This window comes from Cebus imitator, unplaced genomic scaffold, assembly GCF_001604975.1.
Source record: "Cebus imitator isolate Cc_AM_T3 unplaced genomic scaffold, Cebus_imitator-1.0 Scaffold93, whole genome shotgun sequence".
NCBI classification, from domain to species: domain Eukaryota; kingdom Metazoa; phylum Chordata; class Mammalia; order Primates; family Cebidae; genus Cebus; species Cebus imitator.
Window position 1 is genome coordinate 2192899 of NW_016107408.1, and position 57151 is coordinate 2250049.

At 42.3% G+C, this 57151-nt stretch overlaps 2 long non-coding RNA genes across 4 annotated transcripts; both read right to left on the bottom strand.

Moving 5' to 3' along the window:
• Positions 1 to 8109: 8109 nt before the first annotated feature.
• On the bottom strand, positions 8110 to 17754 carry LOC108309340. Of its 3 annotated transcripts, XR_005201419.1 has the most exons (6): positions 17738 to 17754; positions 16872 to 17477; positions 16285 to 16396; positions 12889 to 12968; positions 8807 to 8981; positions 8126 to 8144 (listed from the first exon to the last, which is right to left on the bottom strand). It is a non-coding gene; the product is annotated as an uncharacterized LOC108309340 (long non-coding RNA). The 3 variants fall into 3 exon arrangements; XR_001827292.2 differs by lacking the exon at positions 17738 to 17754 and having other exon boundaries at positions 8110 to 8144; positions 8847 to 8981; positions 16872 to 17731; XR_001827291.2 differs by lacking the exon at positions 17738 to 17754 and having other exon boundaries at positions 16872 to 17731.
• Positions 17755 to 20804: 3050 nt separating this feature from the next.
• Positions 20805 to 43324, bottom strand: LOC108309341. Its single transcript, XR_001827293.2, has 3 exons — positions 42841 to 43324; positions 26995 to 27154; positions 20805 to 20841 (listed from the first exon to the last, which is right to left on the bottom strand). It is a non-coding gene; the product is annotated as an uncharacterized LOC108309341 (long non-coding RNA).
• Between the last annotated feature and the right edge of the window lie 13827 nt (positions 43325 to 57151).

A 57151-nucleotide genomic window follows, 5' to 3' on the forward strand; every position in this document is an offset into this window, starting at 1 on the left:
TAGGAAGGAGAGAGAAGGGGAGGGAGAGAGAAGGGGAGGGAGAGAGAAGGGGAGGGAGAGAGAAGGGGAGGGAGAGAGAAGGGGAGGGAGAGAGAAGGGAAAGGAGAGAGAAGGGAAGGGAGAGAGAAGGGAAGGGAGAGAGGGGAGGAGAGAGAAGGGAGGAGAGAGAGACAGGAGAGAGAGAGAGAAGAGAGAGAGTGAGGAGAGAGAGAGGAGAGAGAGAGAGAGCTTGTGAACAGGCACACAGCTTCACTGTATGGAGAGGAGCACATTTATAAGCTATAGAGCCTAGTTTCATCACTTCTTGAGGACAGCTATACTCTGGTCTTGTTTTCTGAGAGATGCTACTCAGAACAAAAATTATCTTCTTTTGCTTATATTCATTCTCATTGGCTTCTGGTGAATCCTTTCAAAAGTCCTAGATGTTGCACATAGTGATTCCTGTCAGGTCAGCCTTCCACTGACAGCTTATGTTCTACATACGTGCAAAGAGCTTCTTTTTGCTTACAGTAAAACACAATTAACTCATACAGAAACATATCAGGAATTAAGGAAGACGGAAAACCTGGCCTTGATTCTGATACTTTTTATTTGCCCTGAAAGAAACTGACTTAACTTGCTTGAACCTGAATTTGTTCATCATGAACATGGTGCTCCCACATGTCCCCACTGGTAAATGAAGAAGATGCGCTCCATTCTTGGGAGATGGTAACTCCGTGAATACCAGGCTGTCCTGAAGCAGGGAACCTGGGAAGTATGTGAAGAGAGGCTTGAGACATTCATCTGATTTTTTTTTTTTTAAGGAGTTTAGCTTATTGCCCAGTCTGGAGTGCAGTGGCACGATCTCAGCTCACCACAACCTCCACCTCCTGGGTTCAAGCAATTCTCCTGCCTCAGCCTCCCAAGTAGCTGGGATTACAGGCATGCGCCACCACGCCTGGCTAATTTCGTATTTTAGCAGAGATGGGGTTTCTCGGTATTGGTCAGGCTGGTCTCAACCTCCTGACCTCAGGTGATCCACCTGCCTCAGCCTCTCAAAGTGCTGGGATTACAGGCTTATCTGATTCTAAAAAAAATAAAAAATAAAAAAATAAGGATAGCCTCATTCTCCAATGAGGAAAATAAAGGAAAGAAAGAAAGTGCAGTTGGACAAAGAAATGGAGAAGTATCGGACACCTCTCCGACTTTCCCTTCACCCTCCGGCTCCTCTAACGTCACCCACGTTAGAAAGAGCTGCTAACAAATTAGAAAAGAGGAAATAAAAAAAGGAGGAAGTATCTTGACGTTTATTTAGTCCTTCCTGGCCAGAGGAAGCAACACAAATCTCCTGGGATGTTACTTACTCGCCTCTGGTCCCCTCTACATTATGATTTCATATTCTTGGGAAGCCAATACTAAGAGCAAACCCTCAAGCATGACATTGGCAGTCCTCGACCTCCAGCTGTCACTCCTACCATACACCACACAACAGCGATCTCCAGAGCACTGCCCTGATTCTTTCTGCCTCAAAGACACGCAGTCCTATGAGTTCACAGGACCAGATATAAAAGTGTGGCCTCTCACCCCCACCACCACATTACCTTTTTTCGATGTCACTTTTAAAGCAACATCATTCAATAGTTCTACATGAGTATAGAACGTTGTCAGCTTTGAAAAATACGTATTTCCTCAAACTGGGGAGTCCTTCTCCAAGTCCAGAAGGATTATGGAGCAAGCATGTTCTGTCCTTGGGAACTTAAGCCTCAGAAAACCAAGAAGAGTGAAGGTCAGGGACCTCTCTTATTGCTGTACAAGCCTGTTCCAGGAGGAGAGACCTAGGATGATTAAAATACTGTTTTTGCAGCTGTCACACAAACACTATTTAAAATTCCCGTTCCCTATCCCAGGATTTAATGCAAATTATCCACATGACAGAGGGTCAAGATGACAATTTACATGCAATTAGCCAGATGTGTTAGAATGATATTTCTCTCACCCACCCCCCAAAATTATCTGAATAATTCACACATACATAATCACCTTACTCCAGTGGGAAAATAGCATGCCTTTATTTATTTCCTTCAAGTACCTAGATTTTCCAACAGCGTTAGAACCAGAAAGTGTCATGTCCAGAAAAGCAAATAAGATAACTCTGTGAGACCAGGCTGTCCCTCTTTTAAATGCCGACAGAATTAATTTGTGTTCATTAACTCCTTATCAAGTTACCTGACTTTGATTCCCAGCACGAAATGCATTTAAAAAGGGGTTGGGGCAGTGGTAGATTTTCAGGAAATAGCGAGTTCTTTTTCTACCGAGATAAAAATCATTTGGCAAGCCAGGGTGAAATACTTCCAGTTTTAAGAAAGAGAGAAAAGGAAAGAGAAATTTAGAAGATGATAATGAACCACAAAAGGAAAAGGAGGAAGGATTTTTTAAAATCAGACTTTACTTTTGAAAACAGCTCAGTTTGCAGTGAATTTTTAAAGAAATGTCAAAGTTATTCCTTCGGGAGCTAGGTACGAGCTAAACCAGGCCCTAAGATGACTGCAGTAAAAGAGTGAGAGATTCATGTGACTTTAATTAAAAAGCCCAGAATCATCAGAACTGACCTTTCAGACCCAGCCTTTCATCCCCAAAAACGGATGAAGCTGGTAAAAGCCATGATATGGGGCCAAGGGAGCGGGTCTCAGAGCCTTGGATTCTAGGTTGCCCTGTGAGCTGTGGCTGACTAGACAGCAGACTGCTCCTTGGGAGGGCAGCTGGTTTTTATAATGAGTAAGCTGAAGCAAAGAGGGATGTACTACAAGTTAATGGGAAAAGATGAAACCCTCAGATGACTCCTAAGTTTCACCTGGCCTCTTAATTGGGAGGCTTTAGAACCCCTTGGCCCCAAAGTGGCCACCCTCAGGCTGCTCCCCAGGATTCAGATGCTGCATGGGAAGAAATGGTCAACAAGGCCTGGGGAAGAGGGGACAGGAAGGGAAGCTAACAGCCAGGGTGATCGCCCTGCAGAGGCTCAGCTCTATGCTTGCAGCTGTTTTCATGCCAAGAGCAGCAAGGCTTCACTCTAAACTCACAAAACTCCCGAAGAAAGCAGCCCTCAGTCTATGGGTGGAAAAGGCCATAAACCCGGCTTCTATTGTAGTCAGAAGACAGAGGCTTGTTAATTGGGATCAGGTGGGACATTTGAAGGAGAGGTGTCTGGAGAAGAAACGACTGTGTCTTATTGCTTGCATTTATTCAAATACAAGGGGGAGCTACCGGCCTTCCCTCCTCCCCATCTGGGAAGGATTAACACATTTGAGGGCTCTGAGCACTGAAAAAAATTACTGTCTGCTTCACCTCACTACTTCTCTCTGCAAAATGGTGACTGTGAGGCTGCTCCTCAGTATGCTGGGTTTTCTCCTTCAATGCACATGGGGGGCAATGCCAAACCCCATCTCCTCAAAGTCAGGTATACCATGAGATAGGCTTTGGCCAAGAGAACATGAACAAGAAATGAGACATTTTCAGGCAGAAAACTTTAGGAGTCAATGCAAACCTTCCCATGCTGCCTCCTCTATGCCACTGAGGCCAGGGAGATTCCAGTTGGTGGAAGGTCTTCCATATTGCCTCCTCTGGGGAGGACAAAGTGGCCCAGAGCCACCTCACCTTACTGCATCATCCCATACTCCTGCTGGCTGACCCACAGTGTATTAGTTTTCACAGTGCTATAAAGAACTGCCTGAGACTGGGTAATTTATAAAGGAAAGAGGTTTAATTGACTCACCGTTCAGAATGGCAGGGGAGGCCACAGGAAACTCACAATCATCGTGGAAGGCAAAAAAGCAGCGAGGCACCTTCTTCACAAGGTGGTAGGAAGGAAGACTGCTGAGCAATGAAGGAAGCCCCCTCCCCCTTATAAAACTACCAGATCTCCTGAGAAATCACTATCATGAGAACAGCATGGGGAAAACCACCCCATGATTCAATTACCTCCATCTGGTCTCTCCCTTGACACATGGGAATGGTGGGGATTACAATTCAAGATGAGATTTGGGTGGGGGCACACACAAAGCCTAACCATATCACATGGTAAATGTGTAGTGTAAGTAAACAATACATCTTCATAATTTTCAGCCACTGAGATTTTGACATTGTTTTTTACTGAAGAAACAAAAATATAAAACACCCAACCAAGAAGTCCAAAAGATTTCAGTTTCCTTAATGACGACTTTAATAATTTGGCATTTCTATGAATAACCCGATTCTTTTAAAAACCTCTCTCTCTTTTCAAGCTTCTGGTATGATGCAGACATTAAGTATGCACCTCACCTGGTCTGACTATTGGGAAATCTAAACCTTCTCCCCTTAGAAACTCTGCCTTGTGGCAAATCACAGAAGAATACACTGACTTTTAGAGACTATGTGAGGATCTCCTCTCTCTGCTGTCATTTACCAGCCAGTCATGTGTTTTTAGAAAATTTATTCCAACTCTCTAAATCTCAGCTTTCTTACAAAATTAGCACCATAATTCCTAACTTTCCAAGTTATTGTGCCCTGGGGATAAAAAAAAAAAGTACACCAAGCATAGGTGACTGTCCCAACCCACTCCTGACCACCAGGAGCCACATTACTCAGCCCTCCCAAGGAAGGGTTTCCTTTCCATAAAACGGGATGACAATACCTACCTCCCAACTTGGGGTCAGGATTAAATAAATGAGTCAACATAAAGCTCTCAGCAGGCCTTTGCACCGAGCACAAGCACGCAGCAGGTGATGTAATCATCGTGCTCATCATTAAATTGTTAAATTGCGTAGCACCTAATATACATTCAATAAATCTTAGCTGCTTCCCTTGCCCTTGGAGAATGAGATCTTCATGTTTAGGAATGGAATCATTTGAAATAGCATTATCAACAGTTAATCAGCAGGGTGGCCAACAACCTACTATAAAGAGAAAAAGACTCAGAGTCTCTGCTTTAGACCCGTTTATGGCAAGACATGTCTGGGGCCTTAGGATGCCAGGTTTTTTCCATTCTGCGAACACATGGCTTCCATTAGTTTACTGATACTGACACATCCGAGGCTTCCAAAGTACTCCGGGCCTCTGATGAGTGAAAGGTTTGCATGCCCAACAAGCAAAAGACAGGCTCCACAGGCATAAAACTGCTGCCAGAGGAGGGGCAGAGGAGGTGTTGAGTTTAGGTAGGAGACCAAATCTGGCTCTGTTTTTAATGACCATCCTGTCCACACCTGAAAATAAACTAGCTACACCTGGGGAAATTTCTAATGCTTCTGGAGCTGCAATGCCGATGTCAGTGTGCATATGTAGCCTTCATTAATCAGAGTGGGTGTCATGTGGGTGTGTGCAAACAGGGACTGGAGAATAGCGAATAGTTTGCACAGTGTACAAACACCGTCTCTGCCGAACTTTCTAATCCAAAGCAAACCCAAGCTCGGATGTTCAGCTCCTTTCAACACGTGTTCTAAGGACATCGTTGTTTGGTTGGACTCTTTCAAACAGACCTGAATTCTAATTAGTTTGCAGTGTGAGGCTGCAGAATGGTAACTCAATCCCCGCCTAAACTTTGTCATCTGTTTCCCATCTTCAAAGCGGGATGGTCTACTTTTGTGCTGTGCAAAGGTGATGCCGGGGACTTCATTTGGTGCTCTGCGTCTCATAGCAACAAGGGCTATTTGAAAGAGGGGGAAAGTTGGGGCCATTGCTGACCTAAGTTTGGGACAATTCGTTGTTCTAAGTTTCATCCCCAAGGGGAGGGTTCCAAAGAAATAAGGCTTTGTGTCCCTGATGACAGAAAGGACCTACCTCGTCGGGGCAGTCCTATGAACTCTCAAAATGTTTGCCGTTTCAGACCATACAGCAAGAGTGAGCAAATAAAAGTGTGATGAAAAAATAATGAGGGCATATTTGGCTAATACTTGAAAGCTAACAATGTGTTTTCCCATACACCAAATCATCTGATTCTTTCAACAGCCCTACAAACAGGTACGCAGTTCACATTAGCCCATTTTTACAGGTGAGGAAAGCAAGACTGAAGGATTCCAGCCTACCTTGATTTGCATCTTGTCTCCTGACAGCTAAATTCTTAAACCGTGGGCAAGCTTCTCCATCTTTCTGTGTCTCTGTGTCCTCATCTGCAAAATGCAGAAAACAACATTGCTACTTCATGGGTTGCTAAGTTTAATGAGTTACTATACGTAAAAATAAAAATGTGATTAAAGATCACCTGTGATATAGAAAGGGTTGACTACGTGTTGGCTATTTTGACGATGAGGAAAGGTATTGGGTCGGTACAAAAGTAATTGTGGTTTTCGCCATTACTTTTTTTGTTGTTTTTGATAGTCTCACTCTGTCACCCAGACCAGTGGTGAGATCTCGGATCACTGCAACCTCCACCTCCTGGGTTCAAGCAATTCTCCTGCCTCAGCCTCCCTAGTAGCTGGGACTACAGGTGCGTGCCACCATATCTGGCTAATTTTTTGTATTTTTAGTAGAGATGGGGTTTCACTGTGTTAGCCAAAATGGTCTCTATCTCCTGACCTTGCGGTCTGCCCGCCTCGGCCTCCCAAAGTGCTGGGATTATAGGCGTGAGCCACCATGCCTGGCTGACATTACTTTTAATGGCAAAAACCATGATTACTTTTGTACCAACCTTATAAAGTTGAAAATGTGGGACCCCAGAAGCTCAGGATTGAACATATCCCTGGGAAGAAGAATTGGGCTGAGATGAAATCCGCAGAGAAAATGAGAACAACAGAGCACCCTTGTTCATGTGGCTGTTCAATTCCCATCCTGTCTATACTCCACACTCAACCATGGATGGATGACACACTGCTCCAAATCCCTCAGGGTCATCAGGAAGATTGTGGCCCAATCTGACATCTGGTCATGGAAAGTTGCATTTCCTTCTTATTTTATAAAATGCATATGGAGGTGGAGGGGGGACACCAAGTTTGACCCCTTCCAATCCGTTTAATAATACCTAATAAATTGAGCTTTCCTTATGTGCCAGGCACTGTGTTATATATATTGCACACATTTTCTTATTTGTTTCTCATAGAGGGGGATGAAATGTTTCAGTTTGCTCAGCACTGATGGGCTATCTAGAATTTGGCTGTATTAGTCTGTTCTCATGATGCTAATAAAGAGATACCCGAGACTGGGAAATTTATAAAGAAAAAGAGGTTTAATGAACTCACAGTTCCACGTGGCAGAGGAGGCCTCACAATCATGGCAGAAGGCAGAAGATAGATAAGCAAAGTATTCTCTTGTGTGGTGGCAGGCAAGAGAGACTGTGCAGAGGAACTCCCATTTATAAAACCATCAGCTCTCGTGAGACTTATTCACCACCATAAGAATAGTATGGGGAAAATCACCCCCATAATTCAATCATCTCCTCCTCGCCCCACCGTTGACACGTGGGGGTTAGCACAATTCAAGGTGAGATTTGGGTGGGGACGCAGCCAAACCATCTCATTGGCTATAACTAGCTGTACTGGGCAAGCTGGGACAGCTGATCACCCCCAACAAGGAAGGTGCTCAGTTCCATTTTGTAAATGAAAGACCTGAAGTCAGGGGAGTCTCAAGGCTAGCTAGGCCAGTAGGGATTTTTCAACCTGTGCTTTTAAATCACTATAAAATACCAGCTAGGGAGAGCACCTTCCTATGGGAGAAAGTTGTAGCCCATCAGTGAATGGATGAAATTAGCTGTTGCTTTCTCTTTTTTTGAACTTTTAGGCTCAAAGGTACACATGCAGGTTTGTTAAATAGGTTAATTGTGTCACAGAAGTTTGATGTACAGATCATTTCATCACCCCGGTACTAAACCTAATAGTCAGTAGTTATTTTTCTGCCCCTCTCCCTCCTCCGATCTGCAACCCTCAAGTAGACCCCAGTATCTGTTGTTCCCTTCTTTGTGTTCATGAGTTCTCATTATTTTTCTCTGACTTATGAGAACAAGCAGTATTTGGCTTTCTGTTCCTGTGTTAGTTTTCCAAGGATAATAGCCTCCAGCTCCATCCATGTTCCTGCAAAAGACAAAATATTGTTCTTTTTTATGGTTGTATAGTATTCCATGGTGTATAGGTACCACATTTTCCTTATCCAATATGTCATTGACGGAGATTTATGTTGATTCCATGTCTTTGCTATTGTGAATAGTGCTGCAATGGGCAAAGGAAATGAAACTTTTCAAATGAAATGAACATACATTTTTCTTTTTTTTTTTTTTTTGAGATGGAGTTTTGCTCTTGTTACCCAGGCTGGAGTGCAATTGGGCGATCTCGGCTCACCACAACCTCCACCTCCTGGGTTCAGGCAATTCTCCTGCCTCAGCCTCCTGAGTAGCTGGGATTACAGGCACATGCCACCATGCCCAGCTAATTTTTTGTATTTTTAGTAGAGATGAGGTTTCACCATGTTGACCATGATGGTCTTGATCTCTTGACCTCATGATCTACCCGCCTCGGCCTCCTGAAGTGCTGGGATTACAGGTATGAGCCACTGTGCCCGGCCCATGAACAGACATTTTTCAAAAGAAGATATACATGCAGCCAACAAGCATATGAAAAAATGCATCACTGATCATGAGAGAAATGTAAACCAAAACCATAATAAGATACCATCTCACCCAAGTCAAAATGGCTATGATAAAAATGTTTAAAGAAAAAAAAGATACTGGCAAGGTTGCAGAGAAAAGGGAACACTTATACATTGCTGGCAGGACTGTAAATTAGTTCAACCATTGTGGAAAACAGTGTAATGATTCCTCAAAGAGCTAAAAACAGAACCATTTGACCCAGCAATCCCAATGCTGGGTATATACCCAAAGGAATATAAATCATTCTACCACAAAGACACATTACACAAATGTTCACCGTGTTGCTTTCTTTATTACAAAGGGTTTCATATCTTCCTGAACTGAGATTCTCTGTTGTTGGTGCTGTTGGGTTTTGTCTCTTCTGTGGTTGTTATACTTCCATAGGATTTGGAGGCATAATCTGAAACGTCAAATAACAGACTTTTATTTTTCTAACTAGTGTCATTCTATCTTTGGAAAAAAAAGGAAAAAATCGTGTCATTAGCATCATCAACTCTGAAAGGATCAAGACCTGATCCTCCAAGTTCTATTATTTTCTTTTTCTATTTCCCCCTAAAAAGAGGTCTTACTTATCAGTAACTTCCTATGAATTACAGTTTCAGAAGTGATCAGGGACTCTCAAAGGGCATTCTTTTCGCCTTCACATACCTTCCAAAAGTGTATCAAGACTTCACATCACCTATTATACTGCCTCAGTAAAACAGGCTCACAGAGTGGGATCCATGCCATTGAGTCAACGAAAGAAGTCATCATCTCAAGTTATAAGGAAGTTCAGGAAGAAAGATTTCACGTGGAAAAGGATTTTCTAATCTCTTAAATAATTGTCCATGGATGGACTTACTTAAGCAAGAGCTTAAGTAGACTTCAAAAGAAACTAGTGATTATAGTTGCAAGATGAACATTGCGTCAATATAAGGGCCACTTGGGGACACTGTGAAATCCCAAGGCAAAATTGACTGTCTTGATTTGACAGAGGAATAGGGCCAATTGGGGGTTTAGGCTGATTCTGGTTTTTTTGTGAGTCATTTTGTCTGTGGACATGCTTCACAAATTAAAACAAACCAAAAAAGTCCCTAGGTGTGAGATGATTAAAGTTTCAAATCTGGTCATTTGAAATCACAAAAGCGCTGGATGAAAGCCATGCCGTTTGGAGGCTTTTATTTTTTCTTGTTAAAATCCTAGGGTTTGCTGAGCTTATAAAGACTCCTTGAGTCAAATAAAAAGTGAGCGCTTTGGGAGAGAGTCATTCTCTTCAGTATCAGATGCATTTTAGTCTATAATTTTCCACTCTGGCTTATGTGGCTGTCTAGGCTTCATTCCATCAACTCATTTAATCTCCAATTTCATAAAAAAGCATGCTTTCTGTTTATCTTTGTCCAACTGAGTGCAATCTGTGCCTTCTAGCCCTTCTAACAATCCCAACTTTTTGAATTTTGTATCAGAATGCCTGTGTGGCATGGTAAATCTCGGCTGGCCTTGACAGGTTGGAAACTGCATACTCCTAGTGAGAAAATTAAGTGACGGCTCCCAAAGACACTCACTTAGCAAATTCTAACCTAAAAACAGATCATCATTTTAATTTACTGTGATTAAGTGAAGTGGGGGAGAGACATTAATAGAAATCAATGCATAGCTGTAAGTTTTCAAAAAAATAAATGATGTTTCCCCCCACAAACACTTAATTTTCATATACAGGCTAGTTGGTGAAGTAGGGAGAATTTAGCATTTGACACAAGATCATGTGAAACCAACCAAAAACAGAAACTTGAACTGAATTTGCTTATTGCTATATCCCTCTATTTTGCAAAGCTGAGACGACTGCTTATGCTTCAAGGAGTTTGATAAACAACCATTTGACCAACAGAGGCTTGACATTTTAATATCATGCCATCTGTATGTATGGGTCAGAGCCGGCCTACTGACCCATACATACAGATGAGATGCCTGAGTGAAAAGATTGGTCTTTTATTGCTATTCAAGGTCCTTGTTTTGTGTATTAGGTTGGTGCCAAAGTAATTATGGTTTTAAATATAATTTGCGGATGTATTTATACAGGTATATTCTACATTAATGTATGCATCATTACACCAAACAGATTCCCAACATTCAATCGATCAACCATTCTTACCAACATTTGCTTCTCAAAAACATTGGCTTCTCAAAAATATTTATAAAATTCTGTTTGTTAGCCCCTTCAGATACATTTCCAATCTGTCCTGTCTCAAATTCTTACTACTTAGGAAACCAAGGCCTAAAAGAAGTATTAATTCTCTACTTATACACGCACACATACAGCAATAACGTAAAAACAAGATTATGTTGGGGAAGAAAAGAGAGAAAGGAAGTTCTACCACATGTCATGAAACAGACTTGCTTAATTTCACTCTTTATGGGGAATAAAGTGTTTAACCCAAAAAGCTGAAATGAAAGGCAATACTTTTGATTATTCATCTGTTTTTATTTCCAACTCCTCATCTGTTACACAACTCTGGTCTTTTAAACATGAACCTATTTGTAAATAAGAATAAGGAGCTGGCACCTGGATTCAGGTCTGGCCATTTTACCTGAGTGATGAAAAAATACACGATGTCGTGGTCTGCACAACCATCCGACTCCCCTCTGAAATCCTCGCTTCCTCCTGAGATTGTCTAATTAGAGTAATGCTGAAAGTGTTCTTCACTTGTAGATTAATTAGTTGATGCTTAAGCAGTTCCTTGAACATAAAAGACAACATGCAAGTCTAAGTGTAATCAATCTTCCTCAAACTAATGGTCACTTAATTAGTGCTTTCTGCTGGTTTAACAGTTCATAAACAAGAGGGCAATTTGGGGAAGGGTCTCCCACCATTGCAGAGAGGTAGGATGTGGCTATAACTAGAATGAAAAACGATGTTCAGAATGAAGGTTTTAACGTTGGAAATAAATTAGACATTGACTCTCTCTTCTTCTGGTGACTAACAGCCATGAGAAAACTGAACAGGAAGTTTATCTTTTAGCAGCATTTGCATATTTCCAGAATTAGGAATCACAGTTTAAATTGGGCTTATCTGCTGTTTCGTGGCAAAATCAAGCCCTTGAGGTGAGATGTATAGGGCAGGAAGAAAGTTAACTCTGGAGGGTTTGTAAATTTATGAAGGCTTAACTTTCTGCATTCTTAGTAACATGGCTTCCTAAATAGAAAATCAAGTTGAAAGTCATATGATAAAGCTAGTTGTTTTGTAAACTACTTGTATTAGACCTTCTTACATGATTTTCTAATTATTTCTGTATTACTTCCCCTATTTGATTATATACTCAAAGCCAGGTACCTTGCCTATTTCCAGCCTTATTCAGCTAAGAGTCAGCATTCATTGAGTGAATCAATGAACAAACAATAAATGGAAATATATCTATACAACTAACATGAGCAAATGTGGCTTTGGGTATAAAAATTATTCTTCTGAACTTCAAAAATATTATGTCAAAGAAAATGTAAACAGTTCTGTTTGTCAATTAAGTCCCCATTCTAATGCTGGGCTGTTAACACCAACAACATCACAAAGACACAGTCCAGCCAACAAGTTCAAGTTACCCAGCACTGCAAGGAGACATGCTGGCTTCTCTAATCAATACCTGCATCACATGACTTTTTAAAGCCACAGTTTTCTCAACTATGAATTGGGCAATTGTGACAGTTAAATGGAATAATCACAAAACCAACTAAAATAATTTTTTAATAGGTGTCAGCATGGTTAACATCAGTTGATTTTTCTTTTTCAAAACTTTAACTCAACAGAGAAAAATATTTAAAACCTTGCTAAATATATATGTAGCCCTATCCTCCCTGGACAAGAATTTCCATTGCCAACTGATAATTAAGTAGCACAAAAGCAACATTAGAGATCAGCACTGATACCTCATGACGGCGACAGGCACACACCTCAAACCCGAGCTTTAAGGGATGTTGTAAAATTCATCACTCAGAAAGAGTTTTGAAAAGTCAATAGCAGTTATGAAGATATTTGTCATTTTAGCTTTTTTTTTCAAAAGAAAAAAGTATACAAAGAATTTAACTTTGTTTATTGAAATAAACAATAGTATAATTAGGGTAATATAATAGTAATCCTATTTGAAATTTTACTCCAAAAAAGAAATACTTCAACAATAGTAGTAGATGAGTGTCTCAAAGTACTCAGACACTGACCCTGTTTTTCAGAAGGATGTTTTTCATGTTCCTATCAGAACTCATGGAAGAATTCCCATATGTAATTTCTTCAGAAAATCTCCACATCTAAATCTGACAACACAAAAGTGTTGGGCATTCCTTACCAAATAGGCTGGTCACACAGCAGCACGAATTTGACTGCATTCTGAAACATGTGTCTTAAGAGGCTCTTCTGAAAAGGTCCCTGCAGAAGATGCATGCACAGAATCTGTATTAGACCCACACGTAAAGCATTGGATGCAAAAACACATTCACCCTACAGTCTTTTGACAAAGGTTTTGCGTGACCTAGCCGCTGACTTCTCTTATTTCTTGAGTGGATTTAATACCACCGACTTCTACAGGGTATAAATAACCTTGGTCTATGCACCCAAAGTCATGTAAGACAGTAGAAAAGAACGTAGCTCAATTTCAGTAAAACATCAGTTTTTAAAAAATCACGAATCTATTTAATGCAAGGCAGGAGAAAAGCAGATATTGCTAATACCAATTAATTAAAACTTAGACCAAGAAAAAAAGCTACTACTTTGTAAATATTACGTTGGACAAAACTGAAGGGTTGTCTAACATTTTTCTTTGGTTCCTTTTCTGAATATGGATGCTTTCTGCGTTTGCTTGAAATTATGAGAATTTTTTAAAACTCCAAAAACAGACCAAAACTTTTTATCATTGCTGATTTATTCTCAAGTTTTCCCTCTTTTAAGAAAAGAGGAAAAATAAAAACCATGTAGAGCAAATAAACACACCTAAACAAGAGATCCTGGATTCTGCTACATTTATCATTTTGTAGATGCACGAGTTAAACAAGATAAAACACGTGAGTGCTCATTTACAGAAGTTACAAGCTTTGCATTTATGAAATGCAAAGGAGCTGTATTTTACCATAGAAAGCCAAGTGAAATAGAGTAAAACAGAAGTCGATCATATCCAAATAATTCAAATACAAACATATTTCATGAAGACTCTGATTCTAGACTGCTGCTCTCACTGTCTTCTACTCCCTTTTATTGGAACCTCTGAAACCATTTTGCCTGGGGCAGAAAGTAGATTTTAGTATAGTAGGAAAAATGCCAAACATCCATGGCAACTTAGAATTTTTCCACTTTCTTTACATGTTCAATTGAGACCTTCATAAAATTATAAATGAAAGGATACATTATGAGCACTTTCTTTGATGGGGAAAAATGCGGGTGGGGGGAGGTCTTGCCTGGAAGTAAAATTTTGGAGTCTATATCCTTCTTCTCTGCAGAACACTTGGGAGCTTTCTCTGCCAACAGCAGGACCCCCAGAAAAAAGCTTGCCTTTGCCTTCAGAATTCAAAAAAGTAGAACCACCAGTTGCTCCCCTGACTGTGGGTGAGACGTTGATCGCTAGGTGGGGACTGGAAAGTCCTGGGCTCCACTTTCTTGTCCCTCAAGGACTGAGGTCAGTGTGTCTTGGCGCCTTATATCCACTCTATCCACCTTCCCGCCTTCCCTCCCCCCGACCAGGGATTCACTCCTGTTTACATTGGGGAGACTGCAACTTCTGTTTCTTAACATTTAAAAGAAGTTTAAAAGCTTATAAAAAGGCTCTTAAGATTTCTTGGACACCAATCGCCTCTTACAGAACAATATTTTGATGAGTTAAGTGTAAATGAATCAGAAACGTACGTATTAAATTTCCCTTGACATGAACATCAGCTTAAAATATTAATGGAAAAAATGCCCGGGGCACAAAGTGCTGGGGGTTTTCTCAAACCCAAAATGCTTGAACGTGGAGTGGAAATCCATTCAGATCAACCAGGTTTGCTGATCCTCCCTCTCCACCTCCCCTAGGTCGTAGTTACCGTGGAGGGAGTAATAGTTCTGGTTGTTGACTATCTGGCTGGGGAACAGATCACATTCCTGGTCATTATGCTTGCATCTCAGCAGAAGCCCAAGGCTGGGCTGAGGCTGTTGAGATGTCCAGCCGCTGTTCACTGAAGGCTGACCCTAAAAGCTGTCTTTTTCTCTTTTCCAACACCAAATGAACTAAATAAACAATCACAGAAGATCATAAATCACTGACAAAGATATTTAGATTTGGAACAGCCCTCAAAAACAGAATGTGCCACAATTTATCCCTCAAAGATTAACTCAGCCCTGGGTCCTGTAATTGTGGATCCCATGACTTCTGATGATAAATGACACAAAGGTCAAAACTTGAGAACCAGTAGAGTGTTTTTGTTTTGTTTTAAATATTGATTCTAGGTCCAAGAAAACACCCAGAGGAACAGAAGCAACGCAAAATCCTGAAATGAGACTTATCTCTAAAAATCATCACTATTGATTTTTTAGGTTAGATTTTCATCTCTGTTTTGTTTTGGGAACGGATGACCACACACACTAGGTGAGTGACAAAATAAGGAGATGGCACCGAGTGAAAGAGATTTCAAGCCTCTCCTCTTTGGTCACGTTAGCTAATCTGATCATTTGGGACATGTGTCACAGACACTACAGCTGTGAACAATTGCTAACTTCTTGGTGAAACACACCATGCGTTCAATGCTTTCAAAAGTACTAATGTGAGCGTATCTACGTAATCTTCAACCCAAAGCTCATTCTAGTAACGCACGTGAAAGGGCTCTGTGAACTGTCATAAACTATCTCCACATAAGCTGTTTTCACTATCATTTTCGAACATCATATCCCTCACCCCCTTAAGGAGACCTTACAGTCCTCAGTGCTTTAGAAGATGCCCATAATCACCTCTATCTCAGGAGGGGTGAGACACAAGAGTTCCCTTCCAGTGGGATATTTTCCCTTGCTCATTCTTTCTCAGGTACACATGCTCAAAGGTTTAGCAGGGTCTGGTGGTCAGGGAAGAGTACGTATTTACAGAAAGATACCTTTTAAAAACAGTGTTCAGCCTTCTTCTACTAGAGGCCATGTGCTGGATATATGTTTGTTGAATGGCTGAGTGAATGAATGAAAAAGCATAGCTCTTTTACAATAAATTTGCATAGATGAATGAAAAATTAAAAGTCTATCAGAGACAGGTATAGCACAAATTTCCCCCACCTCAAATATCCAACCCTTCACCTCCAACCCCTCCCACCACAGAAGATGATTAGGGTTTTCAAGGAAAAAAAGAGAAGGTGTACAACCATGAAACACCCCAGAGAGAGCACACTGATTTCTTCGCTTTATATGGTTCATAATGTTTAACCTCTCTGTTAGCCACCAGTTCTTAAAAGCTCCTAAGCATTTTCACAGAAAATACAAGGAAGAGGAAAACCAGCAAGAGTAACAACGTCAATGGAGCTGGCAGACACAGAAAGACTCAGGAAAACTATGGAGGCTCTTCAACATCTGATAACAAGTCTCATTTCCTAATACCAGATCTGGCGACTGGAGAAAGTGTTATCAGCCAAAGCAGGGAATAGGATAGACATCAGAAATGCCCAATTCCAACCCATTTTCTGAGACTCCTTTCCTAGGCAAACCCCAAGGCTGTGCAGACATAAATAGAGAGTCCTACCATAAATGGATCTCTTTTTATCCCAGATATTCAAGGTCCAGTCATCTCCCCCAAGCTGGGCTTCTCTTGCTCTATCTGGAGATTCAGCATAAACACGTCTTCTAAGTTTTGCCTGGGTAGAGGAAGGAGGCAGTAAGCATGCAGCTACTGGGGCTAGCGGCTGTCCCTTGACCACGTGCAAAGATGGAGGTCCATAGTTTATCCCCAAAACTTTTCCATGCTTTCTCCTGGCATTTTCTCTCATGCTTTTACAAGCCTTGTTCAGGGAGTGAAAATTCATTTTAAAGGTAGCTTAGACCCGCCTCTCCCTTAGGGGAAATTTCAGTGCAGAGGAAAAGCAAAAAGGAAAGTGACACTTCAAAGCCTTAGAAGATAACCACGTGGAGAAGGCTGAGTCCTCCCCGGTACTCAGCCCTCCCCTGTACTCATTGCAGGCGATAGAGCCTGACTGTATTATTATTTGCATACTTGCTCAGAAGGGCCGCAGAAGATCTAGAAACTCGGCTGGTGTTTGACTGACATCTTTTCGGACTTGGACCCCCCCCCAGGGACCCCCCCCACCGTCCCCCCCTCCACCAGTCCAGGACCTGATGTAATATGGCCACAGCCTGGCTCCCGTTGCCTTTGATATGGAACCTGTGCCTACAGCCCGCTCTCAGGGCTAAAGGAAACAGCCAGCTCCCGAGGCATCTGCTTTGCCTCCTGCCCTCGCTGCTGTTAATCTGCAACACGCCGCGGCCTCCCGATCGCCGCCGTTCAGAGTCGGATGTCAGGGGTCGACCGGCAGGGGTCCTTTCTTCTTTCTGTTTGATACATCCTTCCTTCCGCTGCTCCTCGCAATCAACCGCTAGGCCGAGGAGGGGAGCAGGCAGGAGGGAGAGCGGCAGACTTCCGGAAACCTTTCCTCCCTTCCCTGCACAGGTTGCCCCATAATGACCCTGGAGACTCCCGCCTGCCCCCAGTGAAGGAATTGGTTACTCGCCCAGCGCCCTCCCGGGCATCGCCCCCTTCCTCACTTCCTCCTCTTCCTGCCCCCAGCCTCTACCCCTCCAGCCTCCTGTGGCTTCACAGCCAAGTGCCCCATCTCAGGAAGAAGGAGTTCGTGATGGCGAGCCTTCAGACTTCCCACTGCAACCCCCGCCTCCCCAAAGGCACAAAGGCAAGCAGTGGCTTCCCTGGTATCACCTGTCAATCTAGGAGCACGAGGGAGCTATCAAAGACGGCATGGAGCATGGGCTTCTTTCTCTTAGTAAAGAATACTATTCAGACGTGCTAGAGGGAAAATACTTTTTAATTATTTATATTTTAAAACTGGGTTAGAATTATTTTGAATGTACAGTGTGTGTTTTCCTGGAGTCCAATTGTAACATTAACCCCAAACCTACCAGTTGTGTTTTTATACATCAGAAAGGGGACCCCACCCACTCACCCATCCACCCATCTTTCGACTCACCCACCTATTCGTGCTTATAACTACACAGTGGTTTATTTTGCCAGCACTAAACTATGCAGACAGAAAGCAAAGGCTGATTATTCTCAATTCTCCATCGACACATATACGCCATGGCTGGGTGACACCTCAGGCAAATGCACTGATGCGCAGAAGTTTGTCTGCATGTTTTCATTTTTGATTCTTTTACTGGGAGAATCTTTATAGCTGGGAGGCAGGTGCACATCCATGGCAGTCAGGGGTCAGATATTAGAGTACTTACAGTGCTTATAATTTTCATAGGATCAGCCTCCTCATTGCCAATTTCACTCTGTTTCAGGGTCACAGATCATACCTCTAATCCTGGCCAGTTGTCTCACCAATGTGTGTCACGAGGGGCGTGGGGCAAGAAGGTATAGATGACCCAGCATAACTGTTGCTGCTATTGCAGAGAAATTCAAAGGACACGTCCTACAAAAAGCAGAACACTATTAGAGGCAGGCATAATTGCAGGCATTAAATTAGCATGGGTCTCTCAGCCGGGGGCTAATCTAAGCCAGACCTCACGTCATGGCAGGCCATGAGTACACTGCAATTACAATTCACAAGAAAAGGGAAAAATCACCCTCGATTCTCAAATGTTTCTTTTTAACACGGCAGATGCTTAGCAATTATATCAGAGGCTGAGGCATCTGGAGTAAGCAAGAAAACTGATTTGGGTTAACAGTCTTAGAAAGGCTAAAGGATTTTCAGTGTATCTACAGGACTGAGCCCTGTGGGTACTCCCCGTCCTCTCCCTGACATCAGCCACATCCACCCCACCTCTGCCATTACAGGTTGGTGCTACCCAAGGTCTCCATGCATGCACTGTCCCCCTGCGTCTCACACTTCATCCGGACCCTCCTGCTGACCTGGCCCTACCTGGCTGACCTACTGCCTCAATTCTCTAAAACAGTACTTGAACCCTACCAGTTCCATCTCTTCTCTTTGTAGGTTCTCCTGATACCCATGGGGCCCCATGTTTTTAGACTATGCCCTAACACAGGGCTTTTAAAGCTTACTTCCACATGAAGGCAGAAATCAATCTTGGGTGGTCAAAACAAATATGCTTTCTCAGTGGTAGGCTTAGGAGTGATTTTTTTCCTCTATAATCAACACCTATTCATTTTACATTCAAAAATTGTGTGTGTGTGTGTGTGTGTGTGTGTGTGTGTGTGTGTGTGTCTGTGTTTAATTCAGTTTAAAAATCCAGTATACAAACACACCAAACTTTGCTTCTTCTGGCTTTTTAAACTCTTTTCACATGCCACAGTCCTGGATTCACCATTGCAGCTAATCTGCCTTTGAATTTGCCAATTGGGATTCTTTTTGGTGGGGAAGCAGGGAGGCTGGAGTGCAGTGGCATGATCATAACTTACTGTGGCCTCAAACTCCCAGGCTCGACCAACCCTCCCACCTCAGCCTTCTGAGTAGGTGAAATTACAGGCATAAGCAACCATGTCTAGCTAAGTTTTTAATTTTTTTTGTATTGACAGTGTCTTGCTATGTTGCCCAGGCTGGTCTCAAACTTGTGGCCTCAAGTGATCCTCCTGCCTCAGCCTACCAAAGCACTGACATTACCCTGGTTTTTTTTTTTTTTTAATTAATTAAAGTAGAAATCACAGACCCATTGTATTTCTACAGGTGAAAACCTTACAATGTTGCCAGGGATTAATTTCTATGAGTGGATGAGAGGTCTCTTTTTCACAGTTTTCTTTTTGTCTGGGGACTGCTGCCCTGATACAACTTAGGCCTTTCCTTGTTAGGACTAGTAACCCTTCCAGCCATATTCTAATGAATTTTGTAAAACCTGGCCAAAAATTGGGCTGTACTGAAATGTTACCTTTTTAAATTTCAGAATAAATAGGCTATCAGCAGGATCACGAACAAGTTTTGATCATACAGAGACAGCCGTTGTAATAGGACTTTTTCTGTGTTAATATAATGTTTTAATAAAGCCATTTGGCACATGAATAAGACTCTCTTAGACCAAGCATTCTTAACAATGAGAGAATTGAGATCAGCCTATAGGGTGTATTAGTAAAAGTGTCTTTTCTAGCTTTACTAAAACTCTTCCATCTGTTTAGCAATAAATTTATTATTATTAAAACCCTTCTGAAATAGATGTGGTAAAAAAAAGTTCTGCCCCTGTTATAATACTTTCCAAACAAGCTTAAAATTGCCCAGAAACAAAAGGCAGGAGAGAAAAGAAAGGGCAGTGTCTCCAGATAATGAAGTTCTGCCTTTGTGTTTTATCTGTGAAACAGCACGGTTGGAAAAGTCTGGATCCCATTTCATCTGAACTCAACATAAATGTAGTGCCTGGAATCCTCCCAAATGAATAAATTCTTTTCCAATAATTTTTAAGTGAGGAAAGATCAACAGGATAGGGGCATGGGGTGGCAGTGGGGGGGATTATAGGCTGCAGTGTGTGTGTGTGTGTGTGTGTGTATGTGTGTGTGTGTGTGTGTGTGTGTGTGTGTGTGTGTGTGTGTAGGGTAGAGGGCAATAAAATACAAATTAAGGAACACAAACCTGCTCATTCTTTTTGGTGAGCCATGCTGAATTTTGTCTCTCTTTCTTGAAAAACCTTAATAGATTTACATATTTGTTGACTAAGTGCTTGTGTTCATTCCTACCCTGCTTCCCTGTCCCATCCCAAGTATATATTCCTCAGATGGCAACATGTCAAAGCTCCTTTCCTTCTCTCAGATGGTATGCAAGCTTCTGATCTGCTTTTTCTTCTCCCTGGATTGCGCATAAAATGATGTCAATTTATGGTGAGGTAAGGGGATACACCATGGACCATTTATCAATTTAATTTTCCTCCATGTTGTGAGGTCTTGCTGAGCGCAGTCTGCAACTTCTGGAGTAATGAAGAGAACAAAAAGCTGTACGCCTGTCACACTCACTCTCAGGATCAAGGTTACCAAAGAGGAACTGTGTAATTTCTTTATTTAAATGGCTTAAGCAGACCTCAAAAAGTTCTGCCACGAACACAGTTCTCTTTCGGGCTTAATGTTCTCACTTTGCTTCTTTGTGTTGCGGGGGAGGAAAAGAGGCCATTGATCCTCCTCCTTCTTTGACCACTGGAAGAGAGGTAGAGAAAAAGAAAAAGAAAATTCACAAAGAAAGGACCCATGTCCCTCCTGCTTCCTCCTCCTCTCCCCATCCACAGGCAAAATCTAATAAAGATGATTAAATTACATGTCTTTTCCTCCCATTGAAATCTACTGCATACTATTCAAATATTAGAACTCAGGAAATAAGGCAGGACAAGGTCCCTCATGAAACCTTAGAAGGCAGCACAGGGGTCTGAGCTGGAGGTCTGCTTGGCTGGGCAGCTCTAATTAAGGAATCACCCTGCTGAGCAGAACTTAATCTAAATAAAATGTAAAAAGGAATCCAGTGAAAACCATTACCTCCACACCCCACATCCTCACACACCTCACATCCATTGCCTCCCTCTCCCTAGTCCTAGGAACCCTACCTCCCATCACCTGGGAGTTCGATGTTGTTCTATGAGCCCCACAGTACAATCAAGTATGAAGTCTCAGCTCTAGAAGAGGAAGCTATGTCTTGTGCTGGCCTCTTGCTGTTTGGCTGACCTTTCACAGGGCCAGAGGCAGATTCAGTCAATGTTGTTTTGGTTTGCAGCGGGATATGAGATGGAGATTTGATCAAGGATTGATTAAAAGAGTTGGTTATCTGCTATAGTTAACAACAAGGTATTGTGTATCTCAAAATACCTAGAAGAGAGGACTTGAGATGTTCCCAACACATAGAAATGATACATACTAACGGTTATGGATATTTCAGATACTCTGATGTGACCATTACAGAGTCTATGCATGTAACAAAAGATCGTATGTACCCCGTGAGTAGGTACAAATATTTGGATCAATTTATAAAAAGCAAACAGAAAAAAAGGAGTTGACTGTCTGGTCAGCCTTTCTCTTCTTAAGACAATGAGCTGCCAACCCTCAGCCTCTCTGCAGGCTAGCTGGGTTCTTCTTGCCTGTCCATCAGCTGCTTTGGAGTAGCCACCTGAGAGCAAAGTCCACATCTGCTTAACTTGATATTGCTCAATATCCTTGTACTAGTTAGTCCTTTATACTGTATTGAATCAGCCTCAGACCTCTGCCCCACCCACGTCCTGGGTTCTCCCTCTGATGTTGGGTAACATTTGTTTAGACTCATTTCCCATTCTCCTCCATAGAGATCTGTTCTGCGTTCTCACTGATCTCAGTGTTGACCCCATGAGTGAGCTGTTCTCTATACTACACTTTTGTGACTTTGCATGGACTGCTATGTCCACCCACGGTAGTGGTTCTTAAACTGTTGAAAACCTGTTGAAAGAAAAAAACTCTATCCCTAAGGTGGGAAAAGCACACATATGTACATAAACACAGGGTTTGCCAGCGATTTCAGGGAGTACCTCACTCTCTAAGGAGTGTGTGATTGCCAACTTGACCCATTTATGCCTGAGATTACAATTTTTGCAATCAGATCTTGGCAATGATCTTGAGCAGTAGAAGAAAAATAACTCCCACATGCTTAGCATTCCAATAATGGAATACTAGACATAAATGGTTAGAACCCTTGAGATCGATTATCCCTTTCTCTCTTTTCTCCCATTTTTGGAAAACTCCTACTTATCCTCAAGGAGACCTCCACAAAGTTTGCAGACTCCTGCCCTGTGCTCCTTGATGTCTTTTGTCTGTAAGGCCAGTATACCACTTACCACAGGACAATAATTTGTTTGCATGTCCATCTTCCTCTAGACCAAAGCGGGGCAAATGTTCTCTGAAAAGTACCAGATAGTAAATATTTTAGGCTTTGTAGGTCTGATGGTGCCTGTGGCAACTACTCAACTCTGCTGTTTTTGCAAAAGCAACCACAGAGAATGTCTTAGTCTGTTTGGGCTGCTATTAAAGAATATCATGGACTGAGCAGCTTACACACAGCAGACATTTATTTCTCACAGTTCTGGAAACTGAGAAGTCTAAGGGCTCTACCCTCATGACCTAATGTATTAGTCCATTTTCACACTGCTGATAAAGACATACCCAAGACTGGGAAATTTCCAAAATAAAGAGGTTTAATGGACTTACAGTTTCATGTGGCTAGGGAGACCTCACAATCATGGCAGAAGACAAGGAGAAGCAAGTCACATGTTACATGGACAGCAGGAGGCAAAGAGGGAGAGATTGTGCAGGGAAACTCACATTTTTAAAACCATTATATCTCATGGGACTTATTCACTATCAGCATGGGGAAGACCTGCCCCCAAGATTCAATTACCTCCCACCAGGTCCCTCCTATAACACATGGGAATTCAAGATGAGATCTGGGTGGGGACACAGCAAAACGATATCACCTAATCACCTCCCAAAGTCCCTACCTCCAAATACCATCACACAGGGGATTAGATTTGAACACAGGAATTCTGGGAGGACACAGACATTCAGCCTTTAGGGGACAATATGGAAACAGATGGACGGCTCCATTCCATTAACACTTTACATGCACTGCAATTTGAATTTCATATTCTTTTCATGTCATAAAATACTTTTTCAAATGTTAAAAAATGTAAAAACTATCTATTCTTATCTCTTGAGCTATTCAAAAACAGATGGGTAAGGGCAGATTTAACCCACAGGACATAATTGCAACTCCTGGTCTTGATAGAGGAGAAGTCCTCAAAGGTAAATCCTACTCCTTTTTGAACTTCATTATCTAATCCCTTAAAGGTAATTCATCTTTGAGTTTCATTATCTAGCATTAACTGATACAAAACATGCATATAAATATAGAATTGACCCTTGAACAACATAGGTTTGAACTGCGCAGGTCCTCTTCTTGGATTTTCTTCTGCCTCTGTCACCCCTAAGACAGCAAGAACAAGACCAACCCCTCCTCTTCCTCCTCCTCCTCAGCCTAGTCAATGTGAAGATGGTAAAGATGAAGCCCGTTATGATGATCTGCTTCCACCTAAAGAATAATAAATGTATTTTCTTTTCTTTATGATTTTCTTAACCTTTCTCAAGTCTATTGTAAGAATACAGCGTATAATACATATGATGTACAAAACTTGTATAATCAACTGATTCTGTTATCGATAAAACTTCCAGTCAACAGTAACCTATTAGTAGGTAAGTTTTCGGGGAGTCAAAAGTTATATGCCAACTTTTGACTGCATGGGGTGTTGGGGTCCCTAATCCCTGCATTGTTCAAGCTTCAACTGTAATAACAACTATAAACAACGATGACATTTTGATGACAAAAAGTTCCTTGAGACAGAGCCTGAATAGAACAACCATAAATGTGGCTTTAGGGACACTGTGCAGCTTCACGTGTCATCATGATTAGAGACATAATACCTTAAAATAGCCATCAACACTCCAATCACAAATTCTGGAGGTCTGGGATCATTCCATAAATCACTGGGTAGATGCAAAACTTTCTAGAGCAGTCTAATATCAGTAAAGTAAAAAATATCTCCTGTTAAAGAGAAGATTTCTTTACCACTCCCCACTTTCATGCAATCACAGCTTCTTTGAGCCTCTCTTTAACAATCTCTTAAACTTTCTGAGCAGGCAGTTCTGATACAGCTCCCAATGATCTCCCTTCCTGGTATTCAAGCCCTGGTGCAATCCCCTCTTCTTGAATGTGGGCTGGACTTCATGATTTGCTTCTCATCAATTGAATACACACAAGTGATGAGCTGTCACTTCCAAAATTAGTTTAGACAAAGCTGTAAGTTTTGTTTTGTAAGCAGCCTCTCTCAATCTCCTTCTCAGCTTGTATGCTTTGAAGAAGCAAGCTGCAGTGCTGGGGAAGCCCCTGTGGCAAGAAAATGAGGGTGGCCTCCATCCAATGGCTGGTGAGAAACTGAGACCTTCCTTCCTTCCAACAATCATCAGGTAACTGAATCCTCCCAACACCATTTGGGTGAGCTTACAAGTGAACCTTTCTCTAGTTGAGGTTTCAGACAAGGCCACAGATATTATACTAACACCTTGATTGCAGGCTTATGAGAAACATTGAAACAAGAAGACTAAGTAAAACCATATCTGGATTCCTGACTTACAGAAACTGTGAGATGACAAATGTGTGTTATCTTAAGCCACAAACTTTTGGGGGTGATTTGTTACACAGCAGTTGATAATGAATACCTCAACCTATAGTGATACAGCTAGTGCCCGACTTACGACCACGGTTGGGACCGTGGACCGGTCGTAACACGATTTGGTCGTAAGTTGAGTAGGCTATATGTACAGTTGAAATGGTGCACGCGGAGATGGTAGTGCTGCCGGAAGCTGGTCCGCACTGTCGTACACCCAGCTGGGCAACGTTTGCGCTGCCAGACGCGGAGCAGTCATGGCTAGCGATTGCGGTCGTAAAGTCGAATGGTCGTAAGTTGCATAGGTGGTAAGTCGATCAATACCTGTAAATGGATGTCTATTTACTCATTCTCCCCACCAAAATGTTACGTTCCTGTAGGGCAGAGGTTAAAACATATTCATCCTGATACCTCTTCTCACAGCTCATAACATACAACCGGACCTACAATATATGATTAATCAATGTTTGTTAAATTAACTTGTATTTTGAGTTTCATTGAAATCAGTTAGTTGAAGTGATAATTATAACATTTAAATGTGCATCAGCAGTAGTACAAAGCAGGTAACTGGTTAGGATACAAAGTTTTTGAAAATTGTGAGGGTGAAAAAATTATTTATATTTGTACCCTGTTGTACCCAGCTTAGGTTTCAAAAACTTTCAGGGGGTTTTTATTCATTTACAAAAGGCTGCAAAGTGGGTGCCTCCCCACCACACCACAGAGGTCTTTGCCCTTATCGATCCAACAATACTGACTTGCCCGGTGCATAGTGGGAGCTATTATAAGGAGAGAGGAGAAGAAAGAAATAGAAACAACTGTGAAAAACGTTGAAGAAAAAAGAAAACGTTAGAAAAAGAGCGGAGGAAAAAGAAGATGTAGTTAACATCCAAGCCAGATGCAGAGAAATGATTCAAAAGAAAATGTCTGATTTTCCTGTCTGTAGTCATAAATATTTTGACAAGGAGCTAGGCATTTATCAAAAAGGAGGAAAAAAAAAAAAGAATAACAGAGGTTGTCTTCCAAAGGACCCAACACTCTTGGAATTCAATGACCTAATTCTGTATGTGGTTGCAGTGTAGAGATTGCCTCTCTTGTCTGATTCTCATGGCACTGAGACCTCTGATTTCTCAACAGCACATGGCACAGCACTATCAGAGGTCAGGAATAAAGAACAGAGGATGTGGGGGACAGTCTAGATATTATCCCCAGCAAACATATTTTTAAGTCAGTGTAGATTCTCACTCTCTATCTTGCTGGTTGCTTATCTTAGCAGTTAAATCAACTTTTCATTACTTTTGTAGACATTATATAATATTTTCTCCCCGCAGCTCCAGCCACCAGCTGTTAGTCAGCAGAATGCGAGAGGGATTGGGTCAGCTTGAGCGGAATAACTTCCATGCAGACTTACGAGGGAACCAATTCCCAGCCACTGAACAAAGCCAAATGTACTGCAATGACCATAGAACCAAAGAGATCTTAAGAGAGAAATCTGAGAGCATTCAAAGGTCAAAACAATTGGAGCTAGTTCCTTCAAGCTTAAATATTCTCATCTGTAAAGTGGGGACAGTAACAGTGTGTGTCTTATAGGGTTATTTTGAAAGCTAAATATGTGTAAAAGCCTCAGTCTACTGAAAGATTACTTGACCGTAATACTCTTTCCATTTTGTGTGGGATAATCCTTTGTTAGGGGTTAGGGATACTGTCTCGTACATTACAGGATATTTAAAATGTCCTTAGTTTCTATCGACCAGATGCTAACACCCCACCCACAGACCACCATCCTCTCCATCATCACCATCAAAAACGTCTCCAGACATTTCCAAGTGTCTCCTGGGAGGGTAAAATCACCCCTGGTTGAGAACCAGTGTTCTAGTGCTTGGCATTGTTCTATAAATATCGGATGATATTTTTATCATTATAATTATTACTAAAGGCAACACCATCCTGCTATGGTGACAGCTCCTCAGTCTCACTGAATCCCCAAAATAGTTGCCGCATTTCTGCATCTTTTCAAGAGTAAGGGTTGAAAAGAGACATGGCAATTCATCTGACAGCAATCCAATAGGAAACCTGCTGTCTCCATAGAAACTCTTTTCATGGAAAGAAAGGGGGCTACCATTTTGTTCTGCTGCAGGAACTAGCTCTATTCCTCAGCCTCACGGTTTGTGAAACGCAACAGACTTTTCCATGGGCATAAATTCTCCAACTTTAGGGATTGCCGGTATAGTTGACTCTTGAAGCTGCTGTTGGATTTCCAAAGGTATCACCATTTTTACCTGAGAAAGGAAGGAAAAAGATATTCAAGAAGGAGAATTTTTCAACAGAAGTTACTCCATTTGCTGTTTTTGTGGTTTTGTGCTTGTTTGGGTTTGCAAGTATGTTTTCTGCCCAAATTGTTCTTGCATATTCTAACAGTGTTTGCTTTACGTGTTTTGATACCACGCTGTTTTGAAGGTACAAATGTTTTTCATGGCATGTCTTGTGTTAAGTGTACAAACTGAGAGGTGAATATCAGGACTGAATAGAGTACAGTATTCCTCAAAGTTTTTAACCAAATAAACGCTAAGAGGAAAGTGAAGCAAGATTTCTAGAGGTCTGGAAGTGGCCAGGTGACAATATGACATCTCTATACCTCCTATTGTTATCTTTAGACTAAATGCAAATTTTTCTTTCTGTGCTAAAAGAATGTTTCATTAATTTCAAGGTAAAAATGTGCAAATAGGCTCTCCATATTGGCTTGTTTATTCTGTGGTCTCTCCTACTCCCCTTTTTAAAGTGTGTGCAGTGAATTTCCAAAGATCATAATCTTAGAATCTAACAGACCCGAATTCCAGTCCTTGGCTATACTGCTGATACAGCGGGTTAACTTGGGCATATCACTTAATGCTGGTGACCCTCAGTTTCCGTATCTGAAATGAGGAAATAAAAATTGACCTACCATGTCGCACCATCATAAGCAGTAAAGATAATATACATAAACAATAGAGCAGAAGGCCAGGCACAGAAAATTCTCGATAGTCAGTAGCTGGCATAATTATTATAAAGAAGAGCACTTCTGATGTAAGACATAGGCAGAGGGTCGTAAGTGTGTTAATCTGCCACCACCTCCCAACCCTCTACCTGCCCTCCATACCTGGCCACCTGCCTCTGTGCAGGTCTTGCCTAACCTTTCCCAACAGGAAGAAGCTGGGCTCTTGTGAAATAGTTCCAAGGATGAAACTAACACAGCTCATTAACCCTCCCAAATATCTGTGCTATAAGGATTTCCTGTCACTTTCCCATGACTCTGAATTACATCTACCCTGAGCCCCACAACAAAATCTGGGACATTGCTTTGTCATGCTGACAGTTTCCCAAATTTGCCTGGCTTTGTTCACATTGCTTCCCAGACCCCTCTTCTGAAGATTCTGATTTGCTTGGCAGAGAATTTATACTTTTAGCAAGCCCCCTAAGATTTTCCTAAGATTGTGCAAGTTGAGGAAGCACTGCATTGTGCAATCTGCTTCTGTTGCCCACAGTACCAGAACGCATCTCCATACAACTAGAACAAAGAACAGCAAGTTTAATATCTTTATGAAAAAAAAAAAAAGCTGATCACGGAAAAGTTAATATTAGTCTAAGTATCTGTCAGAATTCAAACATACTCACTCCTTGACCCAGCAATTCTACTTCAAGAAATTAGTCTTAACAAATATACTTCCAGATCTACAGAAAGGTGAATGTAAAAGCATTGTCTCTAATGCTGTGCAGAAGCTTTGCAGTCTCTAATTTAATCGAGAAGACTGTGAGAAAAAAAACCTAATATCCAACAATGGGGGAAGAAATTTATGGCGTAGCCATACAATAGAATATTACGGAGATTTACAAAGACAGCTTTCTGTGTTTTGGTATTTTATATCAACACAAGCGATTCTGTACATGTCAAACTAAACAAAAAGGTCTTCAAGTTATATTTTAAATTAAAAATGGCAAAGTGCCTAACAGTATGGGCAGGAGTCGATCTGTCTCCTTCCTCTTTGTACACCTTTCTATCTTGATTGTATGTGTCTTGTGCATTATAGGATAGTCAGCAACATCCTTTGCCTCTATCCAGCAGATGCTAACACCCCACCCGCAGACCACCATCCTCTCCATCATCAGCATCAAAAATGTCTCCAGACATTTCCAAGTGTCCCTTGGTTGGGGGCTGTCCCTTGGACATCACCCCTGGTTGGGAACCACCATTCTAGTGCTTGAATACATGCACTTACCATCCCTAGAAGGATATCCAGAAGCACCACCAGTGCCTATAGGGTAAAGGACTGATGCCTAGGTGCCAAGTCCAGGAGGGGACTGAATTTGCACAATATATTTTTTTGGACCTTTTGATTTTTGTATCATGCATGGATTTGACCCATACAAGAGTTCATTTTGATTTAAAGCCAAAGCCCTCAGTCTAGCTAGCACTTCTGTCCTACATTCATTCCTTCACCTTACGGTTCTCTTTCCTTCTCCCACAGCTTTGCTCCTCCTTTCACATTAGTAGAATCTTTTCCTGTCCTCCATTCCCACCATGGTATGGACCTCCTCTCTCCCTAGTTCCACTCTGCTTAAGCCCCACTCTTTCCTGGAGGTATGTCTGTCACCTTCAAAGTTCTACTAAAGCTGCCTTGAATCTAAGCCACCCAGGAGGGTTTGCTGTCCTGATGAAATACACTCCATGACCGTACTCTTCCTGTGTATCCACACATTCCTTATCAACTGGAGAGCTTATCACACAGAAATGCTTTAAAAATAATTCACTTTAGTGTCAAACTTTTTTCTCTTTTATTTTAAATTTTCATACATTTTTAATCTAAGGATGCCTAGAAAAGAATGATGTCTGTTTGAATTTGACAAGTGTGTTTGCATTTCAAACATAAATTTCTCAGTAAAGAACAGACTCCCTATTTATCATATACAATATCAATATGAAAAAGACCTACTTTTAATATCTCCTTCTGGCCTAATTATAAGCTCTTGGAAGGGGGGAAACTTATCTTTAAGCATTCTACTTTCTTCTTAGGGCTTAATGCAGAAATTTGACATTAAAGACCCTTAAGAAGTACTAGTTGAGTGAATATCAGAATGAAGTAGTGAATGTACTTTTTTAAAAGTTCTGGGGTACATGTGCAGAATGTGCAGGTCTGTTACATAGATAAATGTGCAATGGTGGTTTGCTGCACCTATCAACCCATCACCTAGGTATTCAGCCCCGTATGGATCAGTAATTTTTCCTAATGCTCTCCCTCCCCATTTGACCCAGCAATCTCATTACTGGGTATATACCCAAAAGAACAGAAATCATTCTATTACAAAGATACATGCACGCATATGTTCATTGCAGCACTGTTCACAATAGCAAAGACATGGAATCAACCCAAAAGTCCATCAATGATAGACTTGATACAGAAAATGTGATACACACACACCATTGAATACTATGTAGCCATAAAAAGGAATGAGATCATGTCATTTGCAGGAACATGGATGGAGCTGGAAGTCATTATCCTCAGCAAACTAGGATATCTGCAGGAACAGAGTATACTATTCTAATTCATTTCTAGGGGCGTTAATTGATTGTATTTTGGCAGAAGCACATGTGGTTTGTGACACAGTGTCAGTACCATGATTGCATAGTCTGTCGCCTTGCAGTTGTTGGCTTGTTCTTAGTATAGTCACAGAGTATCCCTTGTTGACCCTTGACCCCATCTATGTCCTTCAGAGCACCAAGCATAGGGATTTGCCCACAGCAGGTATTTGAGAAACGGTATGGAATGAATGTCCTTTGATGAGCAATATAAAGAACATGTAGAAAGCTTGGGAAAAAAGTAAGCAGTAAAAGTAAACAACAACCAACTTGCCCCGAAATCTGCATATGGTTAGATTAAATGTTCATCATGGGAGGAAGATCAAAACCATGTTTGGAGGGTTGGCATCTCTCCATACTTTCCAGGAAGCTGGGTTTATGTCTTCTGAGGTAAAAACTGGAGTAGAATATGGTTTTTCTAGATATTTGTGCTTTGCTAACTCCTGTCTTCTAGGGAGGGGGATGGTCTGCCTATTTCAAGAAGGATGTCGTCCTTTAGGCTGTCAAGAACTTAATTAAAAATCATAACTGGGGCCAGGCATGGTGGCTCAAGCCTGTAATCACAGCACCCTGTGAGGCCGAGGTGGGTGGATCACCTGAGATCAGGAGTTCGAGACCAGCCTGTCCAACATGATGAAACCCCATCCCTACCAATGACACAAAAATTAGCTGGGTGTGGTGGTGTGTGCCTGTAATCTCAGCTACTCAGGAGGCTGAGGCAGGAGAGTCACTTGAACCCAGGAGGCAGAGGTTGCAGTGAGCCGAGATCGTGCCATTGCACTCCAGTCTGCGTGACAAGAGCAAAACTGTCTCAAAAAAGAATCATAACTGATATTAACAAACATGGTCACAGGCCAAGTCCTTTGTGTTTTTCCACTGATACGTGCTCTCAGGACTCTCCAAATGCAGGCTGGCCCACAGTCACCACAGTTAGGGAGGGTAACATTCATGGAGGGAAAGGGACTGCGATCACCCTAGAGACCAGGCAATCAACAAAACTGTGATTATGATTTTACCCAGATTGAGTCAAACATCAGGGATTCTAAGCACTTTCCCAACACTTACTTTCCACCGCTAAGTTGGCAACGCTTAACGTGCGCATACTGAGCATTACCTCTGCTGGAACGAAAGCTTAAATGGAGCATTTCACACTCTTAACAGAAGAGTTTGCCTTTGACATCTCAGTGATCAGTGTGAGTCAGCTTGGAGACCACGCTGAACTATCTCTCTCTTCTGATCAGATGAGGATGTAAGTGGTCCTCCAGGCCACAGAGCCCATCCAGGTATGACAGAAGGACAACAGTTTTGGGGTGAGGCATTTTTCACTTGATGTAACTGTCTTAGTTTGTTCTCACACTGCTATAAAGAACTACCTGAAAATGGGTAATTTATAAAGAACAGAGGTTTAACTGGTTCATGGTTCCACATGAACTATATATAGTTCATATAAAGGAAGCTATAAAGGAAGCCTGGCAGGGGAGACCTCAGGAAACTTACAATCATGGTGGAAGGTGAAAGGGAAGCAGGCACAATCTTCACGTGGCAGAGCAGGAGAGAGGAAGGGCCAAATCTTATAAGAACTCACACCCTTATTATGAGAACAGCAAGGGAAAAATCTGCCCCCATAATCCAATCACCTCCCACTGGGTCCCTCTCCCAATGCTGGGAGTTACAATTCAACATGACATTTGGGAGGGGACCCAGAGCCAAACCGTACCAGTCACTAAAAAGTAATGAAATTATATCACCTGTATCTGAATAGAACTCAGTTGTTAGTATGAGATAAATGACCAAAAAAAAAAAAAAAATCTTCAAGTGAACCCATCACCTCTGGGTATGACCTATTTTTCCAGATTCAAGCTGCAGTTAGATGGAAAAATGAATGCCCAAGAGAAAAGTTCTGCTATTTCAGAGACTGGATGTAAAAGAAAACACTGCACGGGAGGTCTTCCAGGATGACCTTGTCTGGTGACCATAGTCAAGCTACTGAAGATGGCATCTGTAGAGCAGATCCAATGACACCTACCACATGGAGTTGTTGTGAATGTAGGTGATAGACATAAGGTACAAGGCATTATGTGACTGTCAAGTGCCTAGAACACAGTAGGAACTTAACAAATGCTTAACCCATGGGAAAGACCATTACCCAACTACACACCCAACTTCAGACCCGTGCAAGGACTTGATTTCCACTGTAGGCTCTAATGACACAGTGTTAACCAAGGCTAAGACTGCAGGAGGCCAAGGGGGACATTCCCACAAAGCCCATCTACAGCTCAGGGAAGGTGCTGAATTAAATCGTCACCGTGCAGGTCTAAGTGACACAGCGACTGTTCCATGCGGGACTTTGGATAACTGTTATTTGCCTGCTGTCTAATTCTCAGTACTGAGGTTGCTTCCTTCCCTTGTAATAACTGTCCACTAGCTAGCTTATGGCCAGTGGGATGAAAAACAGAAGGTGGTTGGTGTCAGCCTCCTGAGCTGCCAAGCAGAGATATTTTTCTCAAGTTTCTGGGTGAGTTTTTAAGCCAATGCTCTTGAAAGGGAAGCAGAGCCTTCGTGCCACAGGCATCTGGGACACAAGGCCTAGGCAGTATTTTTGAAAAGTCATTATCGCTCACATAGATAAAGGGGCATTCACGGTGAGCAAAGCCTCTCCACAGGAATGGGTGGAGCTGGGCTACCAGGCAGGCTGCGGACCAAGTTTGCAGCCAGTTTTCTTTTTCCAGCATCTCTGGACTTGAGCAGATGCCAACACAGCTAACAGCTTTAGGAGGCCCCCGTGGACACAGATAGCAAGCCCCCGTCTTTTCCATGGAATCTAGCAGTAGCTACCAGGGGCGTCATCACACTGCATTAATTTTTTCCCTTGCCTGGTTTCCCACATTCTGTGACCACCTTAGCGTGTGCCAGGGAAAATATTGAAAGCCTAGGTAAACGAAGGGGAACCCAGCATTCACCAGTCTGGCCTTAAAATAGCCGGTGGAACGCCCCCATCCCAGAGAGTACACAAGCAGTGACTGCAGCTAGTGTGATCAGAGCAGCCACCCACCCCACCCCAACGGCTCATCCGATTCCCATGAAAGCCTATCTCAGAGAGAGGACAAAGAAGCAGCCAGGCTCCTTTGCTGCCTCATTCCCTTTCGGTTCAGGAACATAGGTGAATATTAATGAACACCAAATGACCTGATGCAAACCAGTGCACGCCACTGGACTGGACGGGGTGAGGACACTGGCGAAATACGTTTGGGGTGGGGTACCGGGCTGGGCAGAGCAAATGGGGAGAGCCAAGAGGAAGAGTGTTCCCGCAGGAGTGTGGCGGCCTCAGGCGTTAGGGGGCACACCCCGGGGCTGAGCTCCCAGGCAGAAGGGAAAATGTTTTCACACTGACTGCTGGGCAGCCTGGTATGTAGCTCTGGAACCTGCTGCTGTGTCCTGAGGCTGCACATCTTGGAAGGAGTGTGCACAGAAGGGAGCAGCCCAATAGGAAGAGGGGCAGAAGGAGGAAAGGAGAACAGAGAGATCATCTACGGTTGAGGAAAAGGAAAAGTGCATAGCATAGAAGCTTTATTTTCCCCATAAAAACGTGCCTGATTTAGCACATAAACATGTAGGATACCCAGCGAAATCTGAATTTCAGATTAACAACAAATATGGTTTTCAGGATAAGTATGCCCGAAGCAATATTTGAGACATACTTTGACTAAAGAAACAGAAAATCAGTGTCTATCCAGAATTCAAGTGTAACTGGGTGTTCTGTATTTTACAGACATCCCCTATCCCCACATCTTGCTCCCTGGGCAATACTGGAAACCCTCAAAGGCTGAGACTGTTTCTGCCATATCCTTCCTGCATTCCACGTGCCACTTTGCTCTCCAATGTTGCATAGAAAGGCATCGTAGCAAGGATAAGTGTGAACACTCAGCAATCTGGCTGTCTTGACTTTACCTATTATTAGCCCTGTGATCTTGGGCGAGTAACTTAATCACTGTTTTCTTAAATTTCCTAATCTGCTAAATGGGGATAATGATAGTTGCCTGACTTAGAGTGTGGTTATAAAAAGCCATACATGGAAAGCATTTGCTGTATCATAGGTTCATGGAAAGTACGCAACAACAGCCATTAATCAATATTGTTGTTACTATTATTTGATCCTCAGTAAATAAGGGAGTCTGACAGAAAGAAACTAACTCGTGAGTATTAGAGACCTGCCTGAGATGACCCTGGACTTCTGCAACCAGCTTTGTGACCTTGAGATAGTCTTTTACTTTGGGGTTGCAAGACACCTTCTAATTCTAAAATCCCATCATTTAAACAGATTGAATGAGTAAGAACCAAATGAAATAGAACTGTATCAACAGACGTGTGCATGGGCTAAGAAGGTTAGAATGTAGAAGTGCAATGGGGGATGTTTCACCAGACAAAATAATGATGATGATGATGATGATGATGATAAGCCTGTTCCCAAAGGCATGATGTCTGGCCTTAATGTTCTGATCTCAGGAAGGCTAGGTTTCAGAGACTTAGACAAAAGACAACTACATTAGAGCAGAACATGTCTGTCTCAACTTGGATTTGCAGAAAACAAAACAAAACAAACCGAAAAAAAAACCCTAGGGCTATGGTCTAAATGTCTGTTTCCTCCAAATTAGTATGTTGAAATTCTGAATTCTAACCATCATATTAATTTGAGGTGGGGCCTTTGGGGCGTGATTAGGGCATAGGGGTGGAACCTTCATGAACGGGATTAGTAGTCTTATAAGACAGGCTCCAGGGAGAGTGTCATCCGTTCCGCCATATAAGAACACAGAGAGAAGGCTTCATCTGTGAACCAGAAAGTGCACCCTCACCAGATACCATATGTGCTAATGCCTTGATCTTGGACTTCCCAGCCTCCAAAACTGTGAGGAATAAATTTATGTTATTTATAAGCCACCAGTATGTAGTATTTTCTTATAGCAGCCAGAACAGACTAAAGCAGCTAGTGTAATACCAGAATGCCCTACAGGGAGAACCTTCCCAGTCGCCAGCCCACTTGGTTGCAGTAAATACATTCAAGGCAGCCAGCACCAATACAGCAGAAAAGCCGTGGTCCCCACCATCCACAATGCCTTTGTGGCCCGAAGTTACTCCACTGTGATTTTCAGTGATTCCAGATAATTTCAATTCCCCCTGGTGATCTTTATAGCTATTCCTCACTACCCCTGTGAAATTATTATGTAGCCACAAATAAAATACTGTCCTTCTCATGTTATTTTCAGGAAAGAGTATCAGCACCAAGAAGCCAGGGATAGGCAGACATCTTCACAGCAAAGGTTTCCTCCCAGGTGTCTCTTGTAGCAGGTGATGAAAGGGAATGGAGGAGAAGAGGGACAGCCAGCAGTCTACTAGCAATGTGGACTCTCTTTACGTTGGGCTCAGGAGACTTTGGGGAATGATGCAATAAAGAGAAGATACAAACTCTTACCCTGGCATATTCGTAATATGCATGAGAGGCAAAAGCGTCTTCAGTACAGCAATGACAAGAGGCTGAATGTAGAAATAAACAGATGCAAATAAATCTAAGGTAGATGGAGTGAATTTGTGCTACAATAGCAAAGAATGAGTCACTCAGGCCTAGCCAAGATACAAACTTTCAACAGGTACATGATTGGTTGGGGAAGAAGGTGAGAGTCGAAATAATAATGTTCTATGCAAAGATAGGAAGGTTTCAAGAGCATGACAGAATGATCATGAGTGGGAACCTAGTTAAGGAACTAGGTAGGAGGCATGTGAGCTCTGCAGCATGGAAGCTGGGCTCCTGACTCATTAAATTAGCTCACATATGAGGTTGCGCCTAAATAATTGTATTTTCTATAGTCGTTCCTGTTGTAATGCGATTTAAGGAGATTTGCAAAAGCACTGAATGGTCTACCAATTTAAAAATATGTCCTCCACCAACCCAAAATTCCATCCACCGAATCTTTCTGATTATATTCTACTGAGGGATTACAAATTGTCTACGGAAGGCAACAGCTCATGAAATTACAAATCACACCTTTTCAAGCAGCCATTCACATTCAGAAATTTATCCTGCAGGTATACTTGAACATGGACCAGGTTATTTATTTCAGCATTGTTTACAAGATCAAAATATTGAAGCAACCTAAATCACTATCACAAAGGGACTCATTGATTCAATTATGATATTCAGACATCCACGGAATAAATGCACATTAATAGAAAACATGGAAGTTCTTGAGTTATTGACATGAGATGATCTCTAAAATATGTTGTTTCAAACAAAAAGGCAAAGCTTGTAGGGTATGTTGTCATGTTGTAGAAAATTAAAGGGTCACAAGGAGAAGGACTATAACTCTCCACCCATTGAGTCTGGGCTGCACTTAGTGACTTTCTCCCAAAGATTACGGTATGGAAGGGAAGAGAAGTAACTTCACTCTGGAGAAACCTGACACACACTACCTTGGCTGGGTGAGCAAAGTTAACATATCAGCAATAAGTCATGTTGAAGTACAAACCCTTGATATCACAGGATGAGAATCTCTGAGGTCATCCTTTCAAAAGCCCATATGTAACCATGAGAAAAACATCAGTCGAACTCAAATTGAGGAACCTTCTTCAAAATACTTGACCAGCCCTCCTCAGAAACATCCAGGTCATCAAAAACAAGGAAAGTCTAAGCAACTGTCCCAAATCAGAGGAGTCTAAGGAGACGTGACAGCTCAATTTAAGATGGGATGCTGGAACCGAGAAGGGACACTGGGGTAAAGCTAGTGAAATAGGATAAACAGTGGAAGTCAATTAATTCGAATATACCAGTGTTGGTTCCCTAGCTATGACCAATGGACCACAAAAATATGAGATTTTAATTTTTTATTTATTTTTAGATGGAGTCTCACTCTGTTGCCAGGCTAGAGTGCAGTGGCACAATTTCGGCTCACCGCAACCTCTGCCTCCCAGGTTTAAGCGATTCTCCTGCCTCACCCTTCTGAGTAGCTGGGACTACCATGCCCGGCTAATTGTATTTTTAGTAAGACAGGGTTTCACCATGTTGGCCAGGATGGTCTCGATCTCTTGACCTCAATAATCCGCCCACCTCGGCCTTCCAGAGTGCTGAGATTACAGGTGTGAGCCACCACGTCCAGCTGAGATGTTAACAGAAGGGAAAACTGGGTGATGCAGTGTATGGGAACCCTGAAATTATCTTTGTAACTTTTCCTCAAATTTAAAACTAGTCTAAAATACATCATTTATTAAAAATTTTAAATCGGTAGAGATTTTACAATTGCCCACACGTGCATAAAACATCTGTGGAAGGATAAGCAATAAACTAATGATTGCATTTGCGTCTAGAAGAGGCCCTGAGTTCTGAGTTGCTGGGGGAGGTGATTTTATTATTATGTTTTGAAATATAATTCATGCAACTATATGACCACTTTAAGGAAATTTACATCTTACAAAAATAAAAAAGAATTTTTAAGACATTTTAAATTTGCTTCTAAAAGATACCTTAGCACTCTTTCTGAGTAACACATTCAACCAGTAGCTCCTGCAAAGAATTCATTAACTTGGATTAACTGTTTTTATTAGTAAGTTGGATGTCCTAGAAGTGCAAGGCTTTGAGGATGAACGGTAATAGGGGTATGTAAGTCTTGAGGAAAAAGAGAATATTGGATAATGGTGTTCTTGGGATATTGTCCAAAAATGTCCCAAGCCTCCAAGAGACAAAAAGAAAGTATGAAGTACCAGAGGGATGATGGAAAAAGAGAGAGAATACCACGCAGACCAACTTTGCTGATATAAAAAAATGTATCAGGATTAGCTCTCCTCTGCTTCCCAATAGATTATATTCTATATCATCCTGGTTCCAAAATGAGCCTTCCCTCTCCCTCTTGGCCCTTAACCAAGAGAAATAGACTGAACTGGTGAACTTCTAAAGGACACCCGAACCCCCGAGAGAGCTGCCTCTGGAGCCATTCTTTCCTGCATTTTCCCATCACCCTTCTGTTTCAGTCACCACTTGGCAAAAACCAACTGAGAGGTGACTGTGAATTGAATTCAAATTTGACTCCAGGAGGGAAACAGGGCCCTCCAGGCAGAGCCATAAGCCCGAGAGAAAGGGCACAAGATTAGCAGGTCACTGAGCCAGCCCAGGGCAAGGAGCCAGGAGGACACCCACCAAGAGAGAGGCAGGGAAACGGTTAATAACTCAAGGTGACAAATTAAGCCGGCTACTCAGGGGCTCCAGTTTGGCTGATTGTGAAGTCAAAACAGAACTGTCGGAAACCGGGAAGGCGCTGTCACTTTTACTGTATTTTTCCACACGTAGTTTTATTTTTTAATTTGGAAATGTTCGTGGGGAGCTGGAAAATGCAGGCTGGAGGACTCCTGGGGTCTGGGAGGGGAGACACTGTGTCTTTGCAGGATCTCCATCCAATTTGGACCAGCCGCTCCCCATGGGCTCCGGCCACCAGGGGCAGTGGGTCTCCTAGTGATTGGATCTCTTCTCTGTCCTCTGCCCCCCACCCTGTGGAAACATTCTCACCTCCTCTCGTTTTCACCGCCCCTCTGTGCCAGTGTGCAGCCTCCTGCCAAGTTACACTAACACTGTTCTCCAACCACCCGCCACACCAGCTTCCTTGTTGCTGAACCCAGCAGCTGCTTAAAGGGAGCAGATGGAGAAAGGCCTGGAACTCCCAGGCACGAGAGAGACCCTGGGCAGAGAGGCAGAGGAGAAATAAAATGCTCTGCACTGATCCCAGTCGGTATGTGGCAAGCACCTGGCTTCCTCAGTGCCCCACATTTGAACAACTAGCCCATGGGCATTCCCTAACATGAAAGGGTAAGCTCAGGATGTTTAAAACGATTGTGGGCCCCATTTCAGGGAAAGTAAAAGAAATTAGAATGAACTGTGACAAAGGTATTCTGAGGTTTACCTGCCCCTTGGATCTAAGAACCTTTGAGCTTCTTAGTGTAACCTTCTAGGCCTAAGTTTTTACTGTGCATGTACTTTCTAAGTTAGAGGATGTATGCTCATCACAACTTAACATTTAAATGATACTGTCTACATCAGAGGATATACCCTCTGCATAGGCTAATCTTATAGAGTATTTTAAATCCTGGTAGCAGGATTGATAACTTGACTTTACTATTAAAGACAAATATGGCACCCACCACCACCATCAACACACACACACACACACACACACACACACACACACATTCACGGTTCATTCTACAGAGGTATCTCCACTTGGCATTGCAATTTCAAATTTCAATTTAATGTCATCCATTCTGAAGAAGACAAAATGGTTTTACTAAGCGAATTTTAAGCAAGAGAAAAATGGAGAGAAGGCAGCACACACAAATGCAGGCATGCGCAGGTCACCCCCCACACACACCCTTTCACTCCCCTTTCTCTTCCCATGAGCACCACACTTGCTTCTGAGCACCCAAAGAGCACTAGATTTGAGAACCCCCAAACAGCTGCTGTTTTTGAAATGGCTCAGCTAGGAAAATGCTTCCCTATCATTAGGCCAAAGCTGTAATGCTCAGGCCCTGGGTTTCTTAATGATAGTTTGGGGCGAATGCCTGGTGGGTCATCCCCTGAAGACCTTATCCCACAGCTGCAGTCCCCGACCCTATCTCATGGAATAGTGCAGAAACACAATTCTTCCATTGTTCTGTGACTTGGAGACTGGGGGGGAAGGGGAACACAAACCCCCACCTCGAAAAGATTAGTGCAATTATTAGCTAACAGTAATGGCTATAAGCCAATCTGTTCTCAAATCCTCCTGAGCACCAAGTCACCTTAGAGTCTCTTAAAGCCCCAAACACAAGACTGTGTGTTTGCTTGAATTTTGCCATGTTGTTCTCGAAGGCTGCAAGGCCGGTGGTTAATGCTGCCCTTACCCACAAGGCTAATAAGCAGAGAAGGAAACAGTGAATAACGCGTGTGTCTGAGCCCTGGGTCCCCATACCCCCATAAGTCTGTAAAAGGCAGATGTCCGGTCCACACAACATTGGCAGCCGCTTCACCTTGTGTTGTTTGGGCAAAATGCTTGTCAGAACACAACCATAGATTGTGGCTTGTAGTTAGCATTAATTGTAGAATTCTCGAACACTGACGTGCTTTTTCCTTCTGTCACCTTATGATTTTTTTGACCCCCGTGCTGCCATTAGCTCTGCTGGTCATTCAAAGTCTCCCATTAGGAGGTATGAGAAAAGAAGCTAAATTCTGTTCCAGGACTTGCTACACCTGACTTATACTGCATGTGTATTTCAAACTGTAGTGTCAGAGAAATGAGGTCTTATCTTAGACTGCCCAATGTGTATTGATTAAATGTAGATGATGATGGGAAATACAAAGAAGAAAAATTCAAGGATACAAAAGTTTTTTTATATATTTACATAATGCCAAAGCAACCGATTAACTGACGGGATGTAAGTCACTGATCAATTAAGTGAAACATTAAGATAAGAACTTGTCACCTGAGTCAAAAACTGACTACTCCACTCAAGAAAGCACACCCCGGTGTAAATAAACATAGAGGTTTGTATCAACATACATCAATACCTACAGTCCAGGGAACTATTCAACCATTCCTTCAATCTTCAAACCATTACTGAATCCCCATTATGTTCCTGGCACAGTTAAAACCAGAGGCTTGATTTATTTTAGAGTAGCCATATTAAACATCTCTTATTTCTAAAGAAATTCATTTTGCTTAGAAAGCACAGGCAAAGGGAAAAAAAAGCCTCAAAGCCAAGCAAATAAAGAGGTTATTTTCTATGCAATGGCAAGCTGGGGAAGCTTTCAAGCATCTATGGTTCATTATTGGGAATACCTATATTCAACTTTGTACATGTCTATGAAATACATTTATGAGGTATTAAATATAACCCCGTTCCTACGAATTAATACCAGGTCTTTGCAGCGTTCAGCCTCATTTCTCACACAGCAGGCTATCAGAAAACTCTCTGTTGAAAAGCCTGGAGCCTGAGTCTAAGTCACCAAGTTACAATGACTCAATATTCTCCGATATTTATTCTCATACATACACCTTAACAGAACAAGTGACATACTGCTACGCTTCTATACACTTCCCACGATGTATATTGTAATACATACACTTAAACACACATGCACACACAAATCTGCCTGACATCTGGGAAGGCTAAGATTTTAGTTAAACCTCAGAAAGACTTCTGTGTAATAATTGGAAGATAACCGAAACCCCTGATGATTCATTTTCTCTACTTACAAGATGGAGGTTAAGAAAAATAATAATAATAAATGGGTCATTTGGAAAGTACCTAAAATCCTGAGGCTAAAGGTATTGTGTAGATAGAGCGGAATCTAGTTTTATAGAATGTATACATCAAACCACGCTCCGGCATTATTCACTGGTCATAAGATAGATGGGAATTTATAACTACTAGAAGAATTTTCTCCTCGGAATGCCTAGAACGAAGCAACTGATATGATCACTGTCCATAAGCCATATGGCATTTTCAAGGCTTTGTCAAGCAAATATTTGAGGTGTGTATGTCACATTCAGTTGGGCATTTCTGTGCAAACACAAGCACAGTCACAAGCCCATCAAAACCCTGTACTCCTCTCTGCAAACCCAATACAACTCCGTTCAAGTCTATTACTTGATTATATATCCGACAATGATTATTGTGATCCAGGGGGAGAACAAATAGCAAAGAATATTGAGTCTCTGGGAAACACAGAGCCCCAAACCCCTGGGTCCCACTTTCAACTTTAGTTACTTGTCAGCCCAGAGGCCCAGCCTGTGGGAAGCCAGGTCACCAGCACCTGCATGTGGATGAACTTTCTAGATAAGCGCCCTGGGTACTAACACGCCGCAGGAAATCCAATCCACAGCTGGTGCCGCTGCTCACTCACTTAACTTTCTTGCCTGGGAAACCAGGCAGGGGCACTTCACACTTTCCAACAGCTCCCTTGTTTGCTTATGGGGAGTCATGTAGATTGAGAGCAGAGGATAAATATACAGGAGGCAAGGGCAGGGGATAGAGGCCTGGCCAGGAGCAAGAAGACCCGTGATGAGAAAGTCTGCCCTTGGGGAGAAGAGTCATTCATACCTCTCTCCATCAATCCCTTGCTGATTATCCTCCTTAACTCCCTTCCCCCAATTCCTACGCATCAATACAATTCCTTTGTAGAGGTTGGCCTGCTTCTCCCCCAGCAGGTGGCCAGAAAGGGAGATTGCACATCACCCCTAGTGCCTACATCGAGGCAAACATAGAAGAAATGAGGATCACAAGTGAATCATCTGTCAAGGTTGGCAAAAACAAGATTCGACTGACAGCTTTTTAGCTACTCACCCGGATCTGGCATGAGGCTTGACCAAGTCAGGTAAAACTCCAAAATCCAAATGAGTAAGTCCAAGAGTCTCTACCCTGCCATGTATTTCTCTGCCCCTTGGCCATCGCGTGTGGTTTAGCCGACCAAGGACATGGTCCTTTTAAATTCAGCAAGGTTGTAGAACTCCCGGGTCTCAATCTAATCCTGCCTACGATTCCTCAGTCTCGAAGCTGCTTTTGAAGGCCGAAAGCACAGCGGTGGAGTGCAGAATGCTTTCTCCAGACATTAAATGAGCCCACAGAATACCTCAATCTGATCTTTTATAGTGCTTTGTTTATTACCTGTGTGCCCTTATTTCATAAGGGAACTGAGAAAGAGAGAGAGAGAGAGAGAGAGCAGGAATGATGAAGATGACTATTAGTAGCAATCCAAAGACACCTTTTCTTAAGCCTCATTCATAGCAGCAAACGTGGCCAAACAACCTAGCAATTGTTCTCTCAAATGTCACCTTTCTGTATGGGCCACTGTGCCGATAAAACTGGGCTCTCTCGTTTTCTGCTCCCCCTGCAGCCCCTCCCTGAAAAATTACGATGTTATCCTCCAGATATCTCCAGAGAAATTGAACCGACAAGGAAAGCTTTTCTTCTTCTCCCTCCCCGCACCCTCCTCCCGGTTTTTCTTTCTTCTTCACACAGCTTGAACAATTTGGCTCTGTTCTGGGTGCATTCCTGTGGCCCATTCTCTTTTGGTCCCCTGTGCAGGCCTGAGGATGGTGGGCCAGAACACAGGCCCACATTCAGACCCAGGATGGCGCTTGGGGGGAGGGCCGGGGCTGAGGAAAGTGAACCAAATGTACCTAGGATTGTTGCGCCACCAACTTAATACCTGGGCAGAAAGACAAAGGCTCTTTAGAAAGAGCCCGAGCTTCGGGGTAACCCATCCCCCCACCCTCCCAGAGTTCAAAAGATAACAGGAGCTGAAAATAAGACGCTCACATAATTAAAGTTTTCCAAGTCATTTCAGGGGACATTACACATGATGACAGAGGGCTCGCTGCTAACCCTTTTTGATGAACAATCTCTGTTAAGTAGAGAACCTTTTTCTCCTTGTGCATGTGTCTTTGTGTGCACAGGCCCATGTATCTGCACAGGTGCATCTGTGTTTGGTTGAAGCGCCTTTTTACATAAGCAGAGGCATAACTATTGCTTGGAAATCCTCTGATTTCAGGGGAACCTACAAAATGAGGAGGCCCTCTCAACGTGAACACTCTCTTATTCTCAATGAAGCGTATGTTGGCATTTAAAAATTTTTATTCATGTATTTATTTTTGCTTGGGATCCAGAATTTGTACTTGCCCATGTTAGAGGGTAGAAGGCTTGGGAATTGGTTCTGAAAGTAAAGGAAAATTAATTCCTGGGTCCATATAAATCATAAGATGTTTAGAGGGTCTTTCTTCCCAATGAGGCAGGTGCCACGCCTGTTAATACAGTCAGACCTCAGAAGGCAACTTCAGGACAGCACCTCATCATCCTTAGCGTCATGCTCCTTAGCCAAACTTTTTATTAAGATGAAGAATTTTTAGCCAGAAAGCTGTAAAGCCCTGACACAAAGAGCCAGACCTACAAGACAACTGGGAAATAAAAAGGGAACCAGTGACTGGGTGCAGTGGCTCACGCCCGTAATCCCAGCACTTTAGGAGGCCAACGACAGTGGATCACCTGAGGTCAGCAGTTCGAGACCAGCCTGGCCAACATGGTGAAACCTTGTCTCTACTAAAATTATAAAATTTTGCCAGGCATGGTGGTGGGCGCCTGTAATTCCAGCTACTCAGGAGGCTGAGGCAGGATAATCACTCTACCCTGGGAGACGGAGGTTGTAGTGAGCCGAGATCGTGCCATTCCACTCCAGCCTGGGCGATGGAGCAAGATTCTGTCTCAAAAAAAAAACAAAAAACAAAAAAAAGAACGGAACAAGTGTGCACCTTAACACCAAACAGGACTTCTGCTCTCTTGTAAATAAAACACAAATACACACTTACACCACTGCTCTAAATCACTGTTTGTTTGTTTTTCAAGAAGACTATTTGCTCCACGAGACAGGGACTATGTCGCTGAATCCCCGGCATCTAGCACATAGAAGTACTCAATAACTCTCTCTGAATGTTGAAAAATTCCAGATTCACGAGGAAGAGGAAAACAAATATACAGTGGTATGCTGGAGCTGATCCATACCCACTCACGGGAGCCGATTATTAAATTTACGAGAGTTTTCTGAGCCAATTGTTAAACCTGGCCCCTATTAAAAGTTAAATTCTATTAACTTAAAATTAAACAAATTGTATTAAAAACAAAGCCAATGAACTCATCACTTTCTTATTATTTTACTATTACCTATACTCTGGAGGTTGTTTACATCTGCTGTGTTTATATGGTGGAAATACTGTGTCCTTGGAACTGCCATGCATCTGTACCCTGCTCTTATTTCAATGATGTCACATTTTTAGCTTAAAATAGGCCATGGTGGGAACACTGACACCATGGAAATCTAAAAACGCCATAAATCATGGTTTTATAGTTTTGTAATTGTCTAGACTTGAGATAAGGATGAAGAAAATATTAATACAGATTAAACATAGAAGTAAATCATGTCAAGGGTTTTTACATTGAAAATAGCAAAATAGCAACAAAAAAAGTTAAGGAAATATTCTTCCAGTATTCAAAAACTACTCCTTGATCGAGAGAAGAAATCACTTACATCATTGACTAAGGACTGACCTTCCAACATACATCTTAATTCTTTCATTTTTTTTTTATTTTTCTAATTTTTTATTTTGAGACAGGGTCTCAATTTTTGAGGCTGGAGTGCAGTGACGTGATCTCAGCTCACTGCAACCTCTGGCTCCCAGGTTCAAGCAATTCTTGTGCCTCAGCCTCTCATGTTGCTGGGATTACAGGCGAGTGCCACCACCTCTGGCTAATGTTTGTATTTTTTTAGTAAACACGAGGTTTCACTATGTTGGCCAGACTGGTCTCAAACTCCTGGCCTCAAGTGTTCTGCCTACCTCCCAAAGTGCTGGAATTGCAGGCGTGAGCCACCGAGTCCTGTCATTATTTAATTTCTCAACAGACGTGAAAATATCAACCAGTATTTATGTTGGAACTATACTCTTTCACCAACTGCAAAAGAAAAAAATCAGTAAAATGCTTTTGTGAGAATCAAGCAGGTATATGGAATATATAATAAAGGGTATTTCATATTTTATAAAGTATTTGCAAATTGGGTGCCACACATTCTTTATACCAATAAAATTTATAAATTTATGTCTATATTTTTTATTGAATATATTTTTGAGAGCAGGTTGTTAAATATTTACCATCATACTACTGCCCAGTAGCATACCTATACGTAAGGAAAGGGGGTAATTTTAATAGTTTATAGGATAATTAAATAGAAGTATAGGATTATGTGCATATGTACATGCATGTATGTGTCCAGTCCCTCATTTAACTTGGGGTTAGTAGAGGCAGATCACAAAACACAGAGGCTATTGGTAGAAAAATAAGGCAACATGAACTATTCCTACCTGCCTTACTGTTTCATAGGGCCACTGAGAACAAGACTTATCTAAGGACAGGCAAGAAACAACACAAAAACCAGAAAGACAAATACTGCATGTTCTCACTTATAAATGGAAGGTAGTAATGTGTCCACATGGCCATGGAATACAGAATGATAGACATTGGACATCTGGCAGGGTACGGGAGTGAAGCGGGGGCCAAGAGTGAGAAATTACCTAATAGATTCAATGTACATTATTCAGGTGATGGCTACACTAAAGGCTCAGACTTCACCACTACACAGTATATCCATGTAACAAAATTGTCCTTGTTTCCTTGTTTCCCTTAAACTTACACAAATAAAAAATTAATTAAAAAACAACAACAACAAAGGAGGCAAGAGTACCCTCTTAAATTTTTCACACATCTGGATAGTGTTTTACAGTTTTCAAAGGACTTTTGTAGAAACCATATGGTGAGTCTCATAATTTTCTTGTGAGAAAGATGAAGCAGAGTGTATCCACTTTGTGGATGAGCATATTAAGGTTCAAAAGGGTTATGTGGTTTGCCCAAAATCACATGATGGAGAATGGCTAAGAACAGAACCCAGGTTTTCTGATTCTCATGGGAAAGTCAAAATGCTCTTTTTGGAACAGCTCTTCTGGAAAGTTCTATCCCTCTTAGACCTCAGTGTAAGCAAGGATGCAGTCCATTGGGAAGAGAGGGAATCTAAAAGCCATGTTGTCAGTCCCAACCAAGCTTACTAGCTTTGTAAAGAGCTTACTAGCTCTTACTCCTTGGGTAAAGAGCATCTAATATCAGAGCCCAGGGTTCGAACTGTGGACCCACTTCAGCCACTGCACCTCTGGCCAGAGTAATCAAATTCAATAGCCTCATAAGTATCGCAGAGTCGAGGTCCGACAACACATTGAAGAGAGTGCTGGTTTTCATACTTATTTTCAGAATAGCAAAACCCTTTCTATATTTTCTAGCAAAATCCTATTCAAAACGTAAAATATAATTCAGAGAAAAGGAAACCTTTCTGTGGTTAAATGGGAATGGTGGGATGATGGTGGTTGGTTACTCCTGCTGGCTGCTCATGGGGACCGGACCGTAAAGCACCCCCAAAGAACCCTAAACTCCTTGGAGCCCTTTAAAAAATACCTCACCTTAGCATTTAATGCCATTGAGGGGAGTATATTTGTGTTGTGTTTGTGTTATATTACTATGTGTGCCTGTGTATGTGTGTGCATGCGTGTATACTGAGGTGGGCAGAGGATTCTACCTTCTAACTAATATGGGTCTCCTCCTAAAGACTGGGCAGATATCTTAGAATCTCCTGCTGCTGACCGCAAGAGATCAAAGGGAACAAGTCATTTGGGAGAACTGGGTAAAAAAAATATATATAGCCCTAAGCATACACCCTACCACAGCAAAGCAAGTGGTGAATCTGCTTCCATAATAATGGTTAATAGCACTGCTGGTTAAGAGGCAGGCACTGCTCTTTGTACTTCAAGAGTGTTAGGGTTTTAAATGTTTTATCATATCCCTTTGAGATAGCTGCTGTCATCATCATGACTCTGCTGGACTGAAAAATCGATACATAAAGAGGTTAGCTAACATTCTCAAGCTTTTGCTGCTTGTAAGTGGTAAAGCTGAGCCCAGACACATGGAGAGTCAGGGTCAGAAGCACACCCTGTGACATATCCAGATGGGGAAGGCAGCAACCAATCCCACCTCTGGGGGAGCCTCTCCCCAATCCCAATCCAGGTTCTAAGCACGTCCTGGGTGGCAAGTTGCAATCTCCTTGGGGATCTCCAGTCTAGGGTGAGTGGTGATTATGGACCCGTGACTGGCTGGCTCCTGGCCAGGACCTGGCATTTGCATTTTTCACTGGGCCCCGCAAATGATGTGGGGCTGGCCCTGGTTGAAATACAAACCCAGATACCTCAAGATAGAGATGGAGCTACCAATCACTATGTAAGACACTTCACTCTTCAACCCTTAAGAGCTAGCACCTTTTTATTATGCCTTCAGCTGTTCAATGAGCTCCTGGCTCCAGCACTGGTGGACTCCTCCTTCTTCAAAGCTCAGATGACAAGAAGAGGAAATGTGTGTGACTGATCACCAGAAGGCCCCAGGGTTTGTCACACACTCATCCCATAGGAAGAGGGATTTTCCATTCCCCCCCCCCCATGTCTTACACTTACGTTGTATTTTCTGCAGGTTCTCTTAATCATTACTCTAAGATCACTAATTAGGGTAAAAATCTCTCCCAAAGGATAAAGGGCCAGGTTCCCTGGGCTTATGAAATAGCCCATAATATTGGAGCTTACTCCGGTGAAAGAAAAAGCCCAGGCAAGGAGCCAGTATCAGTTCCTTAAGGAACCCCTTTTCCTGAGAGTCCCAACTTCCTAGAATCCTGAAACACATTCCAGTGTTTTCTTGGGATGACTAACATACAAATCCCCAAAGGGTAGGAGCTCTCCTTAACTCACAAGTTACTGGACCAGGACCATGCCTTGCAAATGACAGATGCTTTATAAATATTTAGGGCATTGGCGTTCCTTTGCAGGGGGATTGTGGGTATTTGGGGGCTTTGTTTTTTGCTTTTAGAGATGGGATCTTACTTTTCCACCCAGACTGTGGGTGCACCCTGTGAGTGCGGTAGCGGGATCTTAACTCACTGCAGCCTCGAATTCCTGGGCTTAAAGGATCCTCCCACCTCAGCCTCCTGAGTAGCTGGGACTACAGATACGTGCCACTACACCTGGGCACTGGCGTTTTTGAATGAACCTAATTTATACACTGATATTGGACTCCTTAACTCTATCACTGGCATCTGTATCATCTTTTGGTCTAGATTTTTACAGTTAAGATTGAAGAGGAAAGTCCTCATCCTTTCTCTGGTCTGTTCCTTCCCTTTTCATCAGCCTCTGCGATAACCAATAGCAAACAAGCCAGGGAACCTTGGCTCCTTAACAAAGCCAAACAGGTGTGAGAGATTAGCTCCCTGGATGGAGCCTCTGTCCAACAAAACAATGTCAAATTCCCCCCTAATAGCGTCCAGAGCTGTAAGCAATTCCCCCTTGTTATTAAGCAGGAAAGAAAATACAGCCGGCTCCTTCCCAATTAGCTTGAAGGACCCTCCAATGAGCAGAATTTAAACCAGAGACCTGCCATGATCTGGCTTCCACCATAAATAGGGCCCACCTTCTCCCGAGAATGAAAACTCACTGGCCCAAGCTCCCAGCTATCTTGGCACAATGGTGCAGACAACCCCCAAGCCCCCACCCCAATATCCATGGGCTGTCTCTGCCTCTGATTCAAACCATCTTTACCACTCCCTGCCAAATCCCTTACTTTGATTTTCCATATGGAGGCTTGGTCTTATTTGCCAGGTTGGTGTTTATAGGGATGGGTTTTTTTTTTTTTTTTGACAGTTTCGCTGTCAGTGAGACAGAGGATGGGACCCCACCCCTTCAACATGATTCACTTTCTTGTCATCCAAAAAAGGGGTAAAGATCAACATTCTGAAGCAATAACAACAACAAAATAGAAACCCCAGAGGTATCTAGCCATGGGAATGTCTCGTCTCTCCTTCCCTCTCCCCATCTCTGGCCTCAGACTAATAGGCCATGGAGTGGAAAATGGAAAGTCTCCAAGGTGCTTCAAAGAATGGCCTTTCGCTCATGTTTACACATGGGGTACATAAATGCAGACTGCAAAGGTCACCTGATCCTTTCCTCCACCACATATTAGACAGCATTCAGAGATAATCTCTTTCAATCTTGAACATCTTACCTGATAGGGAATGTTTAAACATTCTTCATAATAATATCTCAGTAAATATTGTGATGTCCAGGCTATGCCCTTAGGCTTTAAAGCATTGTATGGGTCTGTTCTCACACTATTAATAAAGCCACACCTGAGCCTGGGCAATTTATGAAAGAAACAGGTTTAATGGACTCACAGTTCCACATGGCTGGGGAGGCCTCACAATCATGGTGGAAGGCAAATGAGGAGCAAAGTCACGTCCTACATGGCAGCAGGCAAGAGAGCTTGTGCAGGGGAACTCCCCTTTATAAAACCATCAGATCTCATGAGACTTCTTCACTATCACGAGAACAGCACAGGAAAGACCCGCCCCCATGATTCAATTACCTCTCACAGGATCCCACCCATGATACGTGGGAATTATGGGAGCCACAAATCAAAATGAGATTTGAGTGGGAACACAGCCAAACCATATCAAGCATCAATTCATTTAATTCTCTCAAGGACCCTATATTAGTCTGTTCTTGCTTGCTATAAAGAAACACCTGAGGCTGGGTAATTTGTAAGGAAAAGAGGTTTAACTGCTTCTGGTTCTTCTGCAGGCTGTACAGGAAGCATGATGCTGGCATCTGCTTGAGGCCTCAGGAAACTTACAATCATGATGGAAGAAGAAGGAAGACCTTGTACTTCACATGGTGAAAGCAGGATCAAGGTGGGGGAAGGTGCACACACTTTTAAACCATATCTCAGGGGAATTCGCTCATTATCATGAGGATGGTACCAAAGGGATGGTACTAAACCATCTGTATTAATCTGTTTTCACACTGCTTTAAAGATACTACCAAGATTGGGTAACTTATAAACAAAAGAGGTTTAATTGACTCACGGTTCTACATGGCTGGAGAGGCCTCAGGAAACTTACAATCATGGTGGAAAGCAAAGGAGATGCAAGCCATTTCTTACATGGCAATAGGAGAGAGACAGAGAGAGCAGGAGAACCTGCTACTTCTAAACTATTCAGATCTCCTAACTCCCTCACTATCACAAGAACAACATGGGGGAGACCGCCCCCATGATCCAATCACCTCCCACCAGGTCCCTCCCTTGACTTATGGCGATTATAATTCAAGATGAGATTTGGGTGGGGACACAGAGCCAAACCATATCACCATTCATGAGAAATCTACCCTCATGATCCAATCACCTCCTACCAGGCCCCACCTCCAACACTGGGGATGACAATTCAACATGAGATTTGGGTGGAGACACAGATCCAAACCATATCCAACTCTATGAATTTCTTCTCATCTTTTAAATGACACAACTGAGTATTTTAATTTACTCATAGCGCACAGCTAACCACTGGTAGAGCTAACATTTGAACCCAGCATTCAGTTCCAGAACTTTAATAGACTTCTATTTGCCTAATATTCCTGATCCCTCCTTAGCCCCACTTTCTGGGCACATCACAGGTGTATAAATCTATTCTCACACTGCTAATAAAGACATATCTGAGACTGGGTGATTTCTAAAGGAAAGAGGTTTAATGGACTCACAGTTCCACATGACTGGGGAGGCCTCACATCACAGCAGGAGGCAAATGAGGAGCAAAGCCACGTCTTACTTGGCAGCAGGCAAGAGAGCCTGTGCAGAGGAACTCTCATTTATAAAACCATCAGATCTCATGAGACCTATTCACTATCATGAGAATGGCACAGAAAAGACACACCACAATGATTCAGTTACCTCCCACCGGGTCCCTTCCACAATACATGGGAATTATGGGAGCTATAATTCAATATGAGATTTGGGTTGGGACATAGCCAAACCATATCAACAGGACTACATTTCTCGGGCTCTGGTATTTGGTGGGGCCTTGTGACTGGTGCTGGCTAATGAATTGTGAACACAGGCAATGTGTATCACTCTTTGCCCAGGCTGAGCCAATGTGCATTCCCCCAGAACACACTGTGCCCTCTGCCATGCTCCCTGGCAATATTTCAGAAAGTTCCAGCCTGAGTTCCAGAATATGGATGACAAGGACAAGCAGGAAACACCCTCAGCCTCTGGTGATAGATACACAGTGTAAGAAATACGCTTTCATTGTCTTAATCCATTAAGATATGGGGACATTGCCATCATAAGAGTGAGGAAGATGGCTAGTTTTGAAGGGAGATAAAAGACAAAGCTTACGAAGGGATTTCTGGGGTGACTACCTATGCCCTATTTCCCAACCCGAGTGCTGGTTACAGGGATATTAGCTTTCCAATAATATGATAAACATTTGTTTTGTGAGGGTTTCTGTATCTGTGTTTTATTTTACACTAAAAGGTTACAAAATGTTGGAGGGTTGTTTGTTACCACACCCTAATGCAACCAATGCTGACTGATACACCGTCATGGTTCCTTTCACAATGTGCTTTCTTATGTCTCAGTTATCCCCCTTCTACTTCAATATCAACAAATTTCTATCTTCTGAGATATGAGAACTAAAACCTTTGCTTTTTTCTGGTAAGTTTAAGTCTCTCAATGAAAAGAGCAAACTAGATATTTGAAATGAAACATGAAATGCATTATGAAGGCAGAAAGTCTTCATATGTTCCTTAACTGGAATTTCCTTAGGGATTATGGCTTCCTTCCAAAAGGCAAGACATGATTGACTCTATAGTAGAGAATGCAAATATTGGGCCTCACCTGAACCCTCTCTCTGGGTCTACTTTTCCCTCTTCCAGATCCCACAACACAACTCCTTATGGTTACTTTAATTTTTAACGCATGGTGCTCTTATTAGTTGTACACACAGAGTGAGGGCAAATTAAGATACTAGCTTCATAAGATATTTATTGAGGAGGGCTCACCCAAGGGAGAAGAAAGTCTTGATGACTTTCAACTTGTTCTTATTGGCAAATTTCTGAAAGACATTCAAAGGAAGGTTCTAACACATCTACAGAAAAGCTGGGGTACAAAGGGCAGAAGGAAACCATAGTGTCTTTCCCCTGCCATGAACCTAGCTCAAGCAATAAAGGGTGGCACCTGTGATATAAGGGAGCTTGATAGGAGTCAAGTAGATATTGTGCCAAAACAATTCCCACACCCCAACCAATGTTAGCCATAGAGAGGCAGGATGCTTTCCTCTTGGGGCATCAGCTAGTGAGACAGTCTATAATCCATTCTCCTTCTGTGTACCTCCTCTCCTAAATAAATCCATCATTGCAAAGGGAAATGACAAAGACTGCCAGTTCTTTCTAAAAAATTTATTGTTTTGGGGTTGTTTTACTACTGATCTACTAATCAACAAAAGTTCTCTGCAGTTTCAACTGTGTTTTAGAAATCTTACCCTCTTGAAAACCAACTCCCAAACCAAGTCTGAGATTCTTATCACCCACCTGCAAGGCAAACTGCTGAGTATTCACTCCAGATTCAGCCCATTGAGGGTCCTCTGTCAGCACTTGGAGGCTGTTGACCAACAGCTATTTCCCAAGCTCTGTGCATGCTAATCTAACCTCATTAAGCCAACGCAAGAAGCTATGTGATTGATTTATCCTGTATAATAAAACCAGGCTGTTACTCACAGGGCAACCTGGCACATTACCTGGTCCCTTCTCTAAGAGGTAGTGCACCAGCAACATAATAAACCACCTTGCTATTTCGGGAGAGATAAATTGCTAATCTGTGGTTGTCATACCACACATGGATTTTCATTACAGCCTGGGGCAACACTAAACTTCAAGGTCCTGTAATTATAATCCATTGATTTTTTATTGTCACCCACTAAAAGCAAAAGCATAAAATATTATCATTTTAACACCAAGTTCCAGTTGAGTGTGAACCCTATTGCTGTAAATTACAGGTGGCAGCCAACAGATTAAGCCAGGCACTCCCTTCTTCCTCAAACCCGGAAACATGACCAAGAGAAGCCGACACCAGGGATAAATCATTTACAAAGACATCAAAACGGGCCATCTTTTCCAAGCGCAAGGGTCTGCCCTTTCTCTCTCATGACATTTCTCTGTTTCTACCAAACAGCTTAGTTATTTGCAAGAGATTAAATAACATACCAGTACAGTCTACAGACACAGGAGGCAAAATACTTTATTTTGAATCCTGGTTCCTCTTATGCTTAGGTGCATAATCTTGAGCAGCTGTGCCTTGATTTTCTCCTCTGTGGAATGGGTTAAGTAATGAAAGTGCTTACCTACCTCTCAGTGTTATGATGACCAAATGAGTTAGTTCATGTCAAGCACTTAAAACTGTACCTGCACAGAGAAAGCATTCATTGTATGTCAGGTAGCATTCTTATTACTATTATGATTACCACATGAAAGAAAGTTTGGGTGACCGTCATTACTTGCCTTCTAGACTGTAAGTCACTTTCAGTAGGAAACTTGTTTTAGACATCAGATAGATTAGATAGATAGATAGATGACAGATAGATAGATAGATAGACAGACAGACCGACAGATAGATAGATAGATAGATAGATAGATAGATAGATAGATAGATAGATAGATATTTAGACTCTGAACTTTTCAAAGGCAAAACTTGATGTCCCATGGACCCAGCAGCATGCCTGTGAGGCTCACACCCCATCTGGACCTTGGTGTTAAATTGATAATGTTTTATGCTTCTGCTTTTAGATAGAGATATAAAAATTATGTATAGATAGATAGATAGATAGATAGATGATAGATAGATAGAGTCAGTATTCAACAACTATTGAGTGAATAGAGGTTTGAAGTAATTTCCCACTTAGGAAGAAGACACTGTGCTACGAGACTAAGCCCCTAAGTGAACTGTGATTCCCACACAGCTTTACTATAGGAAGGATTTCCACATTAAACAGAAGGTTGAACCAGAGGACCTTTAATAACTTTTGTCAGTCTAGACTGTGAGATTCAATGACTCCATGACACTTGCAACTTCAGCTTCGGATTTCAGCCACTTCGTGGGAAAAAAGAGACACATAGATGTCTCAAACCTGGGATTTGCAACCCCACAGGGGCATTTCTCCAAAAAATGGATGGTTTTCACCTGTGGGAAACAAAATAAACATGAAGGTTTTCAACAATAGGAAAAAAAGAGAAGGATCATCCAGTAGTGATTACTGATGGCCTAAGACTCATCTCTAAAAGGACCCAAAGCAATGAACTTTCTCCTCGTGTATAAAAAAGGCCTTTTTGCCCTATATTCTCATACTTGAAAGAGGTAGACAACAGGAGGGGGGCAAAATATGGCCTTCCAGATGTGTCAGGGTTGTGATAAGTCATGTTTAAACTTTACCCAAAGTGAAATAAAGTGTCAACAGAAACTCCTGTCCAAACTCTCTGATCAGGTCAGGCAAACAACCAATCAAAAAAAATCAATCAAATGTGAAAGGTGGCCCAAAGGGGTGGGAATGCTTAACTCTGGGATTCCCATAGAAGCCAGGTCTATTTAGCAACATGTTTATTGCCAGCTGCTGCTTCTCCTTGTGGTCATGAAACAGCCAGACGCACAACAGAGGGTGTCCTTTCATGAGCTGGCTTGACCGTGAGCAGGCTGAGAACTTGGAGAGATTTGCCAATGCCATGAAAATGGAAGGATGTGGGGAAGAATGGGCTCAAAACAGATCATCTGATCAGCCCCAGGGTCAGTGTTATGAGAAGAGAGATGGCCTACACTCCTAAGAGGAATAGGAGATTTAGCCTTGATCTGGAATTCTATAAATGCTCAAAGGAGTTAGTTAGCTCTTGAGGGTGGGAGAGGAGTGCAAAAATGTACAAGTAAATGTGACAGAGTGATAGCAATGTGCTTCCACGTGGCCCATCCAGTTGGAAACAAACTGCATTTCCCCAGGGGTAAGGAGTCAGCAGGAATCAGACAGAGGCTTGAAGCCCAGTCAAACAGACTAGTGTTTAGGACAGGGTTTCAAGTGCAAGAAGGAGGTAAAGTATATATAAATCAGAAATGGGAGAAAGGACCCAGTCTTATGAACTGAATGAATATGGCAGAATTCAATGGGTTTGGTGGACAGGAAGGTGTTTGGTTCTTACCTTCCACAACAAATCTAACACTAGACCCCTAGTGCAGATAGAACTTCCAAAGCACCACCATTCTATCCAGGTACATCCAGGAACCAAATGGGTTGATGATTTCAGCTAGATAAGGCTGGAGGACAGCAAGGACTTGACATGGAAATGTGCTCACAGACCTTCCCACCTGTGATAACTGACTGCAGAGCATACCCTCATTCCCACCGTTTTGTATTTTAACACGGGACTGAGACTGGGACAGAGGTTCATGAGGCATCTCAAGCCAGTCAAGAACTAGATCCAAATAACTGCATTTGATGTGGAAGTAAAAATTACTACAAACAAAGAAAAGTGCATATACTTTAACTGAGTAGCTGTAATTCTATGATCTTATTTTTAATGAAAAAATGTATTAAAGGTAGAGAAAGAGGCCAGGCACAATGGCTCACACCTGTAATTCCAGCACTTCAGGAGGCCGAGATGGGCAGATCATGATGTCAGGAGTTCAGACCAGCCTGGCCAACATAGTGAAACCCTGTCTCTACTAAAAAACAACAGATGCTGGAGAAGATGTGGAGAAATAGGAACACTTTTACACTGTTGGTGGGAGTGTAAACTAGTTCAACCATTGTGGAAGACAGTGTGGCGATTCCTCAAGGACCTAGAAATAGAAATTCCATTTGACCAAGCAATCCCATTACTGGGTATATATCCAAAGGATTATAAATCATTCTACTATAAGGACACATGCACACGAATGTTCATTGCAGCACTGTTTACAATAGCAAAGACCTGGAACCAACCAAAATGCCTATCAATGATAGGCTGGACAGGGAAAGTGTGGCACATATACACCATGGAATACTATGTAGCCATAAAAAACAATGAGTTCATGTCCTTTGTAGGGACATGGATGAACCTGGAAACCATCATTCTCAGCAAACTGACACAAGAACAGAAAATCAAACACTGCATGTTCTCACTCA